The 71,542-nt window shown below is 42.0% G+C and overlaps 4 protein-coding genes across 4 annotated transcripts; 1 reads left to right on the top strand and 3 right to left on the bottom strand.

Moving 5' to 3' along the window:
* Positions 1-21,134: 21,134 nt before the first annotated feature.
* CH25H (cholesterol 25-hydroxylase) lies at positions 21,135-22,507 on the bottom strand. The gene has a single exon (XM_054277250.1). It carries the CDS (start codon positions 22,456-22,458, stop codon positions 21,634-21,636), a length of 825 nt encoding a protein of 274 aa, XP_054133225.1. The 5' UTR covers positions 22,459-22,507; the 3' UTR covers positions 21,135-21,633.
* A 5,849-nt stretch (positions 22,508-28,356) lies between these two features.
* Positions 28,357-40,162, bottom strand: LIPA (lipase A, lysosomal acid type). Its single transcript, XM_054277148.1, has 9 exons — positions 39,922-40,162; positions 38,411-38,531; positions 35,254-35,452; positions 34,848-34,957; positions 34,089-34,225; positions 32,514-32,660; positions 32,132-32,203; positions 30,993-31,064; positions 28,357-30,240 (listed from the first exon to the last, which is right to left on the bottom strand). Exons 1-9 carry the CDS (start codon positions 40,024-40,026, stop codon positions 30,001-30,003), a joined length of 1,203 nt encoding a protein of 400 aa, XP_054133123.1. The 5' UTR covers positions 40,027-40,162; the 3' UTR covers positions 28,357-30,000.
* A 3,884-nt stretch (positions 40,163-44,046) lies between these two features.
* On the top strand, positions 44,047-48,330 carry LOC128937369 (interferon-induced protein with tetratricopeptide repeats 5-like). Its single transcript, XM_054277008.1, has 2 exons — positions 44,047-44,193; positions 46,288-48,330. The coding sequence occupies exons 1-2, from the start codon at positions 44,189-44,191 to the stop codon at positions 47,720-47,722; spliced, it is 1,440 nt and encodes a 479-aa protein (XP_054132983.1). The 5' UTR covers positions 44,047-44,188; the 3' UTR covers positions 47,723-48,330.
* A 4,748-nt stretch (positions 48,331-53,078) lies between these two features.
* On the bottom strand, positions 53,079-63,123 carry SLC16A12 (solute carrier family 16 member 12). Its single transcript, XM_054277151.1, has 6 exons — positions 63,014-63,123; positions 61,262-61,365; positions 59,882-60,025; positions 56,883-57,474; positions 55,557-55,816; positions 53,079-54,459 (listed from the first exon to the last, which is right to left on the bottom strand). Exons 1-6 carry the CDS (start codon positions 63,121-63,123, stop codon positions 54,197-54,199), a joined length of 1,473 nt encoding a protein of 490 aa, XP_054133126.1. The 3' UTR covers positions 53,079-54,196.
* Between the last annotated feature and the right edge of the window lie 8,419 nt (positions 63,124-71,542).

Below are 71,542 nucleotides of genomic sequence, written 5' to 3'. Positions count from 1 at the left end.
TTCACCAGTCACATTTGCCTTGGCACAACACTTGGCCTGTGGTGTCCTCTTACAGGATAAAAGATTTTAAACCCCAGGATATAGACCAGGGTTGCAGCAGTGAGATCCATAAGCAACCTCTCAAGCAGGAATTCTTCAAGAATTCCACCCCTCAAGCTCCACTTCCATTTCCCAAGGTGCTCATCTCAATGACACAGTGGTGATTAATTGGTGGATGAGAGGCTGCACGTGGGCTGGCAAGGTGCACTCACAGCCCAGAGGTCCAACCATAGCCTGGGCTGGAGCACCAAAAGCTGCACCAAGAGCAGCAGGAGCAGCAGGCTGAGGGTCCTCCCCTGCCCCTCTGCTCTGCCCTCGCAAGCCCCACTTGGAGCACTGTGTCCAGCCCTGGGCTCCCAACAAAAAAAGGACATGGACCTTCTGGAACAAATCCAGAGGAGGGTCACAAAGGTGCGCAGAGGGTTGGGGCACCTCTGCTGTGATAAAAGGCTGAGAAAGTTCAGGCTGTTCACCCTGGAGAGGAAAGGGTTCTGGGGGGATCTTACAACACCTTCCAGTACCTGAAAGGGCTTCCAGAGAGCTGGAGAGGGATTTTCACAGGGGCATGCACTGATAGGACAAGGGGTAATGGTTTTACACTAAAAGAGGGTAGTTTTAGGGTAGATATAATGACAACATTTTTCAGAGTGAGGGTGATGAAACAATGGCACAGGTTGCCCAGAGGCCTCAGAGCAGAAAGGCATTGAGATATTCCAATTACTGGTCATTATTCCAAGATATACCCCTGTCTCTCTTAGGTGGAGACTCGTTTTTAGACAAGTACGTAGCAATCTTAGACAATGCTAGGCAAAAAGAAAATTGAACAGCCTATGTATCAGAATTAAAGGATATGTAAATCAGGATCAAAGTATATGTAAATCAGGATTAAAGCTCAAGCCCTTTGCAGGTATGTTCAAGCTCGTGTTCTGAAGAACTGCACTGATTTTGAGATCTCAGGTTTCCTGAACTACCAGGAGCTCTCCAAGAGCTATCTACATTAATTGTGTACACAGGCCTTTTTGGCTCCTTGCCTGAGATTAGAGCAATAAACCCCCACACTGAAAGTGGCCACAGATCTGACACCCAACACTGTCCTCATAGCAAAAGCAATTCCTCCCAGGAACTGGCTACTAACACTAGAGTAACCTATCAAATCATAAACTCAGAACCCATTAACACTAAAAGATAACACTAAAATAAAGAGAAAATTAAGCTTTATTACAAGACTTTTGTATGCAAGGCAGCTCATTTCCCACACTGAGCTTTCCAAGGCACTCTGATGCCAAAGGGCAAACAGAAACCATGTAGAATTCTGCTTAACAAAGAAGAGCACTAGGTTGTGAAATTCTGCTCCTGAAGTAGCCATTTCTCACTGGTTTTTACTGCATGCTGTATCATCAAGTGCAGGCCAGAAGAATTTTTTTGACGCAAATGAACTACCAGGAATTTTTTTTTTCTCAGAAAAGAGCTCCTACTGCTCATGCACTGAAAACCCTAGCAGGAAATATAACATAAAAGCAGCACAGTCAGTAAATACTCTAGTCAGGGTAAAACCAAGAAAGAAGAAACCATTTAGATGTAGTTTTATGAGCTATACCTGCCAAAATTCCCACATCAGGTTTCATGAGTTTATGCTCATATTTTCCTATAGAAGAGATTTTCTCCTTTCACAGTAAAGAGGCTGCACTGTTATCAGAGGAAACCAACCAGAGTACTCTCTCCATAGTCAAGCTCACTCTAAAGTCAAACTGAAAAAATTACTCTGATAGTTCGGCTCAGTAATTTCTCCCATTCGGATTATAATAAAAACAGGCAATGCAAAGTTCCATTGTTCCTTGTGGCTGCTGAGCTGATAAAGGTTAGTCTCCATTGGTATATTTACCAATCTCTGTAACAAATGGCTTTACCTACAATCTGGTTGGCATGAAGTGTTCAGGTATCAGTAAACATGTCTAAAGATATACTTTGGCGTTTTTATACTTTAATGTTAACCTTTACCACTGTGAGGTGCCTCTTGTGTTTCTGTGCATCATTCTGCACGAGAAATGAACTCAAATATCTGATTGGCTCACAATTCAACCATTGTTATGTGCTTTGCACTTAATGGGACTTCATGAAACAAAAAATATACACTCTGGGTCTCACTCTGATCAGTACAAAATTTTTCAGCTGTGAAATTAGGTTTAGACTGAGCAGGTTGAAAAGGGAACCAGATCCCCCAGCCACTGGGAGGGGATCTGTCTTTCCCTCCCTCCCTCCTTACCACCACTTAGCAAGGGCAGGCAAGAGACTCACCCATGGGACTGCTGAGTGTGCTCACGTCATTGCTCTGATGAGCTCTGCTCTCCAGCACAGGAAAGGAGCAAATGTGCTGCCTTATCTGCCTGCCTCGTGTCATCATGCTTCCTTGAATTGTCACTGGGCTCACCCACACGTCACCCAGCCAGGAGCCATCTCCTCTGGCTGGAACAGGAGGGATCAGTTGCCTGCCTGGCATCTGTGTACCAGATGAGGGGAAATAAAAGTTTCAGCTCACCTGTGGCTGAGCAGATGTTTTTGGCTTCACACCACCACAACTCACACATGCTGCTACCTCTCAAGTTGATATGTCTGTGCAACACCACATACTTCAGTCGCCAGACTTTCTCTGGGCTTACAAGGGATTTTCTCATGTGGGAAAATTCACAAACTGTAGTGTAAACATCCCAGCTGTACAGACCTCTGGCTACATTTCCATCTGTCAGAACTCTAGAAGTCTCTAATGCATCTGGCAAACAAACAATCACACTTACAAATCCAATATGAAAGTGAAAAAACTTCCAGGGCTACAAGACCTACTTCTATGCTTTGACAAAAACAAATCATCTTAAAAATATAACACTCAGGTTCTTGAACTTAAAAACAATTTAAATGTTTTATAAAATCAGAGTAATTGCCTCTAAATAAAAATCAAGGACTGATGTTTTCCCTTGTGCTGCATGTGGCAAAGATGATGCTGGGTATTCCAATGCAGGAGATGCAGAGACTCTGCTTAACTCAAGAGATTTCCCTCCAAGTTTCCTGCAGGACAGACAGTTTCCTGTAAGAGTATGTTTGTCTGTGGGAAGCTGTCATCCTCTCAGCAGTGTGTCTGATGGACACAAACCCTTGCTAAAGGGAAACTGAGCAAGACAACTAAGAAGACTGTGAAACTGTCAATGCATCATTCAGCACTGATTCATCTCAGTCTTGACTGGTATCTGATAAACTATAAATAGCCTATGGTACAACTTAACATTCTAATCACTTTCACTCATTATATTTGTTCGGATCAAACATAAAGAAACAAAATGTGATAAAGCTAAACATGAAAATCCACCTGCTTTAGACTTGCAACTGGAAACTCTGCACTCAAACACTACACATGCTTTTTCAGAATTTTGGGGGTTCACAGAAGTACATTTAACCTTGGTTTTGTTCATTACTGGAAAGCAGACGCTCCAGTACGGTCCAGAACTCAGTCTCTTCATCTTGTGATTTCCACTGTTTTTTCTAAACTTTCTTTTCATACTCTGTGATCTGTTTTGCTCTTCCCTGTACTTTTGACTTTATCCACAGTGGAAAACATTAAATGCTTGTTACAAAATTAGCCTGCTTAATCCACCTACATATCAAGTTCTTGGCATTTTCTATATTCCTACGAATCAGTATTTTAACCATGGTCTATTTTCAAGATATCCAACTGTTGGTATCCATTCCTTTCATCCCTCATTCCTTTTCCTCTCTCTATAGGGCACACCCTGATAACCAGTTTCTATCCTCTACCTCTAAGTTGTTATCTGTTCTCATTATTTTACAACAACTTAGATAACATAGGTTTTTTGGCAATCTGAAATCTAATGTACATAAAACTGAAAAGGGAGTAACATACAATGGAAGAGGGAAATTACTTAAAAGCAAGCTCACAATAAAACCACCTAGGAATGAGCCATGCTGTGTGCCAATGAACTGTAGTGCAGACCATGGGCATGACTATTTAACAAAGAGTAATAAAAACTCCTGTAAAATAATCCAATCCAACCACTTACTTTTATCCAGACATGCTTAACGTTTAATCTGGATCAAACCTGTATTTTTCCCCTGTGCTTTCCAGAGCTAACAACCACTTCCCCAAATAACCCCATGCAAACACACCAGATCCCCAGTCATATATCATTAGATGTTACAGAAATTTTTTGCTTCCACACTAAAAACTATCAGCTTCATTAAAGCTAACTAAAAGTACAATGTTAGTTATTGGATGTCTGCTTTTGACAACTAAAAGAAGAAACCTTCAGTAAGTAGCTCACCAAATGGCAGACTTAGGTTCATAAACTGTGAAGGAGCTACCATGAAAAGAATAGTGAAGTTCAGGTGTCTGTTGCAAAGTGTTCCCAAACAAGCAAAAAGAATATTACCATATTTGCATCTTAAATACAGCTTTTAATTCCTTTTATCCTCCTGTGTCCTCACTTGAAGCTAAGCCTTTCAGCTACTCAAAACCAAGGGAAGAGACTTGGAGACTGGCTTTTCTTTGAGTCTTCAGGTTCAGCCCACAGATAAATCACAGCAGTTGCTTCTATGACATTTCCTGCCCCAAAGAGCCAGCCAAAAATCCTACCCACATTCTCATCATGTCGAGTATTGCAACACCCTTTCAAGAGGAGCTATCAAGCACTGTCTTGTCTTGCTTCAGTTCACCTAGAAAGCAGCTGAAAAGATCAACTCTCTCATCTTTTCTCCATCACATCCTTTCCTTGCTGGCCCCCACATAAAATTGAAGTCCTTAATCCCACCTTTCAAGGCCTTCCTGATTTCTGCCTATCTGTCCATCTACACAGGAGGATTAGCCCCCAGCACCATTCAGTCTCTTTATCACCACTGCTGTTCTCAGAAAGGCACCTCTTGCATAAACTCGTGCTTGCAAGGAGTACCCATTAAACAGGAGCAAAAAGCATTTTGTTGTCCTTTTCCAAGGACACACAACCCCTTTTCCATGGCACACAGTTAAGAAACTGCTTCCCTACCTTCTTCCACCTGCTTGGCCCTTCCTGTTGCCCTGTGTTTTCCAGCCAGTGCATAGATTGTATAGGTGGGGGTGTGAGAAGAATGATGCTTGTAGGCACCACATGTTTACACAGCCACAACAGAGATCTTCATCCATCAGCACAGTCCCTGGACACTGACAATAAACAAACACTAACAGCATGTCCAGCAGACAGGCTGTTTGATCCAGGCTGTGAATGCTGAATCCCTCCCCAGGACAGCACAAATTTCACAGCTGCTCTCCTTCCAGCTTGGTGCCAGTGAAGAGGATGCTGCTGGTGTTCCCAGTACTCAGCTCCACTCCCACCCATCTCACAGGAGCAGCCAAAGCTGTGACAAAGCTCCCTGGGCAGCTGGGGACTCAGAGCAGGCCCCTGCACTGAGGCACTCCAGCTGTAAGAGGGCTCCTTCCTGGCTGAGTGGGTGTCTGGATCCCCAGTGCTTGTGATGAAGAGGGGAGATGAAGGCCCAGGAAGTGATTCACAGCTTCCCAGGAAGCACTGTCCTGTCCAGACGCCTGTGCTCACTGTCCTGCCCCACTCTGCTGACAGACTGAGGCAAGTCCAAAGGGTCAGAGCCAGTGCTGAGGGAGGGCAGCCAGCAGAGCCCACTTCAAGTGCGTCACCAAAGAGAATGAAACACAATGCCACCACATCACAGTGCAATGGGAACGGGGAGAACGGGGCAGGGCTCCTCTTGGGGACCACCCCTGCCAGCTTTGTGACTCCATGAAGAACTAAGTCAAGGATAAAGAAAAGGTCATCACCCTGCTAGCAGAAAGTAACAAAAAAGGCTCAGCACTTGGGAGAGGGCCCTGCTGGGGTTCATTGCTCCTCTTCCAATTGTGAAGGCCGAGCACAGATAAGGGTGAAAAATACTGGGAGAACTCCACAGAACTGGAGAAAATCCAGAAGCCATCTCTCTCCCCTGGGAAGCAGAAGTTCCTGGCACAAGCATTATTAACCTGGCTGCCTCAGGCCCCTATGGAAACAGAGGAAACCATGTAATTCTGGAGGCTGGCAGGAAATTGTAGAGATCACCTAGGCCAGCCCTCTGCTCACAGCACGGCTAGTTTCAAATAGCACTTAGAGACCTCAGGGAACTCTTGTCTCTGTGCCAGCCTCAGAGAGCTGATGGGGTTTCAGGGCCTGAGCTGAAGTCAAATGTTTGTAGTAACTGAAACAGGAGGTGTCATTAACCAGGCTGAACACACCACAGGAACATTCACAGTGCCACAATCAAAGGCACCTCCACCATACACACACATTTGTTCCTCCACCCTTCTGCTTCCTCTGCATCTTTGGCAAGATGCAGTTCACTCTCTGCTGGAAAGCCAAGAAGCCTCTTCATCTGTGTGCAAGAATAAAAAGACAAAGTGCCAAGAGTCATTTGTACAATGAGGACATTGTGTCACAGACTTCTTCATTATCTGTACTGCTCGTGAAGGAACGAGATCAAAACCCTCAGTATGGGAAGCATTTGAGTTGACATTCAAGTACAAATAGCTTTGCTCCATTAGACTTTCTGCCACCAGAAGTGATTACATCAGTCAGAATTTGAATACACTCTGACCTAGATTTTCAGAAGCCCATAAAGAAGAGAGTGATCTCAACCCACTTTCACACATACTGAGATGCTGTTCTGATTGTTAAAAAATAAAGTAAGTATTAAAAGTCAACATGTAAAGACAGTGGGTTGAGAGCTGGACTTTGGGTGAGGATGGAAAGAATCTGAGCAGGGAGTGGGAGCAGTAGAATTTTTTCTTTTTCAACAGAAACATCTTGGTATTTATATTTCATATCACTGTTTAAATATCAGCAGGAAGGCTGTAAGCCAGTTGACCCAACAAAGTCAGTTAATTTCCTGGTCCTGCTGCTAGGTTTGTTATTAGCCAGTGTCTACCAATGTTTGGGAAATGAGTAATCTCATACTCATTATCAGTAATATGTTGTTTTTTTCCTTGTAGTTACTTCTAATTTCATTTCAAAACAGAGTACAATGGAAACCTTACAGGAGTCTTCTATTGCTTCTTTTGGGAAGATTCTGGCACACCTGGGCCTTGTGTCAGGTTCAATCAGAGATGTACTGTTGTCCTACAATGATTTATGGAACAACACATTAGCGTGGAGCCATAAAAAGCCATATTTCTTACAAAACAAAGATTAAAAGTTATCAAAATCTTCTCCAGGAAGCAATAATTCAGAGTTTTATGGTGGCAAGGAACTTAGAGTTTTTAGCGGAGAGGACAAATAAGATGATGGTGCTGATCTATTTTATCTAATAACTTTAGTATCCTCCTTTAAGTTTTTAATACACAACAGGAATGTTTCTAACTAAGGTGAGTTGTTAGGGAATGCATCTCTAACCCCAAAGTGAGAAAATGCTTCTATAAGCACTCAAAAATTACTCCTTGTTGCAGTATACTTTAATTTTCTTCTTTGTGGGCATCCATGTCATAAAGACAAGTTTGTCTTAGGCAATTTAGCAGCAAGTGATTCTAATCAACTGCTACAAGCCTCCTCCCAGCCTCTCTAGGGATCCAGCAGCTCACCTTAAAACATCTTCCTCCCTCATAAATCACACCTGACAGCCCTGCTATTCCAGCCTCTTTTCCTCTGCACTGTGCTCAGTTCTACCCCCTGTTCACTATTTCCTTCAGCTCCACATTCCCCAAGGCTCATCTGGCTTTCCAACCAAAAAAGACAACCAGGATTTTGTCTCCTTCCTCTTTAAGGAAAACAGTAATATCCAAAGCTACTCAATCTGCCTTCACAGAAGCTTGCTTTTCTTTTGCTTTTTTTTTCCCCCCTTTCTTTTATTTTTGGGCAAGGGTATTTTTGTTTGCAAAGAAATAAAAGACAATGATGCCAGAACACACTGTCTTCCTTCAGTCTCACATTCACAGCACCTCTTAAACTTGCAGAGCACCAGTAGGAATCTCAGCTGTTTCTGACTGTGCTTTTTGCCGAAAGCAGTGTCCCAGACTGCTGAACTCTGCAGGACTTTTAAGTCCTTTGAAACACAGGCCACCCATTTCCAACAGGCTGAAGCCCTACATCTCCTCAATGGAGCCCTGCCCAGCATGTTACTGAGGGATTCTTTGCTCAGTCTCATTCTTGTTTGTGGGATGCACAATTAGGGATTACACTGGCCTTCAGCTAAGAACAGAGTCCAACAAAGGAGCTTTGTAGACCAAATTCATACAAGCTTTAGTGACCTCTTCAGTAAAGAACTAATAATTAGCCCAATTCTGAATTACACGTGATATTTTCTATAGGATCTAGCACTTATGGTTATGATTCCTGTCAAGTTAGAAGACATGTAATCAGAACAGGATTTAAGCCATTTAAGCAAGCAGGAATTAACTTGCTTTGTATGTGGCAAAATAATTCTGGGGTATGAAATAACCCACAGCAATTAGGGTGAAAAAACCACAGAATGGCTGTAAAATAAACACACAGGATGATTCAGCTGCAAGCTGCAGAACTACCAGCTGCTTTTAGGAGTAGTGAGATACAGCATTTTGCTCACACTGCTAGAAAACAGAAGCTGCATTTAGAGGCTTTGCTTCCAGATAATCCACAAAACCAAAATGTGTCTCAAGCAGAATGAGCTCCCAGTAGCAGAAATGTCATTATTGTCAGCATCTGCTTAATGTAAAGTCAGTGTTGAGAGTTTGCACAGCACCTTCAAAGTCCACTGCATTCTTCATTCCCTCCTGACATCACATCATCCATTCAAAGAAATTAAAGGATTGAAACATCCAATAAACCATAACAGACACTGTCAGTAGTGCAGCTAGGAAGAGCTTACAAGGTTTATATGAAGTATACATAATAATATACAAAAATGGATGCTTTGTGCGCATTCCAAGTTGTTATACAATACCAAAAGGTAAGTCAGAGTAAAGAAATGTAAAGAAAGAAAGAAACACACTTTTTTTTTAGTTGAAATACAAGAACATATCCTCCAGAGATGATGTCACACTTTAAATGATCACATAGAAGCTAGGCGATTTTCTTCAGAATAAAACTAAATTTTTGTTGAAAAGATGCATATCTGCATCTAAAAACTACTACTAACTATTTATATTTATAACTACTACTACTAAAAACTATTTGGATATATTTATAATTACTACTAAAATCTATTATTTCTGCTTGAGTGAAAGACCAAGTTTTTAAAGTAACAATTACATATGATTCGTTTCCATTGATTTTGTTTTCAAATTAAACTTAGAATTTTGAATTAATATAAGAACTTAAAATAGAAGAAATAGATTATGTAACACTGCTTCTTAAAAAATGGAAAATAAAAGATCCAGCTTGGCTTGATTCCATGACTGTTTTTCCAAGCGAGGCCACTGACGTCGCAGAGAGCTCTGACTTCAGTGTTACGCTGTGTGCAGCTGTTTCTAGCCAGCTCTGCACATCTGGGCACCTTTCCCACCTGGTCCCTGTGCGAGGGGGCCAAGATCTGTCCCTGCAGAGGCATCTGGGGACAGCAGGGCACCGTGCTGGGGACACCAGGGAACCACGTCAGGCACAGCCCCTGCCCGCTCAGCAGCTCGAGGTACCAAGAGCACAGGCCAAGGGGAGAACAAGAGTGTGAGGGCAGAGTGAGAGCCTGTAGGACTCATCACTGGGAGCAATCACGGCAAGGAAAACTGCACAGGATGGAATAAGATTAAAAGTATAGAGGTGGGGAAAAAGGAAAATGAAAACAAAACCCAAAAGGACATTTTAACAAGTATTTTTGAAACAAAAGTGCCAGATCTTTGCATCCCAATGAAATCACAATAAGTCTGTTTTCACTTTCTCTTTTCACTTCAGAATGAGCTTTAGATAAATGTAATTTAATCTGAATTCTTGTGTTAGACAAACATAGTTTACCTAATTCCTTGTGGATTATTTGCACGTCACTAAGCTGATATATCCCAGTACTGAGCAGTTTTAATTGCTTGGTCCTTAGCTCACCTGACCAGGAAAGGAGCAAGGAGACTGGTTCTCTATTTCTGCAACCATTAGAGAAAGAGGTCACAGTGGGTGCTAGGCACACTTTGTGATAAATCTGCAGTTTTGATGTCTAGTCACAAAGAAGGTCCATCACTAGGTGAAAGACTTGGGAGTTTCTTTCCTCTCAATCTTTTGTCTGCACCTCCTAGTTTGCACAAGTCACACATTCTTCATTACAATTTTGGACCATCACATCATTGGCATTGCTCAACCCTTTTCAAAGCTGAATCCTTTCTTTTCCACTTTGCCCAACTTGCATCCTATAAAGTCAAACAGATGAAGGCAATACCAGTTGAACATATTCTGCACAGATCTGTGGCTAAGATGAAGCATCTGTGTTGCTCATTGCTTCCTGGGGAACCAGTACTTAACATTTTCAATCAAATGAAGTCTAGCCACCTAGCAGGCACAGTAAAGTTTGGAACTGGTTACAGTTGTGCCTATCTCCAAAAAAATATTTCAATTATCCTTATTTCCAGAAAAATAAAGTTCCAAAATGTCATATCCAAAAATTTTAAAAAGTATAATTTCATGAGGGAGTGTAATAACCCATCAAAAAATTTTTAAAAGTATAAATCATGAGTGAGCCTTTTTTAAAATAAAAGGCTGACAGTGGCTAACAATATGATTCACAAAACCATGAGAGATTGGCAGACATGGTATTTTTTCCTCGGTGTGTGATTAGAAGAGTTGTGAACTAGCATCACTTCTGACTCCTCTCAATTTTCATTTCCTCTAAAGGAGTCCTGAGAGTAAAGCTGACCAAGAACCAGAAAGCTTTTGGAGGTAAAAACCTTAGCAGTGCAGAATGGCATAGCATGAGGAAAAAAGAAGGCTGGGAAGCAAAAACATACAAGAGAAAGGGAACTATAACTGCAAAAATATCAGTATTCAACAGAGAGCAGCTTTCCTTGCTGCCAAGGCAGAGATGGTTAACCTCAGTTAGTTTCTGCAGTAGTTATTTCCACAGATTTTGTTCTACTACCTTTTTAGTGCTGCTTGAGGTCTAACCCAGGATTTCACGTGAATGGGAAACTCCTACTTTGCCACAAGAAAAATTCTGCTCCCTCTGTTCTTAAAGATTGTTATTCCCCTTTTGCATTACAAAGTTGAGAAAACCCCAGAAAACATTTCAGATCCTTCTAACTTTGAGTAAGCTTTTTTTCCCCACACCCTTCCAGATTCAGTTGTTAATTTTGGCTCATGGGAAACACTGCTGAAGTCTTCATCAGCACTTCCTTTTTCTTAAAATGGAGGTATAAATTTCATCTTGACATGCTGCAAGCCAAAACCAAGCTTCTACCTGGAGGAAAGGATTAGGGCCCACTCAAAATGAGGGGGGAAAACCCAAAATTTTCTACTCCAGATGCAAAACCACTTATATCAGCCAGGATGACGTGAGTCAGATCAATGCAATACCTGCAGGCAGCATGGAATGCTTTCAGAGTATTGCTCAAACAAAGTCAGTGCATCTTGCTCCAGCCAATCTCCAAAAGAGATTTCTGGAATCAGTAACACAATGCTTTAGCCAGCTGTCACTTGGTCAAGATGATACCAAAATGCTAAAGAGAAACTATATTTAAAAAAAAAAAGAAGAAGAAGAAGAAACAAAAACAGATGGAGTTTTCATTTCCAGATATGCTACAGAATTTGTTCCCCCTCTGAGAAAGTACTAAGAGATGTAGAAGCAGGAGAAGGGGGAAGGGAGTATGGAGAAAGCACTGGAACCACTCTATGCAAAGAAGCTTTCTGCAGGTGAGGATGCAGGTTGAGGGCTGGTAATTTTCAAAGAAAAATAAAAGTAATTTGCAATTTCTAAGGAAATTCTTCACATTGATTTCATATGCAGTTAATGTGAAGTACCTTCCTTCTTGCAAAAGACTACTTAATTAGATAATTATTGTCTCTACTCCCAAAATTTATATTGGCTTACGTTATAATCATGCAATTGTGTGTCTTAAACCCATCTAAACTGGTAAAATTAAAAAAAAAAATATTGCACTAGGAGGAATATATAAAATAATGATATCAGAAAGACCTTTTTGGTAAGAGATCATTAAAAACACAGAAAGTTACACATCCATGCAATTAAATCAGATGATTTCTGTGCCTTCATTCCAACTGCTGACATTCTGTGGGAAAGCTTCATTGTCTACCATTACCAGTAGTAAAGTAATGTGGGCTCTGAAGCCAGCCACCCCTAGGATTCCTCCCTTGCTTCCTACCACTGTTCTCCCTGTGATCAGTGTGCCACCACTGCCTCTCCTCAGCACTGACCAAGAGCTGCTCTCTTTTCACAGGCAGGAGTCACACACAGCCCTGGAGCTCACCTTCCTGTGAAGAAGGGTGTCACTGATGAGCTCATCGTGAGGTCTCTTCTGCAGAACTGCTCACTGGGGTCATGAGGTGGCTCTGGATTTTCTCACTATTTTCAGTGAAAAATAAGGGTCATGGTTCAAATCAAAGCAACTGCTTGTGAGCTGTAAATCCTTGTTCCCTGTAGATTATTGACTTAGTGAGTTAAACACTACAACCACAAAAACCACAGAACTTCTGCCAGGTCCTCCTTGATGCAGCAGTACCTCCAGCTGCATCCAGGCTTACTGTACTGTCCCACAAGATCCTCGTTCCTCTCCATGTCCCCAGAGCTCACCCCACACACAGATCCCCCAGAACATCTCTCTTGTATCTTGCTTGGCCTCAGGCTGAGGAGCCGGCAGTGCAGGCTGCAGGGCTGGCACACTGCTGGCACACTGACTGAACCAGGGTCACTTCCTCCCCTTAATGGGGAGTTAAAATGGTGCAAATACCTCTTGCCTCTGCCCAGCTACTGATTCACACAAAACCTGAGAGCACTTAATGTCTTGGGACCTCTCCTGCTCCGTCCAATTGTGCTGAGTTGTGTAACAAGCACACAAACTACTGGAGGACTCTGACATAAGCTGCAGTTGCGTAACTCATTTCCTTCTGAAACTGAGTAGAAAAGGACACTATCACTACCACACAAGTTTCAGCTGTCTTGTTCTCTGGCAAGGAGAGACTCTTGAGCTGGGGGAGAGCCCTTAGGTTTCTCCTGAGAGTGAGCATGCATGCCCACATCTCCCCATCACTGCTCCCTCGTGGTCCTTTCTGCAGATGTTTGTCTCTAGCTACCAGTCATTACTCTGGTTTGATGTCATCTCCAGCTTTCTTACACCACATCACACCACACTTTGTATGCCACAGTTTTTATATATATGTAAATACCAAAAGAAAAAAAAAGCAAAGGGGAATTCACATGTATATATAAAAATAATATTTATATGTATATGTTTGCATAGATAAATAAAATGGAGATATATGTGCACTATCATGAGCTGGACAATCACCAAACATATTGCTGGGCAATCACCAGAAGTGCCACACATCCATTTCAAATAATCTCATCCTAGAATTCCCACTCAAGCAGAATGAAAATGCAGTTGTACTCTGAGTGTCACTGTCAAAGGTAGTTGAACAGACACCAGCTACCTTTGTGTGATTTGAGTCCAAACTTGAATCCTGCTGTTTTTCTTATGCCTCTGTCTGGAATTTTTGCCTTGAAAGGCAGAAGTACTTACGCACACAGCTGTAACCGCATAATTATTAGAAAACTTACAACAGTGGATTTCATGTACATTGCAAGAAGCAAAACAAACTGCTAAGTCCCACTCCTTGCCACAGCCAGTTAGAAGCTTAGTAGGTGCTACAGGCACATTATATAATCAAGATTTGTAATAACAGCACTAGGAAATAAAAAAAATATTTAAAGCCCCATTGTTTTGTCTAAGTATTAGTGCTTTGTAGATAACAGACACACATCAGCTTTTCAGGTATCTGAAAGGACCAGTTACTGCCAAGTCAAACTTAAATGTCTGTAATGAGAAAGTTTTAATTCAATTCTTCTAACAAAGAAGTAAATACAGTTTCCACAAAATACACATTGTAGATTTCTTCAGTCTTGGTTTAGAACTTCACTCTAGCTACCAGGACTAAGTAACTCCTGAATGCAAAGGCCCACACTATGACTTGTGCCTCTTGAGAGAGGTTTTTTTCCTCTATTTATATAGCTCCTGGCACCTAGATTTTTGTCAGGGTTTCAAAATAATATTATAAATAAATAAAAGCAATTGAATTAGGACTAACTGCAAATTAGGATCTCTCAGGATGGCTAACTTCTAGAAACTGGACTGATGCTAGTACAGAAGCCCTAATTTCTCCCACTACCCTATGATTAAAAGGTTTTAAACAAAAGCAGTGAAGCAGTAAGCTGAAGTTCAATAGACAAAGGAAATAAAACAGAGAATCAGCTTGTTGTGCTGCTATGGCTGAGTGCATGTGCCTTCCCACATTTTACATGCTCTGCTCTTTTGTTATCTGTCCATAGCTTTCAGAGTTTAACAGTGCTCTCCTACAAGCTGTGCCAAGTGCAGAGGGAAACGAAATTCCTTCTTCTGAAAAATTTTTCAATTACTCGAGATACAAATCTGAGTCACAAAAAGAGGGAGGGAAAAAAAAAAGAAGAAAAGCATACAGCATATTGGCTAAACTATGCAATTAATCTCCAGAAAGAAAAGGATGCAGAGCAGCAGGCATGGAGCCCAGGTTTAACAGGGTGAGAAGGGGGGGTTAGTTAGGAGCATAGCATCAGGGTTTGCAAGAAAGTGAATAAGTTAGTAAACTCTCAGGCTTGGTACTTCCAAAAGGGTGCTGATACATAGACTTGTTACCCACCAGCCAGCTGCAAGGTCCAAGGCAGTGATTTTGCTTCAGCTTGCTTGTCTAACAAAGAGGCCTGCCACATGATATGGAGATGTCATGAGCTAGAACAGCAATTCTCCACAGGTGAGTCACAAGAAACATCAGGCAAGCTGAACCAATGACAAGCCATGGCTATGGGAACAGAGAAAGCCCACTGGAAACAATCATACCCACAGAACAAGTAATTACATAATCTTTGCTTTCCTCACCACAGTGGTACCAAAGCCAATGAGCCATTATTAACTTCCCTGGGGCTCCAAGTTTGGGTTATGTCCGATCGCACTGGAATTGTTGCTGACAAGAGAACCTGACACCCTCAAAGGCTCCACCTTGCAGCTCTAGGTGAGCATGGTCCTGCTGCCACAACCCTCCCAGCCCCTCCAGAGCCCCCTCCCCTCCCTGTGTCTGCCCAGCTTCCTCACCAAGCACCTGGCCCTCCATCACACCCAGCCATGAGAGCACGGGAGGGTTGGAGCTTCCCCACCACCACAGCCCAGCATGAGCTCAGGTCACTGCGGTGAGCACAGGGAACCAACCAAGACCTCCGTGGACTAGAGGACAGAAAAAATCTTCTCTCCCATGAGCTGAGATGAGCTGAGCTCAAGTAGGTTCTGTGGGTGAGGAGGTAACAGAGACTCTCCCACCCCCAGGGGGAAAGACTGTGACCTGAAATGGAAGCCAGCCTACCTGGAGCTGAATGAAAGAGGAAAAGGGTCAGACCACAAGCTTGGCCTCTCAGACCAGTTTTCAGGACAGGTGGTGAGGGATAAGCCTGCATTTGCAGCAGGACTTGTGCATGCAATGTATTACAGATTCTCGAGGGATGCAGGCACCTGGGAGTGATGACCTGGCTGCCCAAGGGATAAAACATGGCAAACCTGGCCAAGCAGCTGGCAGCACTCAGCCAGTTTCCTCAGAGGACAAGGGGAGGTTGTCAGCAGCTGCTCAGGAGAAGTATTTTGGCATTACCAGGAAGGGCAAACACCTGTGGAGACTGCTAGGCTAAAAACAGAGGGGAAGGCAGCTGGTGGGCATTTGCTTTTTGTGTGAGCTCAGCTGAGAAGGACACTTCTGATCTGAGGTTTTGTAAGTTGCAAGTGTCAGGGGAGCTGCTTGTGCAGTTTTAGATAATTCCATTTCCCAAGCTCGTTTGTCTAGAGAGCTTGACAAATTCCACTGTCTCAGCTATTTAGACTGGTTCTGGAAGTTTTGTAAATAAATCCCTTAAAGGGACTGTGAAATTACCCATGTGTGTTGTTTGTTAGAGGTGTAATTTTTCACAGCTGCTGTGAATGGCTGAAAAAGTGTGTAAACAGACACCACAAAATTTCTAGTAGAGCTTTTTCGTATTGTTTTGATAAAGAGGGTGCATCTTGCTCACTTTAAAAACAGGTTTTTCTGTAGATTTTGGACTACTTAATCCCCTGAATTGTTTGCTGCATAGATCTGAGGGTAAAAAAAAATACATTCCATCCAAATTCTCCCTGGAAGTACAGGTGGCCCATCCTTTCCCATCCCATTAAATCACATATTTGTAGTACTGAAGTCTCTCTCAATAGACTGATACCATGTTTCTCCTTGCCTGGCCTACTAACCATCCCCTTTGGACTGTTGGCTTTTTTATTTTCCACAAGTAAAACCTGCTATCTCAAATTGAGCATGGAAGAGGCACTCCAGTCCATGTGCCTGTAGATCTTTTTAACTTAGTCTTATGTTTGGTGACACAAAAATATATTTGCATTTATGCTGACCAAAGGTGGAGCTCCCTCTTGCAGGTCACTGTGTTTTGCTGCTGTGGGAATTTCCAGAAAGAAAGAGATAACAATAAGGAAAGGCTGTGTGTGGATGTGGAGTCTGAACCATTCCACAGTAAGAACCTGAGGGCTGAAACCATCTGTGCTCTGGTGGGAAGGATATATCAGTGCAACACTCCATCCATACCTCACAGCACTGCACGCTGAACCAAGGGACAGAAATAAAAACACTTTCCCAGCCTCCTTTCTCTTCTCCCTTGGTGCACACCTAGAGCCTTGATCACAGCAACCATTCCAGACTGGGAGACAAGGTGATTAGGAATCTCTTTGAGAAGAAAACAATTTGAAAAGAATTATTAAAAACTCAGCATAGTTTCCCACAGCTGAAGGGCCCTCTGCATTGGTTCTGTTCCCTTTAAAGCCTGGAATGCTTATGCTGGTTAGTTTAGGGAGAGAGTATGGGAGTTTTTTCAGTAAACAACTTCAAATTTCCCTAAATTGGAAACACATTTAAGTTTTGGAAAACAATTGTTTGGCAGTTACTTTTACAAGAAAGCCATGCTGCAAACACAGCTCCAGACTGCTGCAAAGACCTTTCAGGTTGGGTTGCACTGAGCAATGTAGGACCAGCATCAATATTTGAGCATGCAAATCCAGGGCTTTGACGTGGTTTACATGTAAATGTGATGCTTGGTTCACACTCCAGTCAGTCTCTCCCCCAAGGAAATCTGTGAATAATTCCAGTGGGGTTTCATACTTTCACGGAGTCCAAGACAGATGACTTTTTCAGATACAGATCCATTACTAGTTCAAAAAGGGTTGCATGAATTTGGGCAGGTAAGAGAGGAAGCTTAATACTTGTGCATGGAAGCAAGTGTAAGTGAAACTGAAGGGACTGCTGAGGCCACTAAGATAAAGCCACATCAGAGTTATTAATTCCTTCTAATGATATTGAGAGGCAACAGATGACAATTAAGTGTTCTGTCATCACAGATTGCTTCAAAATTGATTTAGAGATAGCATTACCCAAAGAAATGCTAGTTCTTCATTTAATCCAGATAACACATTAGATCAACCAAGTCACTAAATCCATTATTGATACAGATTATTTTTCATAATAATAAATCACAAAAAACCATAAGAAATCAGTTTTAGACCAGAGCTGTGTAGATTTTCCCCTGTGAAGTGTTTGCCCTTGATCAACATGAGGGAGGAGGGAGCCTTTCCCGGCACTGAACAACTGACTCAGCATGGCTCTAGGCATCATAAGCTCACTGCAAAGCACATGAGGAACCCACCAGGTACAAACCTCTCCCTTTTCAGTGTCATACTCTTACCTCAAAATTGCCAAACTGGCTATCATTTGAAAAACTCAGACTAAATTTCAAAGAAGAACGGCACTAAATTGCCAGTGAGAATTTGGAAATTCCTGCAATTCACAAGTACAGACAAAGAGTTCAATATTCAATGTGTGCCTAAGAGTTAAGAGAAATGCATAAAATCTTCTTTCTTTGAGCTTTATTAAATTTTGAAGATATAAAGTGGACAATAGCTGCACTAAAAACATTAATTGTATAGCTTCAAAGGTCTCTGCAAATGACCACAATTCAGCTTTCAGCAGATTAGATAGGAAGTTTGTGTGGAACACCACGTCACATTATAAAGAGGAAGGAAGCTAGGAGAATTATGGAACAGAAGAGAGAAAGTTTGGTTTGGTTTTCTTACACAAATCCTTACGAGTGTCATGCCCTTCCTTTTGTCTGGTAAAGATTTGTGGTAAAGACCATGGGGAAATGCAAATATAGGAAGTAACATTATAAAATCCTGTTTTCAAATCTCACCACTATCAATACACAGAATTTACTGTTCTCTCATGCACAGTGGCACAGTATATGCTGAGCTTTCAATGAAAACAGGAAAAAAGCCAACCCTTATTTGCTTTATCTCCAGTATATGTTTTCATTGAATTGCAAAGGCCTGAAGTTATGTGTTTGTTTGGGTCTCCTGCTCATGAATTTTTCTTACATGCCCAACTAAACTTAGACTAAAGTAAACTACTACAGAAAGCACTTCCAAGTACACACAACATGCAAATGGATGCAATCCCTCAGAGTTTAGAGGGATTGCAAAAAGCAATCAAAAGCATTGCAGAAATAGGGAACATGTATGCTAGAATTATGTCATGAGGATGAAATATAGAAATTTCTAGTATGGGATTCAAAAAAGCCATTCCAGACATGTATTAGTCAAATACTCATTTAACGATCTTTTTTTTTTTATTTTGGAGTATTCCAAGTTCTTGCAATAAGGAGCCTTTAAACTGAGGTTCCAGGTCTGATTGGCTATAGATTAGGTACTGATATAACCTGGGGGAAATTCCATCGTTGAGGAAACACATTCTTGGTGTGTGTCTGAAGTGATGCAAATGTTGAGGATGTAAGGAATAGGCAGGATCACTGTGCAGCACATTGCCTCCTTCCTTTGCCAGTCTGATCAGCCTCAGTAGCTGTCAGGCTACACTGCCAGTGCCAAATCAGACAATCATCTCACTTGACTTAACAGCAAGCACAGTTTTGCCTGCAGCTGACTAGAATTCTCTAGTTCTTGTACTATATAAAGTACTACATCAACTCCTAAGCTTCATATGAAAAGCAGAATAATCCCCATGAATTTAGTTACAACCTTTCTTGTGGGTTTTGCTCACAGGTTTCCTACAGCAACATAAGCAAGTGCCAGTTAGCCTTACCCTTGCTTACTCAGAGAGCCAATAGTACATGACTGTTATAGTGTACAGTTACAAAATATAGTGTAAGGTAAAACTCATTGAAACCACAGATTATCCTTGTCAGACGCTCAGAATTTGCCAAGCTGAATTAAGTGGGATTTCTAGAACAGAAAGGATAACTTTGGGACATCTCAAAATGGCTAAACAGCTCAAAGAAATCAGAAAATATTTTTTTTCTCCTGCATTCAGCAGAAAAGAAAGAATATTACCCTCTCTTTCTGTGTTTTGGAACACACCAAAACACCTAAGATTACAAGCATCAGAAAGACTGGGGATTCTTCCTCACAGCTCAATAGATGAATGACAGATTCCAGTACTATTTTATGCCTCAAGTTTTGCTCTCAGTATGCATCATGCTCTGAACAAGGAAGAGAAGGGTTGCTCTTCTGTGATATCCAGAGAGCAGAGAGAGCATTTGAGTACTAAGATTGCAGCATTGCATATTGTTTATGAAGAGGTTTGTGAACATTATTTCCTGTTATTAAAAAGACCCAGTGTCTCAAAGTGCTGCTCCACTTATAAATTCACATTGCTGGAAATACTAAGGGTTCTCTTTTCTACTGGACAAACAGCCTCTGTAAGGTCACACAACCTTCTAGACATAACATAAGGACCAAGACATTTTTGGATGATGATGATGTTTAAGTGTTCTTTCCACACTTTCTACATTATTTGTGCTTTCTCTGTTTCCATCATCATCCTGGGAAGTTTATTAGTAATACAGGATGGGATGATAACAAGCATTAAAATGTTTTGTAGGAGACATTAGACACCCGTGTGGATCTCTGCTGAATGAGACATCAAAGACTTGCTTATCTCTTCATGCCTAATTTTTTCAGTGTTACTTCTGAGAGATACATTTTGATCTTGTGTATGTAACTGTTCTAGCAATGCATAGCCATTCTGCTCTGTCTTAGGACCCTCAAAGGTTTGTTTCTATTCCCCTGAAATCTGCTTGAAAGAGCTATCTGCTTTGTGGAAACCCTGTTTATATTCTGTGACAGGATTTTGCATGCAAGTTACAATTGATATGATTTTGAAGGACTAATGCTCCCATTTAAAGGGCTGCTTAGTAAAAATTATTCAAGCATCACAGAAATATAATAATAACATTTCACTGACTTTTTAAACTGCATTTTTTAATATTATGTTTCTGCAAAATTGAAAACTATTTTAAAATAACATATGACTCTGGAGTAAAAGTAAACTACTCACTTTTGAAATAATATTACAAAACTCCGCAACTCTGAAATGAAAATGGATGTCAGTCTCTTTTCCCATTTAACAACGGAAAAAACAAGAGGAAATGGCCTCAAGTTATGGCAGGGCAGGTTTAGTTTGGATATTAAGAGAAGGTTCTTCACTGGGGGTTGTCAAGCACAGGATCAGGTTGCCCAGGGAAGTGGCTGACTCACCATCCCAGGAGGTATTTAAAAGATGTGTAAATGTGGCACTTAGGGACAGGGTCTGGTGGTGGACTTGGCAGTGTTAGGGTAATGGTTGGACTCTATCTTAGAGGTCTTTTCCAACCTAAACAATTCTATGATTTTATAATTCAAATAAATGACACCTATGAAAAAGGAATCATACCTGTTCCTAATATGAACAGAGGAATTAATAAAATGAAACATAACATGATTTTAAAAGAATGAGCATATTTATTCTCTATTAAAAAGAGACAGTACATCAAGGTAAAAAATATAAATATCTAAATCATTTAACAGTTAGCCAACCACCCTGACTTGGCAGCAATATTTTGCAAAATCATTGCATAACAATTTTTTCTGGCAGATTAAACTCCACAAAATCCATGATGTGTACTTTTTCTGTTTACATCATAAATCATCCTACAACAGTAAGATAATGTTCTGGCGTATGTATAAAACATCATACAGTAACATGATACATGCTTTATGAAAGCTGGAAAAAAGGAAAAGAGAGAGAATGTCTCTTAATGCTTTCCCTAAACCTTAGACTCAAATTTAAGCAACAGATAGTCACTTTTCCATTTGCAGTCATTTAACACAGGCAGTTCCAAGTACATACACAAATACACAAATATATTAAAAGGATTTGTTATAAATAGCTATTGCTTTTGTAGGCAGCTTCAAATATACAATCTTCTGTATCTCTTTAAAAAAATAAATGTCCCATTTCAGTCTATAAAAAATAAGAGTTCATCCACAGGTAAATATTCTTAATTAGAATGTGACTCTGTGAATGTCCCAAAGAGTTTGTCCCAGTGTGTGAAGTAAGGAGCATAGTTTGATTTGAATTTCAGATGGTGGAGATCGTGATGTGGGGCTCCTCCATACAATCCAAAAGGCACAAGTCGGTGAGTTGACCATGGGAGGTCATATCCAGAATGGTCCTCCACTGACAAACCAATGTTTACAAGGAAGAACAGCATCTCTGTCAAAGGATGGCATCCCAGGAGCAGTGGGTTTACAGCAGCAAAAAACCCCAGTGAGAGCAGCTCCCACACGCTGGAATACTGAGTGGTAAGGGCGAACGTCGAGACGTGCTTGTGATGCACCTTGTGGAATGTCTTGTAGAGCCAAGGCACCTTGTGATGAAGCAAATGCCACAGGAAGTACTCGAAATCAAATAGCAGCAGACAAACTGCTACTTGCAGCAGGACTTCAGGCAGCTCTGGAGCTATCACTGGTAGATCCATGGGTCTCCAGTACCAGTGCAGAAATGTCACCGGGAAGATCAAAACAACATGGTGATACACACTTTGAATAATGCAAGGCAGCATCATTCCAAGACTTGGATAGGTCTGTGGCTGGATTTTGTATTTTCTCAAGTCTGGCAGTCTGATGCTTAAAAAGTCCAGTGCAACATAGGGAAGACAGAAAGCCATGTATGCTGTGAAAGAAAACAGCACTGGGAAAAACGGTGACCTGATCAACGGCTCCCATGCGGTGACGAAGTCCCAGAGCGGCTGCAGGCACAGCCTGCCCTGCTGTCCCTCCATCGGAGAGCTGAGCAGCACTCGGTGTGGCAGGCTGCAGTTCATGCTGCTTGCAGGCTGAGGCAGCTGGAAATCCTGCAGCTTTTATGCAGCCTGCTCCAGCTGTGACTCCACCCCCAGCAACTCTTACACGCCAATGAGAATTAAAGGGGCAGCTCTTTCTCCTGTCATACAGAGTGCAACATAATGCATTACAATCTCAGAACAGAATTACCTGGCCAAGGCTGTCAGCAGAGCTCTACCAGAGACCTGCACAGTAGAAAAACAAGCAGAAGTGCAGACCTCTAATGCTGGAATTCAGAGAAAGAATTGGAACATCTTCTATTCTACTTGCTGCAGACACTTCAAAAGTTGCTGTTTCTTATTAATTTTGAATTGTACCATCCTTTGTTATTCTTTTGTCTTTATAGATAAGGCAATAAAAATTACCACTGATTTATTTATTTTATATGACTGCTACCTAAACTCCCGGTCTGACCTGTGGGTATCTGGTGGGAAATGGCTGTGTGCAAACACACATTTCCTTAATGATCCCTTGGTTATAAAATAGCCTTAGTTAAAACCTTAAGGAGACCTACAACACACTTCTAGTCTGGGTGTGGTGGCTGTGTCTCATCTCCATCTAACTTGACATTTGAAGTCATGTTCTCCTTTACACACCTGTATCTACTTGACATGGAAAAATTCACCTGACATGACTAGATGCAAAATTGAGCCAACACTTTTGAGGAACATAAGATCCCCCAGTTGCACAGAAGAATACAGGGTAAAATCTCATTATGCTTCCCCACAGATGCTTAGCTACCAGTATTATCACATTATTACAATATTCACTACATCATTCTCAACAGCTCTGTTAGCAAGTTGATATGAAAATCCCCCTTTACCCGTGTATCAAACTAACACATGCACTTAAAAGATCGACCATTAGTCCTATGCCCTTTAAAGGATCTTCCTCTGACCACAGGCCAGCATATCACAGACAGAAGCCAGCAGGCTTGACGCCAACATTACTAGTTTGCTAAAAGCTTTTAGAGGTAAATGATGGAAGTTTTGATTTAACCACTAAGACATCACTTCTTTTGTGCTTTTAGAAAAAGAAAAACAAAGCTTTGAACATTTAGGGAAACAAAGCTTGCCCTAAGCTTCCTATGAACTCACCTCTTTTGTCAGTAAAGCATTTATTCTAATGTTGGAAATGAGGTCAACTTCCTGGATGACTTTATTAGCTTGTTCAGATGATTTTATATAGAAAAATAAGTAAATCAGAAAATAAATCTGATGGGGCAAATGTGAGACTGTATTTCCTTGCTCCTCAATAATTAAGAATGATTCATTAGCAGTGGCCTTTTCTGAATATGCATGAATTTGTAACACTTAAGTTTGCTTTCAGCTTCAACTGTTTTCTTTTCAATAGATTCTGTTCCCTCTTTAGGCTTCAAGAATTCTACTTAAGCAGTGACATTATCTGTGCCATTATTCAGGCAATCAGTAGGTCCTTGTTGGAGATAGGCTTCTACTTGTTCCACATATATATTTTGGAATTCAGATTCCTTGCTGTTATGAGACTGTTTTGTTGAATTAATTTATTTAAACCATTAACTGTTGTGAATTGAAACCTGGTGCAAGACACTAATCTAACAGGTGATGATCTATATCCAAGAGCTTTGTTTCAATCTTCTGCATTTTGTCCTAACCTCTATTTACAATAAGACATTTATTACACCAGCTGGGTCCAAGAATATTATTGTGATTTCTCTTGATTTATACAGTCACAATCAGAAATTAAGTCTCCCAGATGGGATAAGTGATCCTCTCTACTATTAGAATTATGCATTGAATCAATTTATTTTATAATGTATTCCAAATATCATATTCTAAATTTTATAGTATTCCAAATCTCACTAAAGGGAAATTGACATAAATTGCTCAGCTGCCTTAAAGACACTCTTCTGACTAATCCCTACAGATACGTGAAGTCTCAATAAGTTTCAGAGCCATTGCTGCCCACAAGCTATATTTTAAAGAATAGGCATTCTGCCTGCAGATTAGGTCATAGAAAAATAATTCATAAATCCCTTAAGGAAAAATAGCGGAATTCTGCAGCGCTATTTCTAGGACATCCTGCAGCACAAAGCCCAGGCGAGGCGCAGGCGAGCAGCGCTTACCTGGGAGGCTGGCGCCGCCCCGAGCCCCGCGGGACAGCCGGTCCTCGCACATCCGACAGGACAGACCCGCACCCTCCCGAGCCCGAGCCCTCTGCCTTAGCCACCAAACAGCATTTATCACCTATCTATCTCCGCTCTGCCGACTTCAGTTTCCTTGTCAGCACAAGGTATGACACCAAAAAAAAAAGACAAAGTACGCACAAACCCCTTCTGCACCTTACTCAGCGACACAACCCCAGCTTTCTTCGCTCAACTTACAATGCTGCCAAAATTCCCCATGTGTTGCAAGAATCTCTCAAAAACTCACTCCTGCTACAGAGTTTAGGTTGAAGGGCACATAGTTTGGAATGAGGCCCCACAAAGGGTCTTAAATAGATTCCACATGAGCACAAGATGCAAGCACCTACCCCCGGCTGCATTGTTCGGTATGAGCTATAAGGCAAACAGCTCACTACTACAGTGGGTAGCAGGAAAATGAGGGAAACTTAGCGGGAGAGAAAACTAGAATCAACATCCTGAAACTAATGGAGCATTAGAAGGAAAAATTCTTTTTCCATCCTCCTCTTCTCCCCCTCTGTATGGCAGTATTATTGTTGTACCAGAGATAAGGCAACATCCCAGAGCACACTGAGCCCTCTACCGGGAAAAGCGTGCTGGGGAGGAGGGCTGGAGACTCGCTCCGAACCAGCACCGGGGAAGCAGGGCAGGCACCAGGAGCAGCGGCAGTGCCTGCCCTCGTTTCCAAGGAAGCTGTTCCGTTCTGCCACAACGCGGTGCTCACCCCGGGACTCACCTGCCCGCCGAGCCGGTGCGGGGCGGCCCCGCCCGCAGCCCCGCCCTCAGTCCCGCCCACAGCCCCGCCCACAGCCCCGTTGGTCCCGCCCTCAGCCCCGCCCACAGCCCCGCCCACAGCCCCGTTGGTCCCGCCCGCAGCCCCGCCCCGTCCCGCCCCGTCCCGCCGGTCCCGCCGAGCGGCCGCGGCCCCGCGCGGTCTCCCCGAGCGAGCGGCAGCGCCGCCCCGCGCCCATCCGCGGCCCCACCGCCCATCCCCGGCTGGAGGATAACGGCGCCGGGAAACGCTCCTCGGCTCAAAGCCCCAGGGATAACCAATTACATACACACTGCTTGGCAGCTGCACGGAAAGTTGGTAGGCACGGGTCTGTCACAGGCTTTATAGGTGTTATGGGTTTGGAGGGAAGGAGGGCTTTTGGATTCCATCTTAGAGGTCTTTTCCAACCCTAAATGATTCTATAAATCTAACCTGCAGTCCCATTCTGTTTAGTTAATCTGCATATTGAAATGCAGGATCTGGATAACAATAATATCTGGATAATAATAAAAATAAGCGAGATAAAACTCTCCTCCTTGCATCCCTGGTAAGCAGCTTGAACCCTGAGCCCACAGGGATGCTGAGAATTTCAGGACGAAGAGCACACATTCCTCTTCAGTTTTGATTAAAAACTTTAACCTAAACACAAAATACTTTTCATAACAGAGCCAACACATTATTAAATTTTTAATCTCCGCCTCCCCAACTAAGCTTGACTGAAAACCCCTCCAGCAAGTATCAAGCATAATCAAAGGTCACTTTAATTCGTTTCCAAAAATGGCTGATGATGGAAAACTGCCCGTGAAGTAAATTTCTAATTCTCAAGCTTTGCCTTAACAGGATTAGTTTTCAAAATAATAGCCATCAGGAAAATATCCTAAAATCCTTTCATTCAGAATTCATAACTCAGGAATGAGAAATTGATTTGTATTCTCAGCAGCTTGCAGACATAATTTCCGAAAGAGTGGGAACACAATGCAGACACTTCCACTCAGAAAATAAGAATTAGGCAATCCTGTTGCAGATGTGGCCAGTGTCCATCCAACCTTTGTAGTTTTTTATTTCATTGATGATTTCAATTATTTTGGTCATATCAAGTTCATGAAAATAGTCTGTCAGGAAGAAAGGAAAGCTCCTGATGGGCAGTGCTGCAGCATGAGTTTGTATTTTATAACACAATACAGGGAGAAGACAATATAAATGCTTTCATTACAAGAAAATCTTCCACCAGGAGCCATTTTATTAGATATCCAAAAACCTATCCAGCTATCAAGGTTTCTCTCTCACATCTTACAGAGTAAAGCCATTTGTAACTTTCAATGATATAAAGGCATTTCTGTTTCATTTGGAGGGGTTCTGTTTTGAGGGGCTTTGGGGTTTTGGGGTGTTTGTTGGTGTGGCACATTCACTATAAATAATATCTAGAAAAATTTGTTCCCAAGCTGACAAAACTGTTTCTCTTGCAGGGCCCAGGTAGAGTAGGAGGTCGGTTTTACCACCTCTTCCTATTCTGAGGCACTTCTATACTGCTTGAGTTGATGTATAAACTTTCATCAGCACTATCACTAGCCATGGAATCACTAACCAATGTAAAAATGCTCTGTGTGGAGCTAGTGCATCATTCAGTACACTCCACTAACACACACTCCACCATCCTCAGGCCTTCTGATTAAATTAAAACTGGAAATATACTTGCAGATGACTGCAACAAAATCCCTGTCAAGTTCCAAGCACAACATGAGGACAAAACCTCGTCTTTCTGTCTGTGTTATCCCTGCTATGCCTGATTGTTGTACAGCTCTGTCAGAGCCCTGGACCATGCATTCTCTTCAGCTGCACACAGGTCTGAGTCTGAGATCCATCAGCTGAACAGGGAGTACTTTATTCTGCCTTTCCAGCAATCACTAAATGCTGAGACCAAGCCAGCAGAAAGTGTCCCATGCCCTGTTAAGCCAGTGCACTTTTATACTGCCCAAAGCTGATGTTCAGCCCACCTTCAACAGCACATACATGCATACATACATACCTGTAACACAGAGGTCCATAGAGCAGGCACTCAGTATTTAAGATCTGCTTAGAAAAACGTACTGTTCATCACTGAACTCTTAATTCCTCACAGATGATTCTAAATAGACCAAGCTTCTCACTCATCTCCTCTATGTTCAGGGTGTCTTATTTTGCACAACTCTTCCCCTTGACACCTCTCCAAGTTTCTGTCACACTGCAACTTCAGTGAGTCAGGGAGAACTAAAGCAGCTCACCATTTCCATAACTAGCCTTACTCCAGTGAAGCAGAGAAGCTCCATTATGGCTTTTGTGTAAAGCTTCCAGTATTCTGGCTTTATTTCCAGGCACCCAGGGTGTTCATCAGCTGACAAAGATGGCCACACATGGAATTTAATACACTCTACTGTCTCAACTGCACAACTACAGTATTCAGAGTGTACAGAAAGGTATAGCCTGAGCACATTTATTATTGAAGGTGACAAAGGTCAAAAGCTGGTTCATGTGTACTGTGGCAAAGATTAGCTCCCTGCCTTGCTATGTGATTAAATGCCATTTATGAGATTACCAGACAGTCTGTTAAGCAATCCAATTACCCAAGGTTTAAGAATATGATACAAGAAGCTTTCCACCACGTCAGTGGTTTAAAAGAAGCCTCACCTGAAGGCTTAGAAAATGACTCTGTCCTGTGAGTAATTATTTACAATTATTACCTTACTTAAAAGTCTCAGACAAGTCTACCTAAATAAGAATGGCCTTTTAAGCTTGGGAAAAGCTTCTTTCAGGGAAAAAGTAAAATGGAAGTTTACTTAGCTATTTTACTTTTTTTCTGTACTCGTTCTATGGATTAAAAGTTGTGAAAAATAGATTTGGCTTTCTGAATTCTGTCCCAAAGATTCCCATGCATTCCTGAAACAGGAAGTGAAATACCACACTCCAAACTCCAAGCAGGTCATGTTTATTGAAATAGCTCAAGCTTAATAAACATGATGCACATGGTTCTTGCCATACCACATACCCTCACAACTGTTAAATTAGCCACCCTGGATTCCAACAGAAGTTTCCCTTCAGCACAGCAAAGCAAAGCACATCTGGCTGCGCTTTACAAAAGACCAAAATCTCATGAAGCAATGAACCACTGCATCCCTAAACAACACCTGAGAATTCCCTGAGTCTGAATTAGGAATAAAAAAAAAGAAATTAAAGAAACAAGTCCTAATTTACAACCTGTGTCTATTTCTGCAATTTTTTTTTATTTTTTCAGGTTTTTTTACAAAATAAGTTTGCCTCAATTTAAAATGCATTATTTCCTATGACATGTAGAAAGGCTCTTTATCCTGTTGGGATTACTGAAGAAATCTGAGTTGAATCCAACTATGGCACAGAAATTATCTGGACTGAGGCAACTGACTCTGGAGATTGTTCATTTGGCACAGAACTTTGATGTATCTCAGAGAAACCAAAGTCCTCTGCACAGTCAATGGAAAGAGCTCCAAAGTCAGCCCCCTGAGGCAGATGTGAATCCTCTTCCCCATTAAATGGGTCTTAGCCACAGTTTGCAGTAGACAAATCAAGCTGCTGTAATACTGTCAGGCTTCTCCAGGCTGTTATTTAGGTGCTGAACACAATGGTGGGGAGCACCCTGTAAGGGGTTAAGAAGTAAACAGATCTTCAATGCAGCAGATGATTAAAGGGAAAAGTCTGCAGAAATTAAGTCACTCAAGCTGTAGAATTAATGCCTTGGCTCTTCTCTCACCAGCAGTGGACTGGGGGAGCTTGTTTTCTAGTTAGTGCTCAGTGCAAAACACAAGCATGTTACATCACTCTCCTTGAAAGCCACAACTTATTGACAAAGTTAACTGGAAGTGGTTTTGTTTGAACATTACTCTTGTTCCAGGAATCTGCCAGGGCGAATTGCAACCTCTATCCACAGCTGGTATGTGAAACACTGAAGGCTTCAAGGATACCACCAAAGAAAGAATCAAAGCAATGAATCAGTCCCAAAATTGGAGATTTTAACTGACAGTGGTTTCTCTGGCTTCACCACAGTTCTTCTGGGCAATATTGAAAAGGGAAGTAATCTGATTTTATGTGATTGGCTAAAATAATACCACAGCAAAAAGTCACTAAGTGCTTTATAAAGTGCCAGCACCAAATAGGTCACTGCTGTACAAGTAGTACAAGAAGTACTTCTCAAAGGTACTTAGAAATGGCCACATACTGAGAAATGGCTGTGTTTTATGCTCAGTGAAACATTTGTTCTAAGTGTCAAGCACCTGAGGTGCTGAATGGACTAACTTGTCTAATTTGTCTTTCAGACAGGTGACTACATTTATGTGCACATAACATACTCTTTTTGTGCTAAATCCTACTGCTGTGTTTTGAGTACCATGCCACTGTGTGCAAAATAAGCAAAATACTGTGAAGAGAGAGAAATAATACTGAGAAAAAACAACCAAATATTAATCCAATATTAGTAGTCATTGCTGGCATTTTAAAAATGCATCATCCTAAGCAATGTAGTATTATTGCCAGAAAAGTGTATTTTCCAAAAACTGACAAATTCCTGGTGAACCAATACCCATGTCAGTCTAGAGATAACTTCCTAATCATGTTAATTATTTCATTATACATGCGGTAAGGTGCATCAAGGCCCCAGATAAAATCCAAATGTTCCCACTCTGGAATGTTTTTGTGGTAAACCAAACTGGAGATCTGAGTGAGCAGCATAGCAACATCCTTTGGGTCTGCCAGCCAGTCCTGTCCACCAGTCCACACTGCAGTTGGTACAGTCATCTCTTGTATTTTGTAGAAAGGGGGAGTAGACTGAGGAGAGGGAAAGTGAAAACAAAGCGTTAGAAAAAAATCTTCAGTGTGATCCTACACTGCCAGTGTAACATACTAGCAACTGCAAGAATGTGTCAGATACTCATTTTCTCTCTTGGACAGCTAGAGATGGAGTCCTGGCTCAACCAAAAATGTAACTGCAAGAGTCCTGCAATATTATAGCATGTGCAGCAGTAAAGATGTGTTTTGAGGAGTTTACAGCAGGGTATCAGGACCTCAGAGAAAGTGAACATGCATCCCATTCAAGGTATTTCAACTCTAAGGTCAGAAGTGACTGCTACTCTGAAAGTATGATACTGCAGTATTTTGCAGTCACTAAGAGAAAAGGGGCAAAATATTTTTGGCATTGTATGCAGCAATTTAAAAACAAAAATGCATGGAGACTAAACATACTAAAGGGAAACAATACAAATGAACTGACAGCCTGTGCCTTATGATGAGAAGTGCAGGGGGATCTCATGATCTAGACTGGCAGGACTTCCCCTCAAGGAAGTGATTGCCACCACAGCTTCATATCCATATTTGAGCCCCAAACTGACTTAGGACTACCTCTGAGCTCTAGAGTCCCAGCTGGTTTCTATTTTTGTTCTTTTGGAAAAAGCAGATCTCCAGTCTGGGTACTGGATAACACCAACAACTCTTTAGCATGCAGCATAAAAACAGCACCCAGAGAAGTGCCCAAGGACTATTTTCTGTGACACTCTAGAATTATAGATGTAAAAGATGTCTACCTGATTATAGTGAGCCATATTTGCAGCTTTGCTTCCCCAGTCATAAGCTTTGAGTTCCCCAGTCCTCACAGCCTAGAAATAAAAAAATACACATACAAAGAACTGCAACACTACTGCCAGAAGAGCTAAAAAGTGTAAAAGTGTAGTCTTCTGGAGAGCAGGCAACCTACACAAGAAACAGTGCAATGCCAAATATTAACAAGGACAAGTGTCACTGCTTTGCCCAGTGTCACAGGAATGGAAAATATTAACATTCAACATTAACATTCATACCATTAGACTTTGTCCCTTAAAATTTCACACTCTCTCATAGCAATGGTAGAAAAAGATTAAGAAAAACAGCTTAATGTATCCAAAGCCAGGATGTGGCAGCTCCATGTTTACTTCTGAAATATTTACCTTGATATCTAAATGTGTATGAATAAAGCAGGGAGCTTTCTTAGCAAGCCTATTCTGCATAATTTACCATCTACTATTTTTTAGAAACAAGTTTATATAACAGGGATCTGGAAAAAAAAAAAATCTTCACACATTTCTTTCTGAGCCAACCCTTGAACAGCTGTGTACAGCAGAACACATTGCCTCTGATGAGGTGACCAAAGCCAGCTATGAGAGCACAAGTAGCACTGACCACTGATTCCATGGGAAATGTCTCACTTGCCAGCCTGCTGACCAAGCTTCAGGCACAACAGCATCACAGGCATGAAACTGTGCATTGAGACAAACATCAAAATATACTAATAAAATATCAAATGAAGCCAAACAGAATAGAACAGAAAACCTGCTGCTTTTCACTGGCTAAGAATACAACCAGTAATCACAACAGGGTTTGTTAAAAGGGAAACAAATACTCGTTACAGTATCTCTCTGAGGTAAGTTATTCTGCAGTGCTTTTTGTTGGTTGAGGTACTTCCAGTTACAATATTTTCAAAGAAATAGGGAAGAGGGGTGAACCACCATAAATCCTTATCATGAAAGCAGCTGCAGTGAACAGCTGCTTTTCTTAATTTTGGCAGTTCCAAATTTCACTTGGGCTAGGCTGCACATATATTTTGGCATTTTATTTCACAGATATCAGACACATCAATATTCTACAAACAAACCAGAGTCATGGGCATGTTAGATTCTGGAAAGCCTACCTGGCTCCAGTGGATCATGTTTTGTACAGATGTTCCTGCAGGGCAGTGTGTTGAATACACATCCACTCGACTCTGCAACAAGATCATTAACATGGTTTACTCCTCCTCACAGGCCATCAGTTCTACTCATTGTTGCTTCCTGAACAACTAACAAACTATTCCATTCCACTTAAAATGTTATAAACAAAATTAACTCGAGCCATACATACAGATGAGGTAACAAGTTAAAACATTTGGGGGATTAATTGCTTTGAACAACAGAACTCTCAAGCTGAATTTTAAAACTAATAATGGTATCCCTTAAGAATTTTTTATATATTCAGTCAATACTGTGTTAGAGTTCACAATAACTTAGCTATTAAAGAAAGTCACTAGAACACACCATGTTCAAGTTTCTCTCATTAAAACCACACAGAAGAAAGAATAAGTTGCCACAAAGGTCATCGAGTATTCTGTGGGTGCAAACATGGGTAGCAAGCCACTTCAGCAAGAAATTCTGAGGAAGGAATTGCTTCTTTCCAAACATGTCCTACAAAAAAACAAACACATAAGACAAACATGTAATTGCACAGAATGACCTTTTTTCAGTTTTTATACTACAACACTCTGGAGGTAATTATTTGCATTTCCACTGGTGACAGGTGTGTCACATGAAAATCATTGATCTCCTTATCAGTGTTGTCATGGTTAGTGCTTCTGCTACAAATGGTGCAGTACATTAACCCCACCAAGAGTACATGGGAACTGGGAAAATCTTGCAAGAATTTCAAACCTAACCTCAAACTCAAATAAATTTTAAATTCAATAATTTACAGTTGTACAGTACAGCTTTTTGTCATCAGATTGTTTAAGGCTAAAGTATGTTAAGCTCTGCCTGCTAATTTTAAATGGCTTTGTACTTGCAACTTCCTCTCTTCAAACCATGAGAGAAAAACAAGCTGCATGAGATGTGGTGACCTCTTCCTCTTGATGTGTATTTTTAAATTGTTCAAGGATTTTAAAATGTCCCACTGCAAACTTCCTTAAAAGTGACACAGTTCTTTAAAGATATGACTGACCCACAAGTTTGTCACTGTCAGGTTCTCCCTGCACTCCAGTTTTTTGCAAGTCACTGTGAGAATCAAGTTCCTCAGCACAACATGAACATCTGCACAAGGCAGCGATCAGCTGCTAGTCTCATTAGACAAAGTCCATTATGCAAGGAACAGGAGATCACAATGATTAGTGTTGCTTTTATGTTAACTGCCTTTAGAGCAAGGAACCAGTACTACAGACAGACTTTAAATCAGTGCAAGCTGGATCAGAAGGGGGGCTATGTCACAGAACAAACAGCCCTGTGTGGGAATCTCCATGGGTGGAGGAAAGAAAAGTGATGGTTAAAAATGACACACAGCAGGGTGTTCACAATGCCTGACTTCACGTACTTACTGCAGCCTGCCTCATTCTCCTTGATGTTAATGGGGAAGAGGTAAACTCCTCCAGAGGATGAATCACAGCATCTAAATAAAGCTGTTGCTCTTAATCACCCTCTGAAGATCCTCTTCCAATACTAAATGGTTGATTGTGAAACAAATCTGTTAAAGTTCATGGACAATTCATGACCTGTATTCTGTATAAAGATATTATACAACTCTTCTAAAACACAGTGGCTAGTTAATCATATGATTTTCCTAGCTTAAATTCTAGAAACATGTAAATGGAAAAACAATTTTTTTCCACCGATTAAGGTGTAATTGTAAAATACCACTTTAAACTGATGCAAATTGTCTCACTAGACAGTAATAAAGCTACAGAAGACACTGCTGACTTCAATAGCATCATCATGGTAAAACTGACCCAGAATCCTTATCATATGTTACTCTCTAATCCACAGCTATTAACATTCTTTCCTATGCTATATTCAGATAGAAAGGGGCATACCTCATTTGGCTTGAAACATTTACACTCAAATACAAACCTTGAGCAGCACATCAGGAAACAATCCAAATTTTACCAGAGGGCTGGTGGCAAACTTGACAGTAGCTACTGGTGCCAAGGCAAAGAACATTTTGATTTTCTTAGCCAGCTGTGGCAAAGTTGAAAAAGCAACAAAAGCTGTAAATAATATAAGAACAATTAACAAACCTCAGTGACACAAGTTAGATAAGAATTTTACCTCGTAGAAATTCTACAAAAATCTATGTGAAAGTGTGCAAAAGTATTTTTAGATTAATAGCTTAACTATATTGCAGTACCTAGGATTAGGTTAAATAATGTAAATTAACCTAGTTACTTCAAAGCCTAAATTAAATGCAGTAATTCAGAAGACTTGCTTTCTTCCAGAGAGCGATTTAATGCTTACTAACCCTTCTTCTAGAAGAAGGTCTAAAGCTCGTGAGCCAGGCCTTACATGCAGCAAAACATTCTGGAAATGGGAATCTTTATTCTCTGAGCCTGATAAGTCTAATTTTATTACATATAATTCATGGAATTTTTTTAATAGAAGCTGTACTGCCAGCTACCTGTGACTTCAATTTATCAGTCCAACAGCTTTCCACTTTTAAATAAGCACTGAAAGATCATGTATTTTCATTTGTATGCTAATATTCCAAAAAAACACTAAAAACTAAAAGCAGTAGTTTTCAAGTGCCCTAGTTTTTAATCACTAAAAGACATATGTGGAACTTGGTACCATTTCAAACACAATATATTCTAATAAATGCATCTCTCCACATACCCATTGTGGTGCCCTGTGAATGGCCAATGTAAAATACTTGTTCCTGGCCAGTTTTCTTCAAAATAAAGTCCACTGAGGCTGGAATGTCGTATTTAGCCATTTCATCAAAGCTACAAAGCAAAGATAGAAAGTTAGTTGTGTAAGAAATCAGTGAGGAACAGCTGCACAGAGCTTTCCTGCACAGATCCTTTGTGCGGACACAAAGAAAAGCTTCTTTTGGATGAAACAGAGCTCTGATGATTGAGTTTTCAGTTTTCTACTGACCAGCCAGGAGTTTCAGCACACCAAACTGATCTCAAAACTCCCCTTTACTGCCCCTCATCTGGGTACATGTGTGACACCACGTGTAACCAGAAAACAATATCCTGCCAGTTCACAATGGGACTGGATAGCAACACAAGGATACCTGAAAACCCAGAATTCTTCCTGCTTCACTGTGAAGTGTGTGTGCTTCCTGGACCAGGTGTTCCCTCTGCTGTTTCCCAGCCACACATCATAGCCAGCATCTGCCAGCATAAAGCCAAGGCTGTTGTAATCCAAGTTTGTGATCCAGTTGCTGGCATCTGCAAGCAAGCCATGCTGCAGAAACACAGCAGGCCTTGGACCTGAAAAAGAAAGTGGTTTTGGTAGATTCCTGTTCATTAGGCATTGCATACACAAGAATAATTCAAGTGAGCTGTTGAAAGTCTGTTTCAGGTTTGCACTTCAGTATTTAATCTACTTGACCTAATCTACTGAGAACACCAGTTTGTACAATGGCCATAGTGCTATGAAATCACATGCTTTTTCACCAAAAGCTACTTTCAATCATTAAGAGTTCTAAACTAGCAACTTCTTAGTTTCATAGCTTGAAGCTCAAAACAGACAAGTGTGCAATAAATAAACATGAGAAAAGCAGGAGTTACAAGAAAAATATAGGCAGCCCTTACAACTGTTTCAAGCTCACAGACTCAGAGAAGTGGCCCAAACACAGTGGCAGCTTTAATACTTATAAACTTTTCCCTGCCCCCACAGATGGGGAAGGCATTCCCAAGTATGTGCTACTGAGATCTTTGTTTTGCAGTGCCAAACCACCGTGCTGAGCTGTGGAAATCTCTGCAACTGGTGCTGATATTATCTCTGTGCAACACCCTTCCATCACCAAAGCTCTGGCAGAACCTGAAGAGCAGTTCAACAGCCAACACAGGAATCTGTGTTTCAGAGAACTTTCTCCCCTTCATTTAACTAGTCATAAGAACCACAGTTAAGACACTCAACTTCCTCATCCTGAAAAGGGAAATGGCATCTCTATGTGGAATACAGATTTAAAAATTGAAAGTTCTTGCTTCTACACAAAGAAAATCAATTAACATCTAATCCCTTTGGAGAAAAAAAGGCCTTCAAAAACTACAATGACCGGTCTCTGGTTCTCACAGTAGCACAGGTGTTTTGGCTTTTACTTCTGTTCTGAAACTGAAAACAGGTAACATGACAACCAGCTCAATGCCAGAGATTACTCAGGAATTTACCTCATCCAGTGACACATCACTCTGCCAAGATACAGACTCACACAGTACTTCCTCCATTGATAATTTTAGACTTGGATCTTTCAGCAGAAACAGATAAATCATAACTCCTAGTCACCTATATTATCTATCACAGGTCATGTCCATAAATATTTGCTGCAAGTTTCATATTCCAAATTAACAATACTCCTCTTTTCTGGAAATCTTTCTACTTGTGGCAAGGAACTTTTGAGTGCCTGCTTTTCCCACTCTGTTAAAAAGCCCACATGCATACTGTCCAGGCAAGCAGAACAAGTGCCCAGCAGTGCCCAACTGGCACTGCTGACAGTACAGTTCTGCACAACTGTTTACGCTGCTGCACCAACACCTTATTGTCTTATAAACAGGACTGTCAAGCTTCACACTGAATTTGTTTCTAGTGATGTTCCACTTTCCACTGACATCTTCCTCCCTTTTATTAAACTCAGATCAACCAACCTGTGAATTTTTGAAGAACAGGCTCTCCTCCAGCTGCTGTTGCTTCTTTCGTAACATTGGAAGGGGAAAACTGTTTAACTGCCTCAATGCTTTAATTCTGCTCTCATATTAACCTCCAACATCTGCCAGTTCCTTTTTTCACTTTACCAAGCAGTCAGCAGATCTCCACATGATCTGCACAATCATATGATAAACTTGGATAATAATAATGACTTTCTATCACCTATGATCCTAAAAACCCCAGAGGGGAAATAAAAAGGCGGGTCCTTAAACTATGCTCTCTGCATAGAACATTTTGTCCTCTTCATTACAGACCCAACAAGCTGAAGACAGATTTACTTCCACACCCTTCTCCCCCATGTTATGCAGTTGTTTTAGAGTTTTTCACGAGTAAAACAAAAAATCATTGATGTTTTGCTTTTAGGTGCTCTGTACATTTCCTTTCTTTTTTCCCTGAAGAATGGTGGGCTTTGTTCCAAAACATCATGTGATACATAATTCCAAGGAATTCTATTCACATTTTGCAGGTATTGCAAAAGAAAAATACGGCATACATATGCTTAGTCAGCAGTAGCACATCATTGGTATCTTCCCAAGGAAAGATACCAAGTCTATAAAAACTTCTTAAGATCAACATGAACTTTGAAATCCTCATTCTCCCAGAAGCTCACACTTCCACAAATGTGGTCAGTAATCCTTGTTTTCTCAAATTAAAGCACTCTGCAAAACATGAACTTGGGGTCGAGGGCGTGGCAAGGGGCATGTAGAGAATTCACAGAAGTCAGGAAACTTCTGTTTACTTATGTCATCCATGAAGGATTCAACAAAACCAGCAGGTACAGAGGCAGCCTTTTTCCTGTGACCATCTCTGAAATTAAATACAAAGACACCTGCCAGTTTTGACAAGGCTTGTCCATGCACTGATCTTTACACATTCCTTGTGAAAGACAACAGACAGAGCAAACACCCTAACTCCTACACAACCAACAGATAAGCTCAGGAAGGCTGTTGCTTGGCCTTTGACAGGGAAGAGGGTTTTTCCACAGGTCTCGTTCACACCCAAGGCTATAGGACAATCATAAATTTCTTTTGGGAGCTTCATGTTTTTACCTGTAATCCTGGGATTTTTTTCAGTCTGAAGTATTCTGAGGCAATCCTTAGAACATGTAACTTCTATGCAAATGGGCTGCTGTTACATGAATGGCTGTAGGAGGCATAGTGGCAAGACTGATAACAAATTCAGCCACTGCACTGACATTGTTAATTCCATACACAGTGTAGGAGGATAGCAAGTCAAAAGGTATGTGTCTCTCTTCTTCACATCTGTCTCATTTTTAAAGCATTCTATCATTCAGTCCTCACAAAAGCCTTTGCTCATATTGCTTCCTTGTAATTTTGAGTTTACACTACCACTATTCTCTCTGTCCCCCACCTCCTCACCTGTACAACCCCTGCATCTCCTCCATGGTCTGAAACCACAGTAGTCCTTAATCTTCTTCTGGATTGTTAAAGGAACAAAAGTTTTATAATGTAAAGACAGCATTTTCATTTTTTCTTTTTCCAAAGAGACATAAATCTTACCTTTGCTTCCTTCACGGCCTTTTCTCCCATAAGGTATTCTGTTAATGGAAAGAATATATCCATCTTCTGTTGTCACTTCGTATTCCTCACTAGGGTATCCTCTGTAGGTAATAATCTCACTCTGAGGAGAGAAAAGAAAGCATCTTGGAACCAGACTGCCAGGCTCTTCAGTCCACTAACACATGCAAAGTACCCTGGGCTTCTTCTAAAGACTGGAATGTGTCATTAAAGAGTCTGGTAGTAATATGCCATCTGCCTACCACGCAGATTTTCTTAGTAAGACATCCCAGAACAGACTCAGGAACTAGCCAGACTGAATCCTAGGAATCTGTAAGGATTCCCTAGACTGTCCCAGCCCCATGCTGCTTACAGTGAGAAAGAAGATGTAGTGTTGAAAAGGAGATTATGGTAGCAGGGCAAAACACCAAGAGCCAGATTTGTCAGACAAGAATTGAAACTGTCTGCTCTCAAGAAAACAAGTAACATACAGGTGAAGACAGAAGAGAGTCACTGGCACCACTGCAGCCCACAGGAGAGAAGGATGTGCCATTTCTTACTTTCTCCTCAAAATTTATGCCCAGTGCAGAGTTTTTAAGTGACTGTGGTGTCAGAGAAAACAGGAAAATAATAATAAAAATCCTCACACCTGTTAGCTGCTTTGGTTTCATTATTAGGTTTAATTTCTCATCGTTTATGTCTTGGGCTTTAGGTCATTTTGCTTTGATGCAGCTCCACTAGGGCAATGAACTTGCTGTCATTGGTTTTACGACACTAACCATGCCTTGGGAAAATCTAAAAAATGCAAGACATGATCCGAGTTCTGCTCTAAGACTGTTGGGCAAGGAAGAGGAGAAGAATTTAATTAAACATGCTATTTCTTTTAAATATGTCTTTAATTATTCACAGTGACATTAATATTCCAAAGTGATTTTAAGGCTGTTATTCCAATGCTATTAGTCTTAGACTAAATTATTATCTTCAGACCTTTAAACTGTATATACATGATCCAAGCACTTCTAATACACCTTAAGCATTTCTATCTTGAAGCATCTTCTCACACATGTGAAAAATTGGCACCGTTTAGACAGGGCAAAGAGAAACGAATATTGGCTACCAACTGGAAATATTTAAGGAGTTAGCTACTGCAGCGGAAAGAGAGCAAAGTTAAGAGAGTAAATCCCACATGGGGAGAAAAGCAGTCGTGGGTAAGAGCCCAGGCGCATGGTGCTCGGAACTTCACCGTGCTCCACGAACATCGGCTTTTATAGCGGTTCCCAAAGACAGGCGCAAAGACGCGAAAAAAATGTGAGAGAAAGAACAAATACAGGCAACAGCGGACCAAGAGGACCGAGAAGGAGGAGTAGACAAAGAGGACGCGCAGCCCTCGTGTGTGAGCGGCTGCAGCAGCAGCGGGCTGGCCGCTGGCAGGTGGCCGAAGCCGCCGGGGCTCTCCCCGCGCTGCCCCGCCGCAGTCAGGGCTGGGCACTCCCGGCCGCGGCCGCGCCACTCACGATGTTCATGTTCGTTTCGGGGTCCACATTCCTCCTCCCCGCGGCGAACGCGCCCGAGCCGCCGATGCTCTGCAGCAGGAAAGCAGCGAGCACCAGGCCCCGCATCCTCGTCCTACGAGAAGGAGCCGGGACGCGGCGGCCGAGCAGAACGCGGCGCTACACCGGCTGCGAGCGGGCCCGGCGAGGCTTTTGTGCCACCGCTCGGTGACAGGGGCGGGAGCAGCGGCGCGGCCGGGCCGGGCCGGGCTGGGCGTGCCCCGCGGGTCGCAGCGCGGAGGGAGCGGCGGGGGCGGCGCTGCCGGGCCGGGCCGGGCTCAGCCCACACGGCGCGGCCCTATCGGCAGTGCCGCCGCGGCGCGGCCTTGGCCGCCCGGCCCGCCGTGATTCAGCGTTTCCGCGGCAATGCTGTGTGAATCCTCCCGCCCCCCCGGGCTCCATTTTCAGGAGCCGTGCAGCCTCCAGAACGGCGCCCGTGAATTTGCTTCTCTGCCCGCCTTGTCATCTTCATTTGCTCCGCCTTCGGAGCCCGCACGGTGCCGCCCTGCCAGGGTCTGCGTTGTGCTCCCTGCACAGAGCGGCAGCAGCAGCAGTGAGGAGAGCGGCAGGGCCGCCCTGCCAGCGTCTGTGTTGTGCTCCGTGCACAGAGCGGCAGCAGCAGCAGCAGCGATGAGGGCGGTGGGGCCGCCCTGAAGGGTCTGCTGCGTTGTGCTCCGTGCACAGAGCGGCAGCAGCAGTGAGGAGGGCGGAGGTGCCGCCCTGCAGGGTCCGCGTTGTGCTCCGCAGCGGGCTCCGTGTACAAAGCGGCAGCGGCAGCAGCGAGGAGGGCGGAGCTGCCGCATTGCCAGGGTCTGCGTTGTGCTCCATGCACAAAGCGGCAGCAGCAGCGATGAGAGCGGAGGTGCCGCATTGTCGGGGTCTGCGTTGTGCTCCGTGCACAAAGCGGCAGCAGCAGCGAGGAGGGCGGAGGGGCCGCCCCGGCCGCCCGGCGCTCCCCGTGCCGGAGCAGCATCCCCCGGTGCCCCCGGGGCAGGACACCCGCGCCTCGGCACCGCCCGTGCTTCCAGGGGCCCGACAGCAGCCGCTGCTGCTCCTGCACGCACCCATCACCATCCGTCATCTTCGAGCACTGTCTAAACAAATCCAGCCTATACAAATGGGCTTCCATGCGTGCAGGGTTGCCATCACGGGTTCCCGCAAACCTGTGTCATGTTCGTGCTCTGCGGCAGCTGATTTGCAGGCACTGCATTGCACAGCTGTAACTTCCCGGAGAAGCGTGTCTGTGGTCAGGGAATGTGTGACTGGGCTTGCGAAAACTTGGACCAAATTCAATCCTTTAAAATAAATAATCTGTTACTGTGCCCATTACTGTGGAATAAAATCCATAGAATAATACAGAAAGCTGATCCTAAATACGGAGTAATAGAGCAAGAGGGTGTCCAGAACAGAAACGTTTCTGTTTATTTAGAAAGCATTAAGATTTTAATTGAAAAATCATGGAAGTTTTCATAGCATCCCCATGTTTTGATATGCGAATATGTCACTAAATACAGAGATACTATATGATCCTTTGCATGCCTGGCTGTCATTTCTTAAAACTGTTTGATTTTTAAAAATTTGGGTGGGAGAATTATTGCTCAGTGATTCACTTGAGTTTTTTGTCAAATTAATTACAGATTACTCTTCCCTGCTAAGGGAAAAACCGAATTATAAAATGCCACAATTACTGCTGTCAAATATAGTAATTATATGCTAACCTAGGCTAAATGGGAACCAGTATAAAATAGGATATGCAAAGGGACCCTGTAATTTACTATGGTATACTTAATTTACATTAATTTTAAAAAGGAAAACTGCATTTCAGGCAATTGTTTGGCTGACCTAATGCTTCCAGGGGGAATTCTTTGTCAGGATGTATCCATTTCAACTCCAAGGAAATATCCAGATATGAATTTTCTCTCATAAAATGTGTAGATATGTTTGACGACATTTCTTACTCTTCTGTATGTAGAGATCACTCCAGTAACCAAAGACTTTTTATTAAATACGAATGCGTTTGTTGTTCCAGCCCATTTCCGGACATGTTTTCCAAGGAGCTTCTGCATTTGTTGCTATGCAGTGCAGCTCTTCCTGAGAGCAGTCAGCCCAGCTACAGCTTGCTCTGAAGTGAAAGCAGCAGAGCTGTAGAAAGATTTCTGAATTTGCAGTGCCCAGCAAGTTACAGAGATGGCTGCAGAAAGGCTTTGCATAACTGTTCTCTTACTTACTCTGATTTAAGCACTTTCCTGCATGTATTTTATTTAATAGGCATTTGTGTCAAACCATAGCATATGGATGCAAATAAATTAGTAAAACATAAGGAAACTAGGGCAAACTTCTGCGTTTCAGAAGGAAGATGCCTGCATTTTCCCACAAGCAGAGTATAAAGGAAAACAGATGCCTGGGACAGAAGCAGAGACAAGAAACCCACAGATACTTAGTAGCATAGTAAAACATTAGTCTCCACATTTGGGTTTGGCATTGCAGTAACCTTTCAAACACTTTTTTCCCCCTGTAACTACCTACAACCTTTATTTTACATAAAATACATGGATTTGTGTAGATACCCTTATCTGTTTCCTTCTCAATCCACTGCGTCTTTTCATCACCTATCAAATATCTGGTTGCTAGAATCTTGAATGCTGCTCAGAGCATTCTGACTATTCTGCTTCGGCACACCCGGGGAAAAGCTAAGCTTCACTTTCTTTTTCCCAGTAATTTCATCACAGATCAAATGAGTGGATCAAATAAATGGAAGGCACAACAGCAGTGGGCAGCACTCCTTTAGGAGCTGCACTAACCTTTGTCTTGAGCTCTGAAACATCAGCTCCAACAGCCCCTCCACAGACACCACAAACACACAGACAGACACTTAAGACACAAGGCGGGGGTGTGGGGGTGGGGGGTGTGTTTGTGTGTTACACAGGCTCTCAAAATTTTTGTAGAAACCAGAAGTTCTAATATGTAGGACTGGTTTGTTGGGTTTTTTTAAGGAGGGAAAGAGTGGAAGGGGGAAAGGAGAGAAAAGAAGGGAAGACGAAAATTAGGGAAAATAACAGTTGTCGGGTACTAACATCTCTCCTGCCATGCTGAGGGTTGTGGTTTCTTCTTCCTCTCACCAGATCTAGTTTGAGTCATTTTTATAAGTTGGGCAACACACTTTTAGACCTTTCTTTTTCTTCCCTAGTCTGCAGCTTCAGGTTACATCTGAATTTACCATATATAGTGCCATTTATTTATGTTATGACCTATTTCTTGGTTCTCTTTGTTACTCCCAAAGTCAAGTTACAGAGCCGGGTCTGCATTTTTAATTTTTTTAAACTAAGCATCAATGAGTTGTTTGTTCATAGATGCTCCAGAGCCCAGGCCATTCCCATCTCTGTTGCCAGGTGTGTAGCCTGTAGCAGGCATTGCTCTTGCCAGCATCAGGCTGTAAGCTTTGCAATGGCTTTGCATGGCCTGGGGACCAAGGCTTGCTCAGTTTGACCTTGTCCTGACCTGTCTTCAGCTTTGTTTTGCTTGGCACACCTGTGACAGCAGTTTCTCAAACTGACTGCCTCTGTCTAATATGATTTGTGAAAGGATAGTCGTGGGTTTATGGAGAGAGCAGCAGCAAACATTTCCTGTGGATGGGATACTTAGTACTCTTAGACAATGGCGTAGTACAGAAGAACAGAGACCTGGTACAGCAGCAGAGACCTCATGGTGTGGAGGCACAGGATGAAGGAGTGCAGAGAGGGGAGATAAGGGTTTGTTTGTGTGTGTGTTACGTGGGTGACACAACACCAATAAAACAGGAGCCTACAGCATGGCACTGAATTGTGCAAAGATGCATCAGCAGAGGCACCAGGGGCAAATGACCCTTGCCTAGCCTATGCAGGATAACCAGGTGAGCCTCCACTAGCTGTCTTTATCGTGGATGTCTCTGCCTTTGAGCACAGCAAACGCTGGGAGCATTAGGAGCTGTTGCCACATTCTCCACAACACAAAGTAATGCATGGCACAGAGCCAGGCTGCAACAGCTTAGAGACTCAGTTTCATTTCCTCAGCTGCAGACTGACTATTCTGCTTCGGCATGCCAGGGGAAAAGCTAAGTTTCACTTTCTTTTTCCCAGAAATTTCATCGCAGACCATGAGTGCTGGACCAAATAAAAGGAAGGCACAACAGCAGTGGGCAGAACTCCTTTAGCTTTGGGGCTATCTGAAGACAAGTGAGCAGAGAAGGAAAACCATGAGGTAAGAAAGCAATCCGGTCTCTGAAAGATGCTTTTTTTTCCTCCATGCCACGGGAAAATAATGCTTATTATTTACATAAATGTAAGCAGTGAGGGACTTTGAGCATCTAGAACCAGTAAATATTTTACAGAATATTTAGAGAAGAACCAAAATAAAATAAGGATGCTCTTGAATGTTGTCGTGTTACTGCTTCTCTAATGAGGTTAAGTCTCTGTGAGTAGAACAAAAGTCTGAAATTTTTTTGCATGCAGTGTGAGGATGAAATCCAGGCTGTAGCAGGGGCAGCTGGTGCCCAGCCAAAGAGGTATAATCTGTCTCTCAAACCTGTGTTTGTGATTCCTCCTTGATTTGCCTCCTCATAATTTTGCAGTCTTTCCACTCAGTCCTTTTTTACTCAAAAGATTTGATTGTGCAGTTGAGCAGCAGCACATGCTGTGCCCCACAGGCTCTCAGACCTGCTAGGAGTTGCAGGACAGACATCAAGGAAGTGTTTCTAAGAAAGGAAGATTTGACTGAGGAGCCTCAGTAATAGAATTGTGTGCCAATTCTTCTTTAATTAAGGGAAAGCAACAGTGTAGACTAAAATGTCATCTCTGTGTTGTAAAAATGTCCCCTTGATTGTGTGACAGTTTGTGCACCCACACAGGGACACAGGGCACGGGTAGGCAATGGCAGCAGGGGAAACCAAAATAACACCCTGCCCTGGTGGCTCCACATTTGGGAAGAAAAAGCTGTTGAATGATGGAGAGGGATTGTCCTGATTTCATCTGGTAGAGAGTTAATTTATTCTCAGTAGCTGGTACAGTGTTTTGGTTTCATTATGCCAATTATGTGTATAGCACACTCACAATTTGTTGGTAGTTGTGTTTATCCTAGTCAAGGACTTTTTTGTGTCTCAAGCTTTGCCAGTGAGGAGCTGCACAAAAAAGCTGGAGAGAGCACACCTGGGGCAGGGGATCTGAACTGGCCAAAGGGATATTCCACACCAGAGAACATCATGCGCAGTATATAGACTCAGGGAGTCACCTGGAAGGGGGCTGGTTGGGGTGCAGAGACAGAGTCTGGCATCAGACAGCAGGTAGTGAGCAATTGTACTGTGCACCACTTGTTTTTCTTTGAGTTTTATTTTTTCCTTTTGTCATAAATATTAATATTTACTATTACTATCTTTTATTTTGTTTAAGTTATTAGAAATTATTAAATTCTGATCTTAACCTACAATTTTTACTTTTGATTCTCCTCCCTGTTCCACTAGTGGGGGACAGGGGGAGATGAGTGAGCAGCAGCATCTTGCTTAGCTGCCAGCTCAAACCACACCAGGGTTACAGGAGTGTTAATGACCAGTAGTATGTCTGGTTAATAAGGGTGTGTGAGTGTGTGTGTTTAGGGATGAGGCACCTGGGAGAGAGAGGAGCTCCCTGACCAGCCAGAGGCAGCATCTGAGGAGTCACAGGGATAGTGAGTGAGCGTGTGCTTTGCACCAGCAAGTGGAATGGGGTTACATACTCATGGGCTGTACATCCAAGTGCCAGCAACTGGAGAGGCTGGTGAGATCTGGGACCCAATTCCTGGCTACATTAACCATATAAGCAGTATAACCATTACATAAGAATGGTGCCATGATCTAACATACAAGGATTTAAAAATGCAGGAAATCCAAAATGAAATTTATAATAGAAACCATAACATGTACAAAGGTTTAGGAAATTGAGTAAATCACATTATTTATAGTTAAAGGGAATTTTAAGTGATGACATCTTTTGGGTAGGCTTCAGCAATTGTTCCCAGCACAGGAAGTATGTTTCTGAGGCCCAAGGGTGTGCCAGCTTTACTACAGAGACCAGCCCTCCATTTTAACATCGACAGCAACATCTGTTTCTGTGTAAGAGGTGCCATCATACACTGGCAAGAAGAATTACTAAAATCGCTATTCAGCACTTTGAACCTAGGTCTCCCTACAGCTTTGGCTTGTTTGAAGTATTGTGGACCAAGTGAGGTATTGCCTGCCTTTAAAGTACATCATGCCAGGCTTAAAAATAAGAATAGCAAAAAGTAAATGGGGTGTAAACAACTTTTTTCTTTGATTTCTTCTAGTACCATTTCCAAGGATTCCTTGAAGACTTCCCTGTTGCAGTTAGAATGTCATTTTACATGGGCTTTGCTGAAGGAGCATGTAAGTCTTGAGGCCCTAGAGGAAACAATACTTAATCATATCAAGTTTTTGGCAAGATATGAGATTAGAGATTATAATTTACTCTCCTATGTAAAATACCTAAAGAATTCAAATGAGGAAGCCCTGAGAAGTCTCAAAAAAGCTGAAGAAGCTATTCAAAAACGTCATCCAGATGAAATTGACAGGAGAAGTCTTGTTACCTGGGGGAACTATGCCTGGATCTATTACCACATGCAGAGATATGAAGAAGCTCAAACTTATGTAAGCAAAGTGGAAAACAGCTGCAAAAAGCTTTCAAGTTCTGCTCATGGGAAGATTGAGCTTCCAGAGATCTACGCTGAGCAAGGATGGGCATTATTACGGTTTGGGAGGGCTTACTTTGAGAGGGCAGTGAATTGCTTTGAAAATGCTCTGAGGAGTGAGCCCAATAACTCAGATCTTAATGCTGGCTATGCAACAGCAATGTATCGCTTGGAAGGCGACGTTCAGAGGTATGGTGGGGAGAGGAGGCCGTGCCTCGAGGCCCTGAAGCGGGCAGTGGCACTGAACCCAATGGACACTTCTGTTATGGCATTGCTTGCATTAGAGCTTCAGCGATTAAATCGAGCTAATGAAGGGGAGAGATACATTGAAGAAGGACTGCAGAAAACCCCTGACTTTCCTGTTCTCCTCCGACATGCTGCTAATTTTTACAGAAAGGAAAAAAAAGTGAACAAGGCAGTGGAGATTTTGAAGAAGGCCCTAGCACTGACGCCAAAGGCTGTCGTTCTGCATCACCAACTAGGACTCTGCTACAGATCCAAGGTACTTCAGCTGAAAAAGACAAGATACCCACGTAGAGAGGAAATGGAGAATCTCATGGAGCTTGCCATTTTTCATTTTAAAACGGCGATTGACAAAAAGCCAGTATTTTTTTCTGCCTATAGTGACCTAGCAAAGACATATGCAATAGACAAGAGGTACGAAGAAGCTGAAGAGACGTTTCAGAAAGTGCTTCAGAGAAATGATCTAGCCTGTGATGAAAAACAAGAAATCTACTTCAATTATGGCAATTTTCAGCAATTTGACATGAAATCAGAATCAAAAGCCATTAAATATTACATAGAATGTCTGAAACTGGAAATGGATTCCTATCCAAGAAAAAGGTCCAGTGAAGCTGTGGAGACATTATTGAAAGAGAAAATTGAGAGAGGTTTAGGAGATGCCACCGATATTGGTACACTTGGACTCGTTCATAAACTAAATGGTAAGAAACAAGAAGCAATTAAATGCTATGAGGAAGCCATTGCTTTGGATCCTAACAATGAAGAATATCTGAATGCATTAACTGAGCTACGACTTTCCATCTCAAGCTAAAGCTCACAAAAATCCTGTGTACCAAAAAATCCCCCAAACCAAGGAGGTTTCAACAGACTTTCAAAACCTTTTTTGTTGTTTGTTTTTCTTTTGAAGGTAGACATTATGACCAAATGGAACACAGGTGGCATCACTTTCCGCTCATAATGTAGAAACTGTAGACAACAATTGTTGATTTGTTCATTCACTAGCTGAGAGCATGCTTGGCTAACTATATAATATATAAAATATATACTTATAGCTAATCTAACTTAGTCTTCAATGCTAACATGGGTATAAATGTTGGATTTAAGTGATAGTCTGCAGAACACAGAACTTCTATGCTGAAACCAGATATTACCTTCTACTGAGAAAAAGATAAGGGAATCATACAGTAGTATTTTGTCTGTATACTTGAAGGCATGCTTATACACAAATAGAATTTCTGAAGCTTTTTTAAGTATTTCAAAAATATCTTTTGTAGAAGAAACTTTTGTTGAAGGCTTGTTCAGTTTACTACCTTGTATGCTGTGTAATTATGAAAAACAAATACTGTTTAGCTAGTCCACTGGAAGCTTACAAAATGTGTACTATTGCTGTGAACTACTAAAGTCTGTTTAATCTGTTGACTATTGCTTCTGAGTATCTTTCTGATAACTGGCCTTCATCTTAGTAGATTAAGTAAAGTGAAACAGCCATTCCAAAAAGTAAGAAGGATAAAGTTTTGGTAGGATATGAAAGGCTGAGGAGCCTTTCATATTTATTTTCCCTGACCTCTCAGCAAAACTGGCTCCAGGGGCCTTGCACAAAAGAATTGAACTGTGCACAAAACAACATCTGTCTAGTTTACCCAAAACACCCTATCAGGAACCACAACTTCTGGGGAGGAAGGAAGGGCACTCTTTGAGATGCCAAATAGATGGCTATGGCCATGCTTGTCAAAAAAGCCAGGGATAGCAAACATACACAAGAAATGACCTGAACTGGATACGGAGGGGAGAGCACAGCCAGAGCAGAGCTGGGTGAGTGCCCCAGAGCAGGGCAGGGGAGCACAAGGGGCATGTGGAAAAAGGGGTGGGTGCCTAAAACAGCCCACTTCAACAAGTCCCAGAGAGCAACCCGCGCTTTCGGGGCCTGGAGCACACTTGCAGAAAAGCTAATGAAGAAAGGCAAAGGACAGGTCTTTGTCTGGGGATCCAACAGCTGTTTACTGCTTCCAAGAAGGTCCACAGACAGACACAGAAGAGGGTGGAGGGTACAGGGTTAAATATGGGGGGAAAAAGGGGTGGCTCTGAGGACCAGTGGGAACAGGGAAAAGTGGTGCAGGGGGGAGTCAGCAAACTAGGGGAATGAATGGGATAACAGGGGTGGAACAACTGGGAGAGCCAATGAAACTGGAAATATTAACATGTGCCTGCAGAGGCCCATGGCAGGGAGGCTTTTCTCACCCTAACAGAAGAGGGATGTTTCCCCTCACTTGTTTCTGCTCCTCATAGATTAAGGTGCTGTCACTTCAGTGGCAGGACTTTGAGCCTCCACAGGTGCCCATAGGGTCTACATAGTTGGAAGAAAGCACTAAAATGCCAAAAGTCTTCAGCTGTCCAACTAAATTTTGCTATTGTTTGTAGTATCCTTTTCTAATTTCCCAGTAATGTCCCTGTGTTTGATAGAGCATAGTACTCAGGGAAAACTAATGCTCTACTTCCAAAATGTTTCTGAGCCCTAGCCACTAGTGTAGCATGAAGCAAACTGGTGACAGAGCCCATCAAGAAGGATGTGCACTTTAGTTTCTAGCCATCCTGGAGCGTTCCTGCACCCACAACAGCAACCCCATACAGACAGGATGACAAGCCATGAAGGAGTGCAAAACACTGATGCCAGATCACAAAATAACAATAAACCTCTTCCTTCTCAGCTCTCCTTCAGAGAATCTTTTATACCACGAGCAAAAGCAATCAAGTGTACATATTGCAAACACTCTCTTCCTAAGAATCAGCTGGACCAAAATCCACCCTTGTTTCCCAGCCACCTGCCAGATCCTCTGTTACATACAAAGGCAACCCTGCCTAGGGAAGGAGTGGTGAGGAGGGAGAAGAGGGGGACTGGGAACAGTTCTGGCAGACCACTCCTGAAAGCTGGCTGCAGCAGCAGTGGGGGCAAACTCAGGAACTGGTGACATGACATTGCTGTGCCCAGCTATGGGGACAAAAGGGTCTGTCAGACAATCTCACTGCCTCTGTGAACCTTGAGAGCTTCTAAACTCAGCACCAGTCCTATCTAAATTCCACTGAGGGCATGGAGGGTGGAGGGCAGGAGGGAAGAATTCACGGAAGACATGGTGCAAGCCATGGTGACACATCCATTCTCCCCTCTACACTGCCACCAGGATATCTCCTGAAAAAAGAACCTTGAAGAAATAAGGATAAGGTATAAATTATTTTGGAAAAAAAAAAAAGTGAGCCTGAATTTTTATGAAGAGTCATAGCAGCTCAATCTGCACAGTGAAGAAACTGTGAGGCATAGTAATGCAAAAGGTGTATTTGTTGTGCCTCACCTCCTTTGTACTCTGCAGGACAGCTCTGGACCACAGATGCCTGGGGATGCTCCCAGGTATCCAGCCTTCTGGATTTGCCTGTCTGGTAAATGAGGAAAAGCGTTATTTCCCACAGGGTGGTGCTGCTGCATTGCCTGGAATGGCGACACGGGAGCAGGTTGAGTTGGAGCTTCGGGAGTTAGAGAAAATGAAACACACATTTTTGAGAAATACGTGGGGGTTTTTGGCAAAACTAGAACTGCACAGAGGCTGAACACACCTGTCAATTAATTCACACCCAAATATGAATACAACCCTGAAGCTGATGCTAGCTGTGTAGGGGGAAAATGACTGAAAATAACACTTCAGGAAGTATCAATTTATGACTCAAAAGCACCTTCTAAAGTATATAGAAAATTTTACTGAAATACACCAGAATAATCACTAAGAAGAAGGTATTATTTATTGAGGCAAACCCTACTAAGGACTTTGCCGTGCTGACCATGAAGTAGTGTTACAGTTTAAGTTAAACAAGCTCTTCCTTCTCACATAAATTTGTAACACTTTACAAAGCAACAATGTTTGGCAATATAAAATACATTCACCGTATAGTAACACAGCCTTTGTCTTTCCAGAGATAAATTATTATCCAAGCTGATAGGAATGTTTCAGGAATATTTTTTCTGAAAAAAAGAGTTATTTTTCAACAGAAGGTACTTGACTTTTTCAATGGTGCTTTCACACAACTTTCCAAGGTACAATTTATTAAATGTTCCAGATTATCACTAGAATATAAATAATTTCAAAATAATTATTATTTCCCCATTTCAAACCCCGTGGAATGGAGACACATGAGATAACTTCAGCAGCTGTGAGCAGTTTCACTTCCATCTCTTCACTTCCACTTCACTGAACTTCCATCCACTGCACAGAGCAGAGCATAATCCCAGGTAGGATCCATCTGAGGCAGGATCTGTTGGACAGATGTTACCCCAAGCCAAGTCCCACCACGCTGTCCTGGGGAGCCAGACAGGCTCAGCAGTGCAGTGCTCCAGCCGAGCTCATACCCATCAACGCTTGTGTCCATCAGGGCTGGTGGGAACACAGAATTGCAGGATAGTTAAGGGTGGAAAAGACCCCTAAATCCTCAAACATGCAGTGTTCATCTGGCAAATTGTTCACAGCTAGCTCGGGTATCTTGATTTATTCCCATACTAAGCCATGCCAGGAAATGTCCTCCATGGAGGACTGCCTGAATATTATCATCTTTGAAAAAAAAAATATTGCCGATACCATAAATCGTTCTTTAAAGCTATTGTGAGCCAGGGATTTCTGTAATGCATTGCCTGAAATATTTCACATGGCAGGATGAAGGTGATCTGTTCAGCCTGGGTTCTGTGGAGCAGGAGCTGGAAGTTTGGCCTGAGGCTTCACCAGCCTGGATTGCATTCCCATTTCTTCCACTTGCAGGTCATTTCTGCTCCGCTTCTTTCCTTTTGTTTCTTAGTGGGAGCATTCATGACAGGGCTGATATTTCACAGTGTCCTTTATGCACAGAAGTCTTTATTGCAGTATATAAGCTTTTCTCCATTGACTTTAGTCACAGCAGAGACAGTATTGGAAAGCCCTGAAAGAATTTTACCATTTTCTACAAAAGGTCTGTGGATAAAACCAGTTGAATGTTTGCTGCTAAATGAGATATTTAAAACAGTAAGTAGTGCTTAAAAAAAAAAAGGGAAAAGCATATGAAAAAAAATCTTGAAATAATAAGAAAATGCTAATAACATATTACATAGTATAATTTACTATGATAAAAATACATATAGCATTATTCCAACAGGCTTTTACAATATGCAGTTCCATGATGTGCTGTGATGTGATAAACAAAGTAATTAATTTTTTGTAAATTTATTTACAGTGATAATTTATAACTTGTTCCAAAAAATTGTATTTTTGATTGACCACACTATTCCCTACTTTTTAAAATATTAAAATATTAAGATCTAAAACATTATCTTCATCAGTACTAATTAATAAAACCAATTAATTTTTTTCCACATGTGCATATTTTTCCTAACTCATTAAGAAACACCCATGGATAATTTTTGGTTTTTTTAATGAATATATGTTAAAAACTAAACTGGGGCCCAAGAGTCAATTTTCATGCTGAGCTGAAGAAAAGTTATGTCATTGGCTTTAAGAAGACTTTGCACTGCTATTGCTTATTCTGTGGTCTGTGCACATAGATCATGCTACGGGCTCTGACTACATTCCTAAAGCAGGACAGAAAGAAAGGCTTAATTTAAACACAAATCTATTTTAATATGTTGTATTTAAAATACACTTGGATAACAAAACTACTTGATACACATGCTATTCATATATATGTGTGTGTGTATATAAAATACATTATACTCCTATGGCTGTACTCTTGGTCTAAATCAAATTGATAAATATCAGTCTATGTTGCTTTCACTTCCAAGGCACAGAGTGGAAAAGGACACCACGAGCAGCCATTGAACACACTGCAGAATAACAAAACTACTAGTTCAGTGTAAGTGAAAATTATTTAGACTCTGATCAATTTGTTAATGAACAGAATACAGCTTGATACAGCATTAAAACACGGAAACTATTTGTATTGTGGAATGTGAAGTTTTCCATTGCTGACAATGTATTCACTCTGGAAATGTACAAAATCACAGTATTTATTAGACCATCACATCAGTAAGTTACTCCATGAGCTACATGCACTCCCTAGCTCCTGTGAAGCAGCCAGCTGCAGTATATTCCTCACACAAGCAGCAGGAGACTGTCAGCAAGTCACAGCTCTTGTGTTCTGGCCATCAAGGAGAACTGAGCTGACAGCTCCTCAGATGGTACAAATGAGCAATTGGCACCACCTGAAGATGCAGTTTCTGGGTCTGAAAAGAGACAGACTTGCCCCTGCAATACACAGAAACAATTCTGCCAACATCCTCTCCATTATCAGCCCAGGGTGGGCAATCTCTCAGCCACCTGGTTGCATGGACTCTAAAGTTCTCTAATAGGTGCTGATTTTACAAGAGGAAAAGGCTCTGGGTTTGAAAACACCGGAGCCTCTCTGGTCTCTTGGGCTGCCTTTGGGCTTCTTCCAACTAATGCACTTAAAGCACATTTGTCTATCAGCATGCCCGGTCCCATGGTACAAATTTACTCCTCTTCAGATAAGCAGAGCCACCACTACACATTTTCCACCCTCCAAGACAAGGATTAGCTGAAAGATCATACTCTGCATGTCAATGTTTAGAAGTTCAAATTTTAAAGGTATCCAGAAGAAAAAAGGAAAAAAGTAAAATTTGCAATAGAGCATGTGGGAAAGCAGGTCTAAAACCATATTTGAAATTAAGTTGAAATGTATGTACAAAGTTCAGGCACATTGTAAAAATTAAAGCTGCTCCAGAGATACTTTCAGCATAAATCAGTTTCCTGCCAGATTTTCTTAAAAAAAAAACCAACCAAAAACAAAACAAAAGCAAAACAAACAGATGACTTTGGCATTTGAAACACTCATTTGCAAAGAGTTTCATGCAGACTGATAAATGCAGAGATTTTTTCTTGGTGTGTGTAATTAGTCCATTGAAACATACTAGACCCAAATGAAAAAGCTTGGGTCATTAATAGTATTTTTAAATGTAAATGTTATTGTTCAGTTTTGGTGACTGATCCCTGTGGAGTCAACATTGCATTTCAAATAAATCTGTGAACACTTGTATCTACAAACTCTATTTTCAGTCTAGCTTTCTTCTATTACTGCATCAACTTGGTATTACTGTTGCTGTATGTAGATTTAAGCCAACTAAAACACGACAGAACAATCTAATTGAGAGGTCTTGTTTCACAGGAGAAGTATATTCAACAGTGTAACACCACTGAGCCACATCTGTCTCAGGTTGTGCCCTACTGAATCACAACAGCACTTGTCACCTCTTGCTGAAGCTGTTTGTATCCACAGCCAAAAATTCAACATCCCTTTGGTCTAACTCTGCTGTGACAGAATAAGCTATTGCTCCATTTGTCCAGATGTGCTGTTTCAAGGCTGTGTTACCGGTGAGGGATGGCAAATGTGTTCTTTTGATTTTCTTTGCTAGTCTTGCAAAGCACAATAGTGCTGAACTAAATATCATAGAAAATCCACACAGGAGAAATGATGCAGTATAGCTGCCAGTTGTGTCCACAAGCCAGCCTGTAGGGAAAAAAAAATAATTTAGAAATCCACCAGTATTCTCATGGATAATTTACAAATCCTGTTACCCAGTTATAAACTTTTGGAGTTATCACATATAAAAATGATCAAATAATACATATTTACATCACCATCACTATACTTTTACATCCTGGTGCAGAGAGGGATTTATTCTCAGCAGGCAAATAATGTCTTTATAGCCTTTTATTTGGAGGTCAAATCCACAAGAAAAGGCAGAGCAGTCATCACCACATTACTAAATAAACATCTTCCAACTGCCTGGATTTAACTGGCAGTCTTTAGAAGGCTTAGAGAGCTCTAAGATCTTCATGCAGAAATATTTATTAAGCTGTGGCCAGGCTCATGCTTCACTCAAAACAATTCTATTTTGCAATAATTTTTGCTATGCAAAATTAAATTAAAAGCTTAATGAGCAGTGATTAATTGGGAATTGATGTAAACATCAATTTACAAAATATGCAACATATATAGAGTTGGTTGTTTGAAAAAGATCTCAGAGCTTCCACAGTATTAAAAACTGTGTCAAGTGCTTTCTAAAGAATAAGGGTACAGCTCTCATCCTTACTTCACTGTAATGGTACAAATGGCAAAAATGATGGTTAGATATTACAGGGATGAGTGTATGACCAAGCAGGAGTGAAGCTGACTCACCCACCTGTTCAAAGCAATGTAGAGACTAAATACAAAAAGAAAACATAAAAGAAAGACAAACTTGGAATTAAACTCTCTTTAGAGAGATTTAGATTTTACAAAATCATGTAATTTCACAGTGGAATCTTTTACTCCTTCTACTTGCACAGTTTCTAAACTACGAGAAGTGCTGATGTAGCCGCGCTTAGAAGCCTATTTCATACTGGTTTGTTTTTTAAATTTCATCTCACCCTGTATTTGGAAATCATCCCACCAAGGCCAGGATGGGAAATCTAAAGAGTTAAGAATGTCCAGGTGTGTTATTCCTTTACCCAGAGGCTGCCTTCACATTCGCTATACATTTGCTAACTTTCCTTCCCCTTTACATCAATAGGTAAATCTGAAGTACTGATAAGGTTGTGGGGAAGTCATTTGGCAAAACTGACCTGCCACAGGTGGGCTCACTAGATATGGTATGGCATGGAGAAAATACACAACGCCCAGTGCTGATGATAACAAAGGAGTTCCCACTGCATCTGCTGTCACAACAGGGATCAGCGTTACATAGGCTCCATCAAAGTAGCCAAAGGTAAATGAGAAAGGCACAAGCAAGGGGAAGCTTTGGAGAACTGGCAGGAAAAGACAAGAGAGGCCATCCATTCCCACAGCAAAGAGGTAGCAAAAGTACCGATGTTTCTTCAGGCACCTGCAAATTTCAAAACAGAAAAGAAAAATATTATCACTGAAACCAGCATTTCAGCTTCTATGCCCTGGCATGCAGTGCTTCAGTCTCTCTCTCTTTTCTATGGCTCAGATCAAGTCAATTGCCTTACACAAGCCTTCACTCAGCAGACAAGCCCAGGTCAGGAAAGTTGCCCACCTACAGCTGCAGAAACACCTGGCCAGCAGCAGCCTGGTGCCGGCTGTGTTCTTCAGGATGTTCCTAGTGACAGAGCCCTGCTGCCAGGATTTTGCAGACTCATAAAGTTTCAATGTTCAAAGCAGTATTTCATTGGGCTTTACATCCCAGCTCAGCAAGGTGCTCCCAGTATTATGCATAAAATATTGCAGTATAGCTCTCTTAGCTGCCACCTTTCCAGTCAGCCCTTAAATGCAAGTTAGTGTGAATTAAGTGAGATGGCAATTCCCTCCCTTCCTGCTTCACAAAAACAATGACTTCTCCCACAAACTAAAGAAGTGCAAAGAATGCATACTTTAGAATCAAAATCCTTGCTAATTTGGCCAGTATCTACTGATGTTACAGATACTGTACACTGATGTTCGGAGTGAGCTGAGTTCACAAAGCATGGTGAGTTCTTATACTGGAAAATGTATAACAATTTTCAGTCAGTCCTTCCTAGCACATGCCTAACAATATTGGGCCAGACCCTGGACCCTCTTCTATAACTTCTGTGCCTCCCAAGCAACACAAAAGAGATGGAAAAGCAGAGGAAACAGGGTGAAACCCCCTTGGAAATAGATATGGAGAATCACACCCAACATACCTCAGGCAAGGGGTTGCATTTCCACTATCAAATATACAAACACACCATTTTTTCAGGAAAAAAGGATATTAAACCAACTGAATAATTTCAAAAGAGACAAAAAGATTAAATGGCAAGCATTCCTGAAAGTTAGACTCTGTTGGGGGTTTTTAAGTTACACATGCTAGAGAAAGGGTACATAATGTTAGCTATTATATGTATTATACCTTGCTTGCATCCAGCCTCCCACCAGCTAAAGCTTCCCCTTGATCAGCCAGAAGCCCTTACCTTCTGTCTGTGAGCCATCCAAAGGTGATATTACCAATGATGTCTACGACACCAAGTATGGACATGAGGAAGGCAGCCTGGTGATGACTCACTCCAACACTCAAAGCATAAGGCACTAGGTAGACAAAAAGAGGGCTGCAGCCATATGCCATAAATAAAATTGACACTGCCAGCACCATGAAGCCTGGCATCAGCAAAAAGTCATATTCCTTCCATGAACAGTAGCATAAACATTCATGAGGCCATAATTTGATTAAAGGTGAACAGATGGACATTCGCTTTAAGTCTTGTTTCTCTGTTTCAGAGACATAATTCTGTTCAAGCAACTCAGGAGCAGTTTTACAATCCTCCTTAAGAGAAATAGGCCGCATCAAGGCACCACAGACACAGAGGTTTAGTACAAAACCTCCCAGGATGAGCAAAGCTCCTCGCCAGGAAAACTGCTCAATTAAGAGCTGGACCACAGGGGCCAGGATGAAGGTACCAATTCCACTTCCTGACATGGCTATTCCATACGCCAGCGCTTTCCTTTTGTTGAAGTATTTGCCCACCATCGCAATGGCTGGAGAATAACAAAGTGCAAATCCAAGTCCTAGAAAAGAAAGCAAAGTGCAGATGGCTTAATACTAAGCATGACATATGGAACATATTAAAGCAAACCACATAATGCATTTTCATTAGTACCAAAGAATAGAAAGCTTTTTCTGATTCTGCATCATGCAGCCCAGTCTGAGTGTGATGAGAAACTAGGATGATGTCTTTCTTCCACTGGCAGGGTCCCTGACTTGACAAACCTAACTGATGACCATTAATCCACAATAATAAGACTCAGACAGAAGTAATGGTCATAACAAGAACAAGGAGGATCACTAAACATGAGAGAATGGGTGTGCCAGCCTTTCATGCATACAAGATGAGGTCTTGCCCCAGGGTCTGCACCAATGCTGACACTGGACACACTGTCCTGATGAGGCACCACTTTGTGTTTTGGTCTGTTGCAACCCTGAACATTAATTTTCAGGTCTCTGAAACACAGTACAAAGAGCCTGTCTCTGTTACTAATATTCTACAAAAAACCTCTCTTGGTCTGCTAAACAAACTCCTTGCAACAGCTGCTTGGGAGTCCTGACCATTTTAAATCCCTGCCTACAAGTAAAGAGGGGAGGAAAGCCTCAGAAAGCCAGATCCAGTTGAGTAAACAAATAAGATTCATCTCTTGGATGGAGAAAAAGATTGTGGTCTCTGCTGCAGAATCAGAGAGCAGGTTTTAATCATCAAGTGGTTGCCCTAACACTAAAATATGTATTTCTGAATCAGTAATAGAAATTAGTTCCTGACTAGGGTTTTGGAGCATGTCCTAGGTTGAGGGTGAAACAGTCCCCAGTGCCTTTGGCAGAACTTGCTGATAGAGGATAAAACAGTCCCCAGTGCTGTAACTGGCTTGCCACATCCTCCTCAAAGGCCACACTGTGTGAGGCAGCCACTAAACCTGCCAGGATGGAATAAGAGGATTAGAGGGACTCTGGGCAGTGGGTGCCCAGTCTGGCACCCCTCAGGAGCCGAGGGGACAAGCAGGGCACAGAGCTGGGCTTGGAGCTGTACAGGCAGCAGAGCCAGCAGAGCAGCCCTGAGCTAGACATCATCACTCAAGAGCTATGAAAATCATACTTTATTAGGCATATACACCATTTATTTTTCAGTGAGTTGGCAGGGGGAAAATGTCTCAAAAAAGCCAACAAATGTCCTGAGGAAAGTGGAAAGTTTAGGGCTGAAAACATTTTCATACTTCGTAGAAGGAACCCTGCTACTTATTGACACTCCCCAATCTCACCTCTGCTTCACTCCTTGGTTTCAAGTCCTGCTGCTTTTACGGATTTAGACATTCACTTGTTGTGTTCCCATCTGCTCTCTGGGTTGGGGGCACCACATCTAGCCTTTACCAACAGTTCACCTCTCTGTTCATCAGCTCCCACAGGCTAAAAGTTCACTGCTTGTAATGAACTTGGCTCTTTACTACTCCATGTAAGTTGTAACTGCCTTTCCACCTCAGTATTCACAGCAGCCCCCACTAAAGAAGCCTCAGAGGTATTAGCGTGGTTTATAGCACAGTCCCTCGAATTACAAGAAGCCTTTTTATTTGTTGTGAACACATTTTGTCAAAGATTAACATTGCAATACAGGAGCAACAGGCGCTAAAATAAGGATTTTTTTTTTTTTTTTTTGAAACAAATAAGCTGTTGGCAGCATGTGAACTGCAGTAATTCCACCAACTCGTTACTAAACTCCAGGGGACCAAGTACAAGGTCTTATATCACCGTGGCTACCAGGTCAGTATTAATGAGGAAGGAATGTCAGTGTGACCACAGGCCCCTCTCAAGTTCCTCTGTGCACAACAAACACAGGCAGATAGGACAGAGCAAAGATTTGTTTTCACCATACCTGAGCAAAAATGGAGGAGCTGCTACAGCAAGACTACCAACCAGCAATTTTTTTTTGCTGTTCAACTGGAATGTAATGCAGACAAAAGTAAGGCATACAGCTGAGGTGCCTGGTATTCACCAAGAGCTCCTCTATTCTTACTTACATTTATGTTTTAGTTTAAACGTTTTTCCCAAATATGCAAATAAATTAGGGCAATCTAGAACTTCTGCTATAACAAACTCCTCCCAAATCCCAGTCAAAACAGGGAAACCTTTTCATGTACACCAACTGCAACAGCAGTTCTTCCTCACCTCCCATAACTTCAGAACTTTATTGACAGTCCTCTCTCCATCAGAAGGTTAAGTTGCTTTTGCAGGGTGCTGCATTTGTGTGATATGAGATCAGTTAGTGCTGAAGCTCTTGCTGGCACAGCCTCTGGTCTACAATCATGGGAACAGGTCTGAGTATCTCTATTTGACCAGTGCAGTGTCAGTATGACATGGAGAAGAGATCACCCATTGTTTTTAGCATTTCTGTCTTGTGTTCTGGCAGCAACAAAGGGGCTGAATGCATCCTACCTGTGAGGACTCCTAATGATAAGTAGAGATGTTCCAGACTGGTGGCGAATGAGCTCAGAATTAGTCCAGTAGATGCAAGCAGCCCTCCTAGCATGATACCAACTTGGCAGGATACATGATTACTGATTAAACTCCCAAGCGGGGCTTCAAAGAAACAAATAAAGCTGGAGTTAATGGCAGGTCCTCACACACAGTTCACTGCAACAGTTATGGAAGAAAAGGAAGCAGGAGGAAGCAGGAGAAAATGGTGTTTGCAGCTACAGAGTGGTCTTCCAACATAATCCTTTCACAATGGCATGAGCACCAAATATAAAGAAAAAACCCTCTAAAAGTCAGGGTAAACCTGAAACTTGCAGTACCTTTCTCAGCTGCCGTATCTGTAGATCAAAGTCATTATGGAACACAGCTAATCTGCAGTGTCAGGGGATCAAGACAGGTCACAGGAACAGCCCACACTGTTATGCTTACAACACTCAGACTTTTCCCCACCTGGAATTTGCACTTCAGCCCTCAGTAACTTTAGGTGTCCTTCCTCACAACTCCCTGGATTATGGGCTCTGGCTTAGACACAAACAGGAGAGGTCTCACATCTTTTGGACAATCTCCAGGGCTGCTACCCTTCTCCTGCATTTCTCCAACTCCAATGACTCCCATACCACCCTGCCTCTGCCATGGGATGCCATCACCAACCCTCTCCCCTTCTACTACCTGCAATGCCAGGGCAAGGATACCCCTATTTCTCTCTTTTCCCCAAGATATAACCTGGCTGTCACAGGTGAGTTGTTGCATCTCATTCTTGCTGTGCCCCTCTGCCTTTCTAGCAATTCTTATGGATTAATCTCTTCTACAGGACCAGGGCATGGATTTTCACCAAGCTGTACAGCTTTAAAGCAAACCCATGAGAAATTCAGTACAACTGCTGTGTTGATGCACATGATTTTTAATAATAGCAAATTTTCTTTTAAGAGAGAAGACTATTTGTAAATATACACTTTTGATAAAAGGAGGATGGTTGTGACTTGATCTGGAGGCAAGATGTACATCCTGTGCTACATCTCAAATATGACTCCAATCAAAAGGCAAAAGAAACAATTGCTCAATTAATAGCTCTCAAACATGAGGTGTCCCAATAGACCTGAACAAAAGTACATTTCTGAAAAATTAGATCATTTCACAAAACAAAGTTCTGCTTCTTTTTCTTCTTTCATGAAGACACTCCCTTGCAGAACTGTGTTGGGGGAAGCAGCTTGGATATACCATACCCCAGAGATCCCACAGTATCACTCTTTCCCAGCTGACTCCACCAACTTGTGAGCATGCTAAAAACAGATGGAGCCAATGCCAAAGTAGCTACATTACTCTTGAAAGGGTAATACACACCACAAAGCATCGTAGCACAGTCCACAATGGAGTGGATCCAAGCAGTTCTGGCATAATCCTGCCCAAAGTATGCCTGAAACTCCACAAAAAAAATGGAGATGCACCTAGGACAAAAAACATGAACATCAGTCAGTTAAACATGGAATATCTGCCTCATGGAAAACACTGTTCTCACTCTTCAGGTATAAAAAGTACCCACTTGAAGGTCCTCTCCAGCTCCTGGGAAAATCAAAATTGTGGTTGTGAACATTATATCATCACATGTTTCTTGCTGGGGTATCTGCTGCTAGAATTTTTATGACTCGGTATTTTGAACTAAAAGGAAATTGAAATGCTAATTCTCCCCAGTAACTTAGAGCCCATATGATGATGTTGCTTCCCTGGCACACAAAGCCCTGGCTTCACAGTTCTTCCCTGGCCTTGTTGCTCACTGTCCCACACCCGCACAAACTGTGAGGGTAGGGTCAATGTAACACCTGCAGAGCAAACCCCACCTGCAGCTGTGTGCTCATGGATGGACAAGTGCAAAGTAACTCCTCTCAAACAAAGAATCAAAACACAGCAGGAGCCTGTGGACCTTCCAGCAGTTTAATAAAATGTTTGCAGGAGAGGTCCTTTCTCAACTTGACAAGTGTTACTGTTCAATATGTCCCTGCAGAGGAACAGATTAAAATGTTGCATAATTTCATTCTCTTTTCTGGATCAACAAGATGCCTTTTCCCAAATCAGTGAATGACCACTTTCTTCAGCTTTTTTTCTTGCACATCTTTCACTCTTCTATGTAGTCTAATGTGTGCCAGCCGCTAGATTATTTCCTGTATGTAACACATTGCACACACAAACATGGAATTAAATCCTATTGGAATTCTCTGCCATTATTATGGAATTGGTACATTTGTATGCATTAACTAACACTGGGTAAGTGTTTCTATCCCCTTCTGTGCTGTTGACTCCAAGACCCTAGATCCCTAAAGATTTAAGATCCCTAAATCTGGGAGCTTTATTTTAAAGGAAATAAGAACTTTAGGTAGGAAACACTGTATTTCCACTATACTGACTGCCCAACAAGTTTTCCTCACTTACCAGGGTGCTTAACTCTCTGCTTAATATAGCTAAATTGTCCATGTTCACACACACCAGGCTCCTCTATCTTCAGTCGACATCAAAGTCACTGTGAAAGCAATCTCATCCCAGATTGCGTTATTTTTATGCGAGGCAGCAGTTTAGTTCTTGTTCTCTCCTGTTCTTTCTATTTTGAGAAAATATTTTCTGCATATTTTGGATACCAGAAGGGTGCAGAGAGGAGTCTCTTCTCTAGGGCTCAGACCTTCTCAGGTAGGACAGTGTCTGAAATGCTCGCAGTGGGAGAAGAGGGTATTGACATGATTTTCACGTTGACTCAGGAATCACATAATTCACTGGGACTGGCAAAAATGAGCACGGCTGTGGGGTCAGAGGGACACAGCGAACCCAAAGAGACCCTACATGATTCCTCCCTCCCCAGCAAACCACACCAGCCTGAAATAGCTCTACCTGCCCCTGGCCTTGATTCTGTAAGAAATCAGGGAGCGGGTGCTGAAAGCTAGAGCAGCTGTCAGAGGAGGCGAGACTAAAACCAGAGGGCTCATAATCCCTTGGTCGTCCCAGCAGCCTTAGGGGTTTCAGGAGATAACAAACCCTCTTCCTATGGCGGAAAAGAAAAGAAAGCTAATGCCACAAAGAGGCCAGCAAGACAAGCAGCAGTGCCTTTACCTTGTCACGGCCCTGGTGCAGATGGTGACGAGGAAGCAGCCAGCGACAATCATCCATCCCCAGCCTCCGTCGGGAGGGCCAGCGTGCCGGGCCCGGCGGGATGAGGCCATGGCGGTGCCTGCGCTCCTCGCCTCAGGGACAGCGCCTGGCTGCGGCCCTCACGGCCGGTGTGGGCCCGGGCTGCTCGGCACATGGGGCTGCGGCCATCTGTGGAGAGAAACAGCCCGAGTCAGGACACACTGCCCACGGTGTAACATGAATGGCTGGGCAGAAACCCTGCCTCAGCCATCCCTACTGCAGGAAAGGGCTGCTCGGCACATGGGGCCGCGGCCATCTGCGGAGAGAAACAGCCAGGGTCAGGACGGATTGCACGTGATGTAACATGAATGGCTGAGCAGAAATCCTGCCTCAGCCATCCCTACTGCAGGAAAAGGCCACTTGGCACATGGGGCTGTGGCCATCTGCGGAGAGAAACAGCCAGGGTCAGCCACACTGCACATGCTGTAACCCAAACGGCTGGGCAGACACTGCCTCAGCCATCCCTACTGCAGAAAAGGGAGCGTTTCTTTCACATGCAGTTTATGAAAATTTGTTGGAACCAAGAGGGCAATGAAGATTTGAGCCAGTGTCTGGTATCATGCTTTTCATGATAATTTGGGTGATTTGTCCAGTACTCGCGTCCTAGCACACAATACCCTCTTCCCTCCTGCGTGTCACTGCATACACGTGCAAGTCACTTCACTGCTGCCAGTCCTCATCCACATCCAGCAGGCTCCCCACTCATCCATCCCTGGCCTGAACTGTATTTTCAAATGCAATCAATACTCAAACTAGCTACTCTTCCTTGTACACAGTTTAGTGTGAAAGTTTTGTTTGAGAGAATACAGCTTTCACCTTTGTATGGGAAGGGAATATTTACTCCACAATCAGAGCAGATCTGATGATAAAATGTCCTCTGTATTCTCACGAGCTAAACCCCAGATGAAAGCTCTAATCAGCAGGACACAGCAACTTAATTTTGTGAGCATGGACAGTTCACAGAAGGTTAGAGCTAGCCTGTTCCCCTCTCCTAACCACTTAAATCAAAACTGTGTCTGCATCCAGGCCATCAAATTGTCTCTAAATACACACTGGGTGCTGCAGGACACTGCAGGAGACCCACTGACACCCACTGGATGTACCCCTGGTGAGTAACTGAGTCATGTGCTTTGCTGAGGGGACCAACAAAAAGCCCTCAGTCCTTTTGCATCAGTGACTGAATGGCAGGGCTCAGCCAAGGGACCTGAAGTGCCCCAATTTTCTCAGTGCAGGAACACACAGTGCTGGCTGTCAGTGCCACATTTCAGCCCGTGTTTCTGCCATCACCAGCAAGCCCTTAGCCTCTGGATGGATCAAAGACTTTCAAGACATAAGCAGAATATCTGGGATGCCTTTCAGTTTTACTTGAAGAGAAAGCTCAAATACCTTCCATCTCACCTCGATACAACAGATGCTGAGAATGCAAGATTCCCACTGACAAGAACCACAGGCTTCCCAGGAAGTGTTACCTGTTACGGCAGGTCAGAGGGCTACAGAGCCACTTAAAATGGCAATTCAAGAAAGCAGCTACATGGTTAAAGTGTGCATCCTCAGTCCTTGAAGCTGCTCAGACAGGTGATGCTCAAGGCTTGACTCTGCAAAGCCCAGATCTTCCTGACCCAAAACAGCAAGACACTCTAGAACTAGCCCTAAACACCACCACATCTGAACCTTTGGGAAGTGTCCCTCAGTGACCTCCTTGAGATACCCAGCTCAAAACCAAAACCAGAATTATTTTAAGAAAACATATACACACTGCCAAACTCAAAGGTGAGCAAAATAGGAGAAAACAGGTATGACAAACAAAAACCACAACATGTTGAAAGCTAGTAATATAGTTAGATGGAGTTTGCATAAGCACATGATCCAACACAGGGGGATCCTGGGCACTTCTGCAGAGTCTTTGCAGGGAGAAGCTCCTTATTTTGGGTCTAAGCAGTATCTTTCATTGCCCCTTCTACAGGAATTAAGGGGTTTTTGGGGAGTTGTTTTTTTTCTCTTTAGTGGTTTTTTTTTTTTTTTTTGGTTGGTTGGTTGGTTTGGTTTTCTTTTTCAAGTTTTGATTATTTAGGGTGGAAGAGGAACTTCCAGGAATGCCAGAATGGATAACAATAGCCCTTCCATAACAAGAAATACATACAAAAATGTTCAGATCTCCACATACAGAGCCCTAACTAATTTTAATGCACAAACAGCAGTAGCTGGGTGGCATGGCCTCAGCCCAGATCTCTGGCCCCACTTCCCAGGCAAGCCTCAGCTCAGTTCACATTTTTAGCTGTACATTAACGTACTTGGGAAGAATTTGATGGCATATCAGGCTAAGTAAACATAGATTAGGTGTTTGGTTACATGGTTACTTGCTGTTATTTTCCCAGAACCCTGCCAGCAAACATTTAATGAGATTACAAGCAACAGAAAACAACCATATTATAAAAAATGCCTGGCCAACATGAAAAGGCCACCCAGCCTCCCTATAGCAGATTAGTGCAGACCTCATCTCCTTGACTCCCCACTAGCTTCAAGGAGTGCTGTGCCTTTCACATCCACTGAACTAATAGGCAAGTTAAATTATTACCTTTCTTGTTGCTGCACATGTCTAAAAGCACTTATTATGTCAACCTGACAATTTCATTCGGAGGGTAGGAAACTTCATTTGCTTAAACCCCAGTGCTGTTTTCTAATTATCTGTATGGTGGATAGTACAGGCTGTAGACTCTGTAAATGAAGTTGAACAGCGAGAAAGCACACTTTATCTGGGCAATCATATCCTCCTCCTTCCCAAAAGCCAGTTTGCTCTCATGTTGAATCTTTTTCTCAACTTTTCTGGTACAGGATAAGACTATTTTTGAATATTTGCTCCACTGTAAGGCCTGGCAGCATCGGCTGCTATTATATCTCAGAGGTACATGAAAGTTCCTGCTGCTTGAGACAGCTGAAGGAAAGCAGGGTTAAAATATAATCTCATGAAACAGCTCTATACTTTGCTAGGTAATTTTCACCCAAGCACTAAGTAAATGTGCTTTGCTGTGAGTTCAAAGAAGATGCAAGTGGGGTGAAGATGGTACAAATTCTGCTGATCCTTTAGAAAGCCTTAGTTAACCAATGTGCCCTGGCAGCTCACTAAACAGTGACTCTGTTCCCCTAAGAAAAAACATTAGGTTTGATTTGGCAGGATATATCAGTTGCTTCAGCAGCCAGAAAGAAGCCTAGAAAGAAAGCAAATGCTCCTGAGAGCACCTCCCTTACCCAGTCACTCAGCAAGCAGAAAGGAGGGGGTGAGTTTACTAAAAAGGCACTGCCATAACCTTGTACCTCATCACAAGGTCCCTTTTGCCAGGAAAAGGAGCACAAAAATCCACGGCAGCTTAGCAACCAGCCAGCACAGCGACAGGAGCCCCTGAACTTTTAAACAGCTCACAGGCAGCAAGAGCTCGCTGCTCCCTGTGCCCACCTCTCCTGCCACCCTAAAGGTTTCATTCTTTGTAATTCGTTCAATAATGATATCACAACAACGTGAAAATGCAAAGTATTTGTATGACAAAGGACAGAGGAACAGCAGGTACAGTCACTGGGGCCTGCCTGGGGACCAGGGCTGGGTTTTTCCTACCTACTTCACCTGCTGCATTTACAGTGCTGGCAACTCCCTTGTCTCAAGAAGTACCATCTCCAGTGCTTTTTGAAAATGCTCCATTTGCAGAGGGATTCAGCTTCAGCCAGAGGAACAGGCATAGGGTGAGGTTTGTATCACAGCTGCCCCACAGAAGGAACACAGATCCCAGACCATAGTGGGGGTCCTACTCCACTACTTTCTTACTCTTCACCCTCTCCTGATTATACAAAATGAAAATGGTTCTGTGTGTTTAGATGCCTTGCAATTTCCTTCAGAACTGCATGGAAGGATTCTGTGCAGTTTATCCTAAGGGAGCTGCCCCAAATATGTATTACCAGCATAAGTAAGTACAGAATCCAACACTTACTTTTACCTGTTCCATAATGCAGAGATCTACATGTCAGAAAAATGAGAAAAAGACTTATCTAGAATTTTCTTTCTGGACCAGTATGAGACACACCCAAATAGTTAAACTGTATGTGCCATTTGCTGCCTTTACCATGAAGATGGGGTGGGAGAGGCCTGAGAAGCCTGTGACAGTCTCTGTGCCCAGAATGCCAGGACACACTTCCAGAACAGGTTCATGCACACCAATGAATTTAAACTGCACTTCTCTGGTGAGCAACAACACACACAGCTTTCAAAGTCACTCTAAGAACATCCGTGCAGATGAATTTTATGAACAAGTATAACGCAGCTTAAGCATAGCTGGAGAAGATTCATTAATATGTGAAAGGTAACAGATTTGCATATATTTACTACATGTAACCTACACACTTAACTCTAGGGCAGTTTACTACCTTCTTGTATTTACCCTATTCACATAGCTCTAGGCCAGATCTTCTCTTTCTTGTTCTTCAGATTGCACCAAATATTCTTTCTAGGCACTTGCTACTTTCATGTTGACCTCTTGTTTTAATACTCTCCTGCTTTCTTTTCCCTTTGACTGCTGTATCTTCAATGAAATGAAAAATAAACAAACTAAAGAACTATGAATAAAAGAAAAAACAAAAAGGGTGTGGTATGAGTATCAAAGACGGAAGAGAGAAGAAGGAAAAAGCTAGCTAACAATAATATGTATATTCTGTGGGACACTGGAGCAGAAGATTAAATATTTTACAGCTTTTGAATGAGTTCATTTCATTTGCTTGTCTTGAAGGATCAAGGATGACCACATCTGACCACCGACCAGAGTCCTTCCCAGAAGTTTGCTACCTTAACTTACACAGTAGAGTATATTTAAATGGGACATGGTATTGGATATGAGCACAGAAGATGCAGACAGCTGCAAACCCTCCATTGACAGATCCAGTTAGGAGACAAGGAGGTACTCTTTTTTGGGTTTTTTCCTGTTTGGAAAAAACAAGACACTTTTCCAGCCTTTTTTGCTTCCCCATATTTCCACACTAGCAATTGCATATCATGGTAGGCACTACAGCCAGAATTCTGGCAGGCTGCTAAATCCTAAATTGTTCTTAACTACATGGAAAATAAAGACTTCAATGCTGTACAGCTCTTGGGATGCAAACACTATTTCTAATCTAATCTATTTTCTCAAGTCAACAGCTGTCCCATTCTGTACCCTAAGTTAGCTATTTAACTCAAAAAAACCAGCTTGTTTTGATTTCAGCAGAGTCTATTTATCAAGAATTATATGATTATGACTTTGACTTGTTTAAAAACAACCCAAGAGGTTCTCTGTAACCCTATGTTCCTAAATAAAAATAACTCCATTGAGCACCTTAAGGCTGTCACTCTATATTGTCAGCTTTTCTCTGTTTGAATATGTGTCTGTCCAGACTCTAGACAAAAAACCAAGTTTATGTTTTTCGGAAAAGAATGGCTGATGAATCCATGGAAATATTCCTTGTGTGAGTAAGTAATCTTGCAGATTGTGCATGTCTTTACAAGCAGAGTACATATTCTGCTTCTCTGACCTTCATAAAACCAATATCATTCCAGCACTGCTACAAATGGTTAAAAAAAGAACTGCTTACCTGAAAGTTCATTTAAGGCATTGTGCCAGAATGAAAGTAAACAAATAAATATCTAAAAAATCCCAAAACCAAACCAAAATCCAACCTGACTTTTAATTGTTGCCATAACACTAAGACAAGAAGCACATTAAGACAGATTGTAGTAAGTGCTTCATACTTTTTCCAGTTTTTTATCCGTATTATTCCTGAATAAATCTGGATGTTTTATTTCGAAAATGTGTAACCAATTTTATACATTTTAGGAGGGATTTGCCTATGATACCAAATAAAAGCAACATTAATAATCTATTTTTTTGCAGTAGTACTTTGGGGCTTCTAATCATAGAGCAGTGTCACAGGGCTGGGCATCATACAAACATCTGATAAAACTTGCCCTCCATCCAAAATGTATCCAGACAGAGAAGATGAAATGTGTAAGAGCCCAGCTTATTAACTCCTATCACTGTGCTGAACAGCAAATGTTCTTTGTTTGCTTCAGTGAATGCATTTGAGGGAGGTGGTTGCTGGAGACAGATGGAACAGGAAAAGCAGTCTGGAAAGCAAAGGGATGCTAAGCAGCTGGTACAGAATGGAGGTGCCAGAGAGGGGCACAGGTAAGTGGGGTGACACAAAGGAAGGGCAAGAGTTTAGAAGACTCTCATTTACCCAAAAAGTAAAAATACTAAGAGCTGAAACATGAAGAAGATGGCAAAAGGAAGGGTTGTAGAGCAGCACAATGTTCTTTAGCTGCTCCTGTACCAAGCAGTCACTGGGAAAGGAAGGGCCATGCTTGCCTCCCCCAGCAATCACTTTGCCACACTGGCTGCCTAATTTGTCAAAGCTGCCAGAAATTGCTAAATCAAATGGTGCAGCTGGAGCCACAGCAGGAGTAGTTGCTGTCAGTAATGAGAAATGCAAGGTGAACATCCCTTGTGTCTTAAAACCATTGTGTGGGGCTTACAGAAAACCAACAGCCTGACAGAAAGGGTCTACAGAAAAAGGTTAAGCAAATGATAATGGAACCCTCTTGACTCTCTTACACAGCTTCTGGCTAGGTTAGTCCTTAAATAATGCAGTTTAACTACAGAGGGTAAAAAACACAAAGGAATATTTTTGTAGGAAAACACCTTTGCAGAGAAAGCTTGACTTCAACTTAACTCCACCTGAAAATGTGCATTTTTGATTGACACCCTTAAGGGTTTTAAACAGGCATTTCATTTCTCACTGTGATTTAAAGAATAGTGAGCCAGACAATTTTCCTTGAGTACATGTCTGTTACTGAAATCTGAGCTGAGACTGTCAGTGAGCACACCCTTAGCAAGGCTGTGATCACACATGTTCCATCTTATGATGTCAACATATGTATGTGTCAGAAATCTCTGATATTTGCTATTTTTTTCATATCTCTCAATTTTTCAATATTCCTACATTTTCCTATTGTAGAAACAGATGGTTTTTGGAATTTTTTTTAAATTTACTTATAATTACACTACATTTATCTGTTAATCTTGAGTTTTATAATATATCATTAATGATGATTAAACATTTCTTCAAACACTTCTCATTTACTGTTAAGCTTAAACATGTCATAGTACAATAATTTTTCTCAGTCATTCCTCTTTGTTCAAGGATCTTGTGCACTTCTCTGGATCAGGAACTTATTAGTGTTCTCTTACATCTTGAAGAGTTCAGAGCCCAAGTGGCATGGCTGGGTTTTTAACAATTCACACCAAAAAAAATACTTTTCACAGTCAATTTTCAAGATGTGAATCCTACTCAAGTGCTTTCTAAAAGGAAAGGAGATGATTATTTTAGAAAACAAATTCTGTACCTACAGAACAAGTTATCCAGAAGGTTGTCTCTATTTATCTGATGGTTTAGGGCTGCTGATAGCGTCAATTCATCATCATCTTCAATGTGCAATATTTGCCAAAGCTAATCAGGCATGGAAAGGCAAGGCAGGTTATTTCCTTTTGTTCACACAAGCTTATGTTCTGAAACAAAGCTATTAGGATCCTTGATGCCATGCCTGCTCTTCTAATGGATAATATGCACCAGATGATAGCAAACTGTCACTGTGACTATCATTTGTCTTAAGGGGTTTTTAGCTGTAATCTTAAACTCTGTAAAAGAGTCAGATAGCCCTATCATGTTGGAGCCACAAATTATTTTTCCTTTAATAATGTTAATATATAATCATTGTATATTGTAAATGTGCATTAAGATAATCCCCAGCAGGAATGGTAGAAATATCTCTAAATACTGGACAGACAACTGTTCAAGACAAAAAAACAGGGTGTCTGTCATTTCCTGAAACAGACTTTTAAAAGCAACTAGTGATGAATGTGGCTTTAGAGGGTTAGGGATTTCTGAGAAGTCATTGCAGAAATCACATTTACCTTATGTAAAAAGCATCATATATTATAATACATCCATATGTACATTCCAATGAACACATCTCTGCACAAATAAGCTCACATGTGTGGGCCTTCAGAAAGCACAAACCCTTCAGAAAGTAACAAAAAGGGAAGCTACTAAGTTGGGAAGGAAACATTAAATACTGAAATGAAAGACAAGGAAACAGACAGAAGTCAAGAGGAAGAACTTTTAGCATGCCATACAAAATATACCTCTGACCAGGAAGAATGCATTTGACAGCATGCACACAGTGAAATATGCATCTACTCACAAGCAGCTGTTTTGGTGAAATCACACGCAGGAAGTTAACAAACAACCAAAGTGTGTTGGGCAGATCAGCACATTCTTCATGCTCAGTCTTCCATTCAGCCTCACTGAGCCATCCATGTTTCAACTAGATCCTTGCTTAATACTGTATTTTAGTTTTTAGGAAAACTGTAAAGCCTT

This window comes from Melozone crissalis, unplaced genomic scaffold (genome assembly GCF_028551555.1).
Source record: "Melozone crissalis strain CALT ecotype California unplaced genomic scaffold, PUWL_Pcris_2 ptg000019l_1, whole genome shotgun sequence".
Lineage (NCBI taxonomy): Eukaryota > Metazoa > Chordata > Aves > Passeriformes > Passerellidae > Melozone > Melozone crissalis.
Note: the sequence above shows the minus strand (reverse complement) of the source record. Positions and strands in the feature narration are given on the sequence as shown.

What these genes read in the sequence shown, in the direction of transcription:
- SLC16A12 (XM_054277151.1), bottom strand. Translation starts at nt 63,123, where the DNA reads ATGGCCTCATCCCGCCGGGCCCGGCACGCTGGCCCTCCCGACGGAGGC. An exon ending in GGATGGCTCACAGACAGAAG is followed by an intron (nt 55,817 to 56,882) that starts GTAAGGGCTTCT and finishes TGAAATTTGCAG; the next exon opens with GTGCCTGAAGAAACATCGGT. An exon ending in AGTGAGCCCACCTGTGGCAG is followed by an intron (nt 54,460 to 55,556) that starts GTCAGTTTTGCC and finishes TTTTCCCTACAG; the next exon opens with GCTGGCTTGTGGACACAACT.
- CH25H (XM_054277250.1), bottom strand. Translation starts at nt 22,458, where the DNA reads ATGAACTGCAGCCTGCCACACCGAGTGCTGCTCAGCTCTCCGATGGAG.
- LIPA (XM_054277148.1), bottom strand. Translation starts at nt 40,026, where the DNA reads ATGCGGGGCCTGGTGCTCGCTGCTTTCCTGCTGCAGAGCATCGGCGGC. An exon ending in TTCCTGATGTGCTGCTCAAG is followed by an intron (nt 32,661 to 34,088) that starts GTTTGTATTTGA and finishes GTTTTTTTGTAG; the next exon opens with GACATGTTTGGAAAGAAGCA. An exon ending in ATGAGAGAAACTTGAACATG is followed by an intron (nt 32,204 to 32,513) that starts GTGTGTTCTAGT and finishes ATCTTGTTGCAG; the next exon opens with AGTCGAGTGGATGTGTATTC.